The 72,089-nt window shown below is 35.4% G+C and overlaps 1 long non-coding RNA gene and 1 other non-coding gene across 2 annotated transcripts; both read right to left on the reverse strand.

Annotated features, from left to right (window-relative positions):
* Positions 1-10,102: 10,102 nt before the first annotated feature.
* On the reverse strand, positions 10,103-11,931 carry LOC128290662 (uncharacterized). The gene is made up of 2 exons (XR_008280447.1): positions 11,849-11,931; positions 10,103-10,458 (listed from the first exon to the last, which is right to left on the reverse strand). It is a non-coding gene; the product is annotated as an uncharacterized LOC128290662 (long non-coding RNA).
* Positions 11,932-35,027: 23,096 nt separating this feature from the next.
* LOC128291253 (small nucleolar RNA R71) lies at positions 35,028-35,134 on the reverse strand. The gene has a single exon (XR_008281029.1). It is a non-coding gene; the product is annotated as a small nucleolar RNA R71 (small nucleolar RNA).
* Between the last annotated feature and the right edge of the window lie 36,955 nt (positions 35,135-72,089).

Consider the following 72,089-nt stretch of genomic DNA (forward strand, 5'->3'; position numbering starts at 1 on the left):
CTCCGTTGGCCTATTCCTCAACTCCTGAAACTCATTCTGCGTCAAATTAATACGGGTGAAGTCCCATAACTCTGATGTATGCCCCTCAGTGACACTATCTCCTTTCTCTAACTGGGTTTTCTTTGACCAGGTACAGACAGAGGCATTGTCCTCCACTTTATCAAGATATTCGTTCCCCATTACAAAACTTTCTAACTCAGAAATTGAACTGTGAATCGATATCTTTGAATATGCAATGATAGCAAAATAAAATAGGTCAGTATCATATATATAAGAAATGATAAACAAGTACTTACAAAGGGTAGCTTACTAAAGGCTATCACTATTTTCCCTAAGGCAAGCACTTAAAGCTCATTATATGAAGTTCGGTTCTAAAGCAAAGGGTACCTGAACCAGCAGATTCCCCAGTCCTCACCCATTATAGGCTCATATAGACCAAGTTCAGTTCAGGGGAACACATTTCCCTATGGCCATACGGAGATGAAAATCTCACGAAGACATAGGTACAGTATCCCGGAAGCAATCCACTAACTCATGTGGAGGTGAAAACCTCACGAAAGCTTGGTTTCTTACTCCCACTTAAAGGTGTGACCAACGGTCATGCAAATGCAATGTATGAAATCAACATATGCAGCAAACACTTGTAAAATGATCAATCTTTTAAGATTTTCCAAACTTTCGACATTAAGACAAAAAAATCAATTTCTTGGCTTGACTCTCTTATAAGTCCCCAGCAGAGTCGCCAAGCTGTCGAAACCATTTTTTAAAAAAATGAGATTTTTGCAAAGATGGGAGTCGCCACCAACCTTTTAAAGTGTGATTGGATCACTTTATAAAACGTTTTGGTCTACAAAATTACGAGAAAATAGGTTCGGGAGTCGGTTACGCACGGGGAAGGATTAGCACCCTTGTAATGCCCAAAATTGGTACCAAATTGAATAGTTTTGTCTTAATGCCAAAAGTTAGAAAGAATTTAGAAATAAGATCTCTTTAAAACCGTAATAATTTGAGTTAAAAAGAATCAAGATTCTTTGGCTTCGAAAGAATATAAACATCATATCCAGCATGATTGGACACGATATTTTAAACTTTCATAACTAAAATCATCTTGTGATTTTCAAAACTTATTTAGAAGGATAATTTAGGTATTTAGACAAATGGGAAATCGCAACCCAGCATGTTAGGGCACTACCTCCAGAATTCCTAAATACCAAGAATATTGCCTTATTTTTAAAAATATTTTTGGATCGAATATATTATAAAAGTTCTTTAAAATGATGATGCATTTGTCATATTACAAAGGACTAATATTAAATAAATTAACCCACATGATCCCTATTTTAACATTCCATGCAAATATAATAAAGATGACAAATAAGGACATAAATTACACAATATGTTATCATTTTGCACATATATGATCATAGATGATATAAAATATACATGCATTGTCACTACATGCAAAATACAACAATAGGCATAATGAACACAACAATATAAATTGCATAATATATATGCAATAATGCAAATGTAACTTAAATCAACATAAATAATTAATTTCCATGCGAATATGTAAAACAAATAAAATAAAAATAATCTATAAAACTTTAACCTACTAAAACAATACCAAAAAATAAAAATAAATTATAAACTTATTAAAGGTAAATTAAATAAAATAATAATAAGGATATTTAAAAATATCAAGAATAACATAATAATGATAAATAAATATCTCTTTTTTTAATATGATATATACATATAAATTATATTATAGGATTCAATAACTTAATATATGGAAAATGTACTAAATATTGATATTACATATATTCATTTAATAATAAATTGAAAAACATATATAATTAATAGGTAATAAGATAATGTATATTTTATAATAAAATAAATGTAATATATAGAATAATGTATGGTATAACATGTAATAAAATTTATAAACACAATATATAATGATATAAATTATATGATAGATAAAGTATAAAATAATAAATATGATATGATAAATAATTTTACATATAAAATATGGTAAAATAAATAATATATATAATAAAATATATAACATATAATAAAATATAAATAGAATAGAATAAATAGTATATATTAAAAATATAACATATAATAAAATTTATAAAGACATATAATAATATATATTATTATGTATATAATTACTATTTATATATAAGAAAAATAATATATATAATACTTAAAATTAAACAAAAAAAAACTAAAATCGAATTTTTTAAAAAAATTGGGGCCAATTGCAAATAAAATGAAAATTTGGGTTAAATTAGAATGCACACGGAAACTGAGGGACTCACTGAGCAATTAGCCCTAATCCCTAAACGACACCGTTTTCAGAATAAGTCTTTAATGACCAGAAGGACTAAATTGAAACAAACATAAAAGGTTAAGGTTAATTTAAAATAAAAATAAAATGCAATTATAAAATTTAAAAAATGCGGAAGGATCGATTGAGCAAATTGCCCATTTAAAAAACAAGCGGATCTCATTCGGGTTTCGGGTTAACACTCGGATCCTGGGCTCTAGAATGACGTCGTTTTGAAGCTATTTGTTTTAAGCAAAACGGCACCATTTTCATAAGGCTATATAAGCCAAATTTTAAGCTTTGAAATCACTTTTACAGTCTGTTTTAAAAAAACGAGGAAACCCTCTGAAGGAGGGTTGGGGAGGGGATTCTCGGAGTGCTATCGAGCCTCTGTCCAGGGGTTCGCACGTGCTCATGCGCCCCGTCAATGCCACCACGTACGGCGGTCAGAAACTGGAAAGTTTCCTTTTTTCGGCGCTAATCAAAACGGTACGTTCCCTTTTCCTTTTTTATTGTTCGCAATATATATATATTAAAAAAAATATTCACCTTTGTATTTCTCGATTGACTATGGTTCTCTCTTCTGTATGTATGTAAAATTGACTTTTTATTGAATCTGTGTGTATCTAGAAAAAAAAACATCCCTACAAATTAGAAAAAAAAGGGGTTTTTATAACCCTTTGTTACATTTTAAGAAAAAAAATCATTTGATTTCTTTCCAAATCTATTTCTTTGGTTGCTGTGGTTCCTTCTTCTTTTGCAGGTACCAGCGAGGAAGCCAGTAATGGTCGGGCACTGACGATGACACCAGCGTTGATTCGGGTGTCGATCACAGCATGATTCGAAGCCTGGAATCACAGCATCGATGGTGGGTAGCTGAAATGACGCAAAATGAACAGACGCATTGTTTGCGGTGCCTAGGGTTTCTGAAACCCTAGGTCTTCCGTACTTGGCTTGTGGTTTGGGCCTCTTGGGCTTCACTGAGTTGGGTCAGAGTCTAACCAAGTGTAGGCTTATTGGGTTGTAACCGGGCATAGGGTGTAGGTATTTGGGTCAAATGTAAACGGGTAATGGGCTGTAAATGAATTTTGGGCATTGTACATGGACCGTATAAACTTTATTATTTTTTAATTTATGTTTTTGTTTTTTTACTTATTTAATTATTGGCCTGGGCAGAAATGGGCTACTACAACAGCCAATTTGATTTGGGTTGTAACACCCCTCGCCTGCATCCGACGTTGGGATGGGGTTCGAGGTGCTACCTGACTTTTACTAACACTTTCATACTAAACAAGGCCATGAAATCTCAAATAATTAAAAACTTTTCTTTTCACATGCAATCTATCCCTTATGCGAGCTTACGAGGCCCAATACATGCATTCGGGACGGTTCGGGACCCAACCGAGAACTCATGAAAAACTTAGAAAAATCTCTTACGTTAAGGCTTCACACACCCATGTGCTCAGGCCGTGTGGCCAGAAATAAGCTAATTATCAAGCCTTTTGTCACTCTCAAACCACATGCATAGATACATACTTATCCAATAACATACAACGTGGCATAAATGAGCTCTTAAACATCTACAAACATGTTATGCTCAAGTTATTTTCTTATGCAATAAATATTATAGAATTTGCCCATATCATTACCACATACTAGACATAACTATCATTACATCACAAACCATTCATGAAGCATTATTAACTATTTACCAATCACTTAATCCTGCATTAGTTACTAGCTCATCAATGAATCTCAATTCAATCTTTAGGCATACATGTTGTAAGCCACATCACAAGAGATAATAACATACAAGCATAAGAATAATCATATGGGCCCATAACATCATTAGCTGACATAGGCCAATTTACATGACAAATACTACCTTAATAACAAGCCAATGCCTTTGGCTAAATCATAATATTACATACTCACATTAAAACCCTATACATGCCATAGACTCGAATCACTTGAGTTTACTTACTCCGATAATGTTAACTCGATAGGGTGATAATATCTCTGACAGCCTCCAACCCGAGCTAACATGGAAACTCTAGAAAACATGGGAAAGAAAGGGGTAAGCTTTAGCTTAGTAAGTTCATATGAAAACAATAAGCAACTCATTAACTTGTTTTATCAATGTTTACAACATATTCTCAAGTTCACTACAAGTCATCTTCTTTGCAAGCAAATCACTAAATTATTTATATCTGAGCTACTGAAACTCAAAATTAAGTTCTTAATTTTACCTGAAATTAGACTCATTTATCTTTCTTTCATAAAATGTCCAGAATTTTGACTTAGCCAATTAGTACAGTTTATTCCTCAAGTTTGCTCTGATTCACCGTCGACGGTTTCAACCCTTTTGCACTAAAGTTCAATTATCTCATAGTACAGGATTCGAATAATGTTCTCGTCTATTTCTCTTGAAACTAGACTCATATGTCTACTTACTAATTTTTTTCGAGAATTTTTGGTCAAGCCATTCGAATAATGTTCTCGTCTATTTCTCTTGAAACTAGACTCTTAATAATTTTTTTACAATTTACAGAGAATTTATAAAATCAGAACAGGGGCTCTCAAATTCATTCAGACCCTGTTTCACAAGAATTTAAATATCACACAATATAGAATTCTTTTTCTTCCTCTACTTCTTTCATGTGAAAATAGACTCATTAAAATTTAATCCCATATTTTATTCTGCCCCTAAATCATTTTCCACTATTTTTAGTGTATTTTCAAAGTTACACTACTGCAGTAACTCAAATCTGTCAAGGCTAAGTTACTCATTCATGGTCATTGTTCATAATATTAATACAACACCATTTTATCCATCATGGTAAGAACACATATTATGCATCATAGATCATCACATATCAAGGCATTCTCATAGGATTAGTATACATACTTGCACAACTCGTAACATAACTCGAGTGCATACTCACCAATGACTTACCTCATTGGGACCATCATCAACTCTTTCCTTAGATTGCCCGTTGAACACTTGGAATACTAATTGGATACTCGGAAAAGCCTTTGCACATAAGTGCCTAAATTGTAGCTAAAGTTACCTCATATCTCATGACATTTCAATGCTCACTCTTGAGCTAGTCATCTAGACTCATAATTCCTAGTGACATGTCACTCGTATCCTATTCTATTCCTAAGGTTCAAACGAGATTTTTCCTCGTCTATTAAGGCTTTGTCTTATCATATTTCTATTAATCACATACACCTTAATATCTGTACAATTCATGTAATGATAACATTTAAATACATGTATAGCATGGTATTGTTTACATACGAACTTACCTCGATACCACAAAGGTGAAAAGGACATACTCGTCCATAAATCGATTTCTTTCCGTTCTAGGTCCAAGTCTCAATTTTCATCATCTATAACATCACATTTAGCCTACCAATCAGTCACAATATTCATATGGGTCTAAAAATCATATTTTTACAAATTTTCATTTTGACCCCTAAACTTTTGCATATTTTCACTTTTGCCCCAATGCTCGTAAATTAATTTTTATCACATTTCTTTACTCCTTGAGTCTAGATGAACCATTTTCATAACTATAGCAATTCATAATTTCAACTATTTTACACATTTACAACTCATTTTACAACTTAGCTATTTAGCCCTTTTAAGGTATTTTCATGCAATTTCTTTCACAAAAGTTGTTTATTAGACAACTAGGACTCATAATCTTCCATAAAAACACAGCAAACAACACATTTACTCTCATGGTAAAACCCTAGACTCTTCATCATTTTGTAAAATAATCCCCTCTTATAAAATCACTTACAAGCAAGGAAAATATGTTGCTGAAATTTTCCAGCTTCAAAACCCTTTCTTTGCTGCATATTTCGGTGAAGGGGAAGAGAAAAATGATAGCTTTTTCTTTTTTTTTATTTGTTAATAATAAAACTATTTTGTCTAATTTTGAATTTTCAACTATTTTGTGTCCCATGGCCGGCCATCACACTTTCAATGGCCTAATTTCACTTTAAAGACCCCCAATTTAAGATACAAGACAATTTAACACCTTTAGGTACTAAAACACAACTTTTACTTTTTACGCGATTTAGTCCTTTTTCGAAATTGGACTAGAAATCGCTAAAATTAATATACCAAAATTAACATGCACTTATAAAATCATATTATAACACATAAAATAATACTAAAATAATTTTCTCTGGCCTCGGAATAGTGGTCCCGAAACCACTGTTCAAACTAGGCCCAAAATCGGGTTGTTACATTTCTTCCCCCTTTAGGGATTTTCGTCCCCGAAAATCTTACTAGAAAAAGTTGTTCTCTACTTTCACGAGTCAGTTATATCTTTTTCTCACAACTTACAAAACAACTCGGCACAAGCTCATACTCAAGATTTCCTATAGCTTTTCCATAGTTGAGGTATAAACCTCGGAGCTCAATTTGAAACACTGGAGACTGACAATCTTGGAACTATAAACTCAGAAACATACAACTCAGTCACATCTGTTGAATAATATATCTGTACATACTAAAATAATCATGCAGACTTCCATCATCAATCTTTCACAATTCAACTTGCATCTCTCCTTTTTCCTGGAAATGAGAGACATCCCGATACAAAATTCATAACAGTCCTTTCTCATTTTCTTCCCACTGTCATCACTGACAATAATAATCTTGAATACATTTGATATTCGGCTTTACCCTATAGACAATTCGACATCCTTTGAATGAATAGACAAGATACTGCTGTGAACTCTGTACTCAATTCTCTGTATACCTAGCGTTTCTCGATCTTGAAATCTTACTCAAATTAATAGTAATAGAAACCGAAATCAAATCCTCCTGTAATTCCAAATTAAAAGTCGAATCATCTTTGTACTTGTTTAATTTACCACTTATAGCCACATTTCTATACTCGATCATCAACTGTTTAGAAACTTTACTAACATGAATCAAATGATTCCAACTTCATAGATGTGGTCTTTTATTAATTAGGATAACTATACTTATAACATCTCTCGAACAAGAGAAATCCAACTAATATGTTTCCATAACATACTTTCAAGAATAAAACCCCATCATTTACGATTGTCGACTACTTACCAAAGAACACGTAACGATATTCTTGAACCGTAGAATAAACTTAAATGCACATAACTCAGATTTACTTTTGCGAATAACCATTCTTTACCCCAGGAATTTTAAAGAAATCTCGACACTGAAATCCCCACACTTCTATGGTCGAGCCAGAAGCTTAATCATAACAGATTCTAATACCGCAAGTCAAAGATTACTCGTAAAGTTAAGCCAAGCTTGATAATTCTCAAAACAAGAACGAGAGAAAAGCCAATATAAGAAATTCCAAGATATAAAGACTATACCAGAAATCCGAGAATATAATCCAAAAGAAAATAATAAATATGATCCAGAAAATCCCTCAGAGAAAACCAGAAGGAAACTACTGTCTGTATGCTCTAGAATTTCTCGTAACAGAGATAATATAATTCTCCAATACATATAAACCATAATCAATAGAACATCAAAATAATCTCATATAGATTTTTACTATCAACTTCATTCCAGTATATCAGAATAGAAATCTGAAGAGATGGGGAAATGTCGATCATAACTAACTGGACCAATAGAACTTTTCATCTAATACCACAGTCACTAGCATCCTCATACGATAGAATTTCCATTCGAAAGGGATAACCATACGTATTCCCCAGAATAGAGGAAAACATAGAATACTCAGAAGAGAAAGATAGCCATCACTTTATTTAATTGAATCCGTTATATTCAGACATCTGTGCAAGTCCGACATTATTCCTCTAACTAATTCTGTCTTCGCTAATCTCATACTATTCCATTATTGTACTCTTCAGTTTCACTTTTGCAACCTTATGCAACATATGTCTCGAAAATCTCATCGTATAACTCTATTCTGGTAAGGGGGCAAAGATTGTAAATCCTCTAAACTTTTGACTCTCAAGCAAATACATATTCAATAACAACATAGCATTACACACATCGATTCAAACATTTCAAATTTCCAACTTGTTATGAACACATTTTCACATATCTCAGTAATACATGCAACTTTATTTCGTGCAAATATTAGGTAAACATAAGTGAATTTATCATAACTCAAACTTTCATTTCCTTTTCTCAAATTACCCTTAATGTTTTATCAAATTCCCATATTTAGTCTTAATCACTTGCCAATATTTACTAAATTGGAGAACGTCTTATGGTTTTGAGTACATCGCTTACTTGATGCCATAGTTCAACTATGGTCTTGTACTAGCTCTCATCCATCTGTGTCGATGCCGTGTCCCAAACAGGTCTTACACTGACACATGTAACCGTGCTGACGCATGTCCCAGACATGTCTTACACTAGCACATCTCGTAGCCAACGCATGTCCCAGACATGTCTGACATTGGCTAACATCTCGAGGCCGATGCATGTCCTGCACATGTCTTACTTCGGATCTCATCTCGTGGTGATGCATGTCCCAGACATGTCTTACACTAGCCCTGGTCTCAATGCCGATGCCATGTCCCATACATGGTCTTACAATGGCATACAAATCTCATGTATTGCCATGGTCCAACCATGGTCTTTTCCGTCAATTCATTAGTGAACGATCGTACTCATTCCCTGCGTTCCACCCAATTTGATCTTTCATTACAACTTTCATGCTATTGTGACATTTATGATTACAGAATCGAGATTATAAAGCATAACATTACTGCATCTTGACTTCATCAATCTAGACATAAATGTCAACCTCATGTATATACTGATTATTAATCATGCAATAAAAGCATTCATACATACATTCTGTCATTTCAAGCAAATTTCTTTCTTTTCCTAAACACTTGGCCAAATCAAGTTGGACATTTAACATCGTATGAATACTAACATGCATAAAAGCGTTTTTTCACAACTTAATTGTGTTTTACTCCACTATTTCACATTCTTTATCTCAAGAGTATCACATAATGAAAACTAATTCATATAAATAAAAATCATGGATTTCTTTTCATACCTTTCCCAATTTTCAGCATATCATAAGCATGATTCAATAATCTCAACTTTACTCTTATCTCTATTAAGATTTGCTCGGTTGGAACTCATTCCTGTCTTAATCAATAGTTTTGTTAGGGCCGAGAGATATCACACTATCACGAGTAATACTATGGCATGTATAGCTAGACTCTCTTATGCTAGGTTAGTCCGAGAACAGACTAAACCAAGCTCTGAAACCATTAAATGTAACACCCCTCGCCTGCATCCGACGCCGGAATGGGGTTCGAGGTGCTACCTGACTTTTACTAACACTTTCATACTAAACAAGGCCTTGAAATCTCAAATAATTAAAAACTTTTCTTTTCACATGCAATCTGTCCCTTATGCAAGCTTACGAGGCCCAATACATGCATTCGGGACGGTTCGGGACCCAATCGAGAACTCATGAAAAACTTAGAAAAATCTCTTGCGTTAAGGCTTCACATGCTCATGTGCTCAGGTGTGGGCGAAATAGGCTAATTATCAAGCCTTTTGTCACTCTCACACCACATGCATAGATACATACTTATCCAAAACATACAACGTGGCATAAATGAGCTCTTAAACATCTACAAACATGTTATGCTCAAGATATTTTCTTATGCAATAAATATTATAGAATTTGCCCATATCATTACCACATACTAGACATAACTATCATTACATCACAAACCATTCATGAAGCATTATTAACTATTTACCAATCACTTAATCCTGCATTAGTTACTAGCTCATCAATGAATCTCAATTCAATCTCTAGGCATACATGTTGTAAGCCACATCACAAGAGATAATAACATACATGCATAAGAATAATCATATGGGCCCATAACGTCATTAGCCGACATAGGCCAATTTACATGACTAATACTACCGTAATAACAAGCCAATGCCTTTGGCTAAATCATAATATTACATACTCACATTAAAACCCTATACATGCCATAGACTCGAATCACTTGAGTTTACTTACTCCGATAACGTTAACTCGATAGGGTGATAATATCTCTGACGGCCTCCAACCCAAGCTAACCTGGAAACTCTAGAAAACATGGGAAAGAAGGGGGTTAAGCTTTCGCTTAGTAAGTTCATATGAAAACAATAAGCAACTCATTAACTTGTTTTATCAATGTTTACAACATATTCTCAAGTTCACTACAAGCTATCTTCCTGCAAAACAGTCACTAAATTATTTATATCTGGAGCTACGAAACTCAAAATTAAGTTCCGTTAATTTTACCTGAAACTATACTCATTTATCTTTCTTTCATAAAATTTCCAGAATTTTTGACTTTGCCAATTAGTACAGTTTATTCCTCAAGTTTGCTCTTGATTCACTGTCTGACAGTTTCAACCCTTCTGCACTAAAGTTCAATTATCTCATAGTACAGGATTCGAATAATGTTCTCGTCTATTTCTCTTGAAACTAAACTCATATGTCTACTTACTAATTTTTTTCAAGAATTTTTGGTCAAGCCATTTAGTACATTTTATTAGTTAAATTTTCCCCTGTTTCAGGGTATGACTACTCTGATCCCTGTGCACTACGAATCTAATTTCTCCATGTACAGAATTCCAGTGACCATGCTGTTTGTTTCCCTTAAAAATAGACTCAATAAGGAATCTATACAGGTAAGGTATGACTCTTAATAATTTTTTTACAATTTACGGTGAATTTATAAAATCAAAACAGGGGATCTCAAATTCATTCAAACCCTGTTTCACAAGAATTTAAATATCACACAATATAGAATTCTTTTTCTTCCTCTACTTCTTTCATGTGAAAATAGACTCATTAAAATTTAATTCCATATTTTATTCTGCCCCTAAATCATTTTCCACTATTTTTAGTGTATTTTCAAAGTTACACTACTGCAGTAACTCAAATCTGTCAAGGCTAAGTTACTCATTCATGGTCATTGTTCATAATATTAATACAACACCATTTTATCCATCATGGTAAGAACACATATTATGCACCATAGATCATCACATATCAAGGCATTCTCATAGGATTAGTATACATACTTGCACAACTCGTAACATAACTTGAGTGCATACTCACCAATGACTTACCTCATTGGGACCATCATCAACTCTTTCCTTAGATTGCCCGTTGAACACTTGGAATACTAATTGGATACTCGGAAAAGCCTTTGCACATAAGTGCCTAAATTGTAGCTAAAGTTACCTCATATCTCATGACATTTCAATGCTCACTCTTGAGCTAGTCATCTAGACTCATAATTCCTAGTGACATGTCACTCGTATCCTATTCTATTCCTAAGGTTCAAACGGGATTTTTCCTTGTCTATTAAGGCTTTGTCTTATCATATTTCTATTAATCACATACACCTTAATATATGTATAATTCATGTAATGATAACATTTAAATACATGTATAGCATGGTATTGTTTACATACGAACTTACCTCGATACCACAAAGGTGAAAAGGACATACTCGTCCATAAATTGATTTCTTTCTGTTCTAGGTCCAAGTCTCAATTTTTATCATCTATAACATCACATTTAGCCTACCAATCAGTCACAATATTCATATGGGTCTAAAAATCATATTTTTACAAATTTTCATTTTGACCCCTAAACTTTTACATATTTTCACTTTTGCCCCAATGCTCGTAAATTAATTTTTATCACATTTCTTTACTCCTTGAGTCTAGATGAACCATTTTCATAACTATAGCAACTCATAATTTCAACTATTTTACACATTTACAACTCATTTTACAACTTAGCAATTTAGCCCTTTTTAAGGTATTTTCATGCAATTTCTTTCACAAAAGTTATTTATTAGACAACTAGGACTCATAATCTTCCATAAAAACACAGCAAACAACACATTTACTCTCATGGTAAAACCCTGGGCTCTTCATCATTTTGCAAAATAATCCCCTCTTATGAAAGCTTATGCTTTAGGGGTTCCAAAAATACAAAAATCATCAAGCAAAGACATTAAAATCACTTACAAGCAAGGGAAATATGTTGCTGAAATTTTCCAGCTTCAAAACCCTTTCTTTGCTGCATATTTCGGTGAAGGGGAAGAGAAAAATGATATCTTTTTCTTTTTTTTATTTGTTAATAATAAAACTATTTTGTCTAATTTTGACTTTTCAACTATTTTGTCTCCCATGGCCGGCCATCACACTTTCAATGGCCGGCCATCACACTTTAAATGGCCTAATTTCACTTTAAAGACCCCCAATTTAAGATACAAGGCAATTTAACACCTTTAGGTATTAAAACACAACTTTTACTTTTTACACGATTTAGTCCTTTTTCGAAATTGGACTAGAAATCGCTAAAATTAATATACCAAAATTAACATGCACTTATAAAATCATATTACAACACATAAAATAATACTAAAATAATTTTCTCTGGCCTCGGAATAGTGGTCCCGAAACCACTGTTCTGACTAGGCCCAAAATCGGGCTGTTACATGGGTTTAATCTTTCTTGTCTTTAACTTAATTCAATAATGTTTGCTATGTGTTTATTGTTCTTGTTTATGACAATGATAACTTAATTTTATTTAAGCTAGGATGATTATTTTGATTGAATAATATTTGTGCTTATAATATTTGTGCCTCAGTTGATCATGTTTTCAATTAAAATCAAGTCTGTATTTCGTTCATACGTGATTGAAATGCACCTGAATTAGTTGTGCGATCCTAACCAGACGATGGCTAATGGACACATAATTGAAATGTGCATGCTCAATTTAGATCCTAACCCGATTAAATTGTAGGTTGCATAACAACTCTAACCAGGCTCTGTTATCTGCATAGTTTTTTAGATTTGTGTGATTAAACTGTTTCAAACCTAACACGTCCCTGTTACTTCACACGAATACTAAGAAACCCTTTGTAAATAAAGATCAGTGAAATTCTTATTTACTAAGTAAAGGATTTCGAAAGGACCTAATGTGGTTTCCAAACTCATGAAAGATCGAGTTGACATGGAATATTTTTCCGAACATTGATAAGCATGTTGATAAAAATTTGAGCTTAATTAAAGTAATTGTCCTAGCTTATTTATGTTATAATTGTTGCTTATTGTGTTAATTCTGCTAAATTCTATTTCATTCATATAGTTTGCAAACTTAGGATAAATTGCATAAGGGGTCACTGCATTTAGTTTCATATACTTAATTTTTCATTATTTTTTATTTATCAAATTGTTAATATAATTTTACAAATTAATCGGCTTAGCATAAATACAATCCCTGTGGAGACATAACTCGATACTTACTTATTACTTGATAACGACTGTGTATACTTGCACAAACCCGAGCGTTAAAACTTTTCGGATGTTGGAACTTAGTCAATACTTTCTCGAATGTCTTATATTCAAAGCATAAAGCTATTCATCATTATTAAATAACATATAAGCATAAATAAACTATTGCAAATACATTTATTTGTATATAGATTTACCTCGTATGGATTCGAATAGATGGAATCGGCTACTCGACGACTTTCGACTTTTTCCAATCTAATTTTGTTTTCTTTACTTCTTGATATATATAAATTCAAATTTAACTCTTTCATTTACCAAATCATTCAAATCAATCCAAAAACACATATTTAGGGCATTTTACAAATTAACCTTCACTTTTTCAGATTTTTTCACTTTAGTCACTAATCACAAAATGTAACACCCCTCACTCGTATCCAACACGGTATAGGGTTCGAGGCGTTAACGGACTTAAACATTCACAACACATAACATATTACCAACCATGCATGGCAAACAAGCATATGCACATCACCGATATCAAACATAACATAAATAGCTAGATTTATAAGTCAGAATCATTAGCTCACTAAAGGCCAATATATTTGGCCAATTTATAATAACACATGTTATAAAACTAGGTCTCTATACATGCCACTCACTTGATAATTCTAGCATATGTGTTTATACTGTCAAGGTGTTGGCTTGATAGTGTGATGCTGCCTCCGACGATCTCCAACCCTGAGCTAACCTGACAACAGTAAAAGAAATGGAAAGGAAGGGGTAAGCTTTACACTTAGTAAGCTCGCATTAAATAATAAAAAGAAATTTACTAACATGCTTTCCATTGTAAAACTAACCCAATTGTACATTTACACATGTTCTGGTTAAGCTGCTTTCTTGAGTCACAGTCACTAAATCATTTATATATGAAGTTACGGAACTCCAAATTAAGATCTATAAATTTTCCTAGAAAATAGACTCATATATCTTTCCACCATAAAATTTTCAGAATTTTGGTCCAGCCAATAAGTACAGTTTATTATTCAAAGTCTCCCCTATTTCACCGTTTGACAGCTTCGACCTTTCTTCACTAAAATTTATTTATCTCATAGTACGAGACTCGAATAATGTTCCTGTTAGTTTCTATTAAAATTATACTCACCAAATATTCTAGGAACATAAATTATAACCCATAATTATTTTTCTACAATTTTTAACAATTTTTCCAAATCAGAACAAGGGATCTCAAATTCATTCTGACACTGTCTCACAAAAATTAGAATATCACATAATATAAAACTCTTTTGCTCCCCATGTTTCCTTTATATGAAAATATACTCATTAATATTTAATTTCATAATATATTTTAAATTTAATTCAACTTACACAATTTGTGGTAAATTTTCAAAGTTACACAACTGCTACTGTCCAACACTGTTTTACTACTAAAATTCACTCTTACATAATTCCACTTAATCCGTTTTGTCTTATCGAAGTTCACTCAAATATCGAGCATATTGCTCAAAATTTTCTTAAACATATACATGCACTTATTCATCATATAATCATGTTCACATGTATTGTTACTTAATCGATTTTCCCGTTGAACTCTTCGAAATAATAACTGATACTCAGTTGCCTGCACATATTTTCACATTTGTAGCCAAAGCTATCTGGTACGCATAGTAGCTTGCACTTAGTACTACACATGCGACCAATTATCCGGTACACATAGTAGCCTACACTTAGTACTACACACGTGACCTAACCATCTGATACACGTAGTAGCCTGCACTTAGTACTACACACGTGATCGAAGTTATCGGGTACGCATAGTAGCCTGCACTTAGTACTACACATGCGACCAATTATCCGGTACATGTAGTAGCCTGCACTCAGTACTACACACGTGACCTCACAATAGATCATTCGTATCATTTCTATTCCAAAGGCTCAATCGGGAAATTCCTCACTTTCTAACATGTTACAATTTATTCATAGTCCTTTTTCAATTTGCAATTTACAATAAATAATCATTCTCTAGGCAGCCACATTTCATATGATAACAAAATATCATAAAATAAAAAGAATCAATAAATTATTTACGTACAAACTTACCTCGGATCTAAAAATGGCAATTTACCATTCTAGTCCACAACCTTGTATTTTCCCGATTTAAGCCCAAATCTCGATTTCCTTGATCTATAATATCACATTTAGCCTACTAATTAGTCACACTATTCATATGGGTCTAAAAATCATATTTTTACAAATTTTCATTTTGACCCCTAAACTTTTGCATATTTACACTTTTTCCCCAAGGTTCGGAAATTAAATTTCTTCCTATTTTCTTATGTTTTATGACATTCTGATCATTTTTCCCTTCTATGGAAACATCAAATTCTCACTCTAACATGTACTTATGAACATTAGGTATTTTTACCGATTATACCGTTTTACTCGTTTTCACGTAAAATCGCTTAGCAAAAGTTGTTTAACACAATTTCAAGCTTCATATTCTACCATTAAACATCAAAATACATGCATATCATTCATGGGTAAATTTTTAAACATAAATCCTAGCTCAAAATAATGGTAGAAATGAGGAGATCATGTTGCTGGGATTTCAAAAATACATAGAATATTAAAAACGGAGCTCGGAATCACTTACTATTAAGCTTGGAAGCTTGGCCAAACCCTAACCATGGCTGCTCTTGGTACATTCTGCTGTAGCAAGAAGAAAGAGACACATTTGGAGTTTAAAATTTGTCTTTTAATTCATTTTACCCCTAAATGACCAAAATGCCCTTTTTACTATTCTTTCAAAATTTACCCAATCAAGGCCATTTTTGTCCAAAAAGTTATAAAATGATTTAATTATCATTTAAGGACCTCCCATTTAAAATTTCATAACAATCTGATACCTCTAACATGTAGAACTCAACTTTTGCACTTTTTACAATTTAGTCCTTTTTACTAAATTGAGTGCCCAAACGTCGAAATTTTCGAACGAAATTTTCACGAAATCATTTCGTGAAATTGTAGACCATAAAAATATAATAAAAATGGAAATTTTCTCATCGGATTTGTGGTCCCAAAACCACTGTTCCGACAAAGCCCAAAATCAGGATGTTACATTTCTCCCCCCTTTAGGGATTTTCGACCCCGAAAATCTTACCAAAAAAAGTGGTTTTGGTTTTTCACTTGGATTCCTCAATCCTATAATCGATGTCAAAGAGCTTTCACTTAAGCTAAACTTTTACTACCTATCTCTTTAAATTTTTCATACAAAAATCATAACTGGTATTCACTTTACAATACTTTTACTGAAACTTAATCTCTACTAAAAAGCTCATGTACTTAAAATTCTAATCCATACCATCATGTTACATATACATTTGCACCCGAATCCTTTCGAATTCGAATAGTAAAACTAGTCAGTTCATCTCAACCTCATACTCTTTATAATTTCACACAGTCTAATCATTTGTCAATTCAACCCTCAACTACTTTTTATTTCAAGCCTCTTCTGTCTTTCCAAAGAAATCAGGATATGAAACTCAGATCTCAATCCGATTAGTGGAGATTAAAATTCTATGATATCCAAAATTCATAAAGACATGAAATTCTATGAATCTGGTGAGCAGACATTCGGGTATACTAGCATAATTTACACATCTCAATACGTTTAACAACGCTACATATCACTTTCCTCTTTCAAGGACAGGAATGATCCATGCAAGAAAATCCATATTAACCTTTTCTATTTCCATTCTAATTCTAAAACGAAAAAATTAATTCTAATGATTCTTGCTATACATCTTTAAACTTTCAACATTTCAAGAATCTGTACTCAAAGATAAACAATGATCGTTTCAGCATTTTTTTAATACCCAGATTATCTTCACATTATCAATATCAGATCTTCTTATTGTATACGATTCTTCTAGGAAACATACACTTCTTAATTAGACTATTCGTCTTTTTACCCGTGAAGAAATAAAATCTTATTCTCAAGTATGCACATCTCATTAAATTCTAGATAGATACTCCATACAGATTGAAAAATCAAGTCTACCTTATTCATTTTTAATTGATATTTCAAGAAATTCTCTCTTCTAGTCAATAGAACGATTCAACATGTATCATTCCAAATTCACTCATCATACCAATCGAATACCTTAACAAATGCATTAACATAAGTAATACTGATACCTCAACTGAATACATTAACTCTGATTAACTTTCTTGAGAAAGGAAATCCACCATACACAATTTCTCATTGATTCTCAATAGGCAGAATATAACAAAATACCAGAGAAAAACAGAACCATGCAAATCATAACCCAATCAGACTGACAATATATTCGTCTAACGTTAAGATCAAGGAACATTTTCATAATATAAGAATTCATCAGGGATTAGATAGCCCCAATAATATTTCCAGTATCAGGTAATCTCATACAATATCTCAATAGAGACAGTCACAAACTATGCACTATAATTATCATGCTTGAACATTTCATATTTCGAACATTATTCCTTTAACTATTTCGTCATCCCAAATTCCATAATATTCCCCTTACTAAGAAAACCAATTCATGAGGGAATTTCCATCAATACATTTCTTGACATCATACCATGATAGATCATTTTACCAAAATTAACCTTTTTTACTAACTGCGATGTTGCGAAAATTAAACAATCTTTCGGTCAATCCGATATCTTTCTAGCTCATGTCTGTACTTATCAACCCATTCTCAATCTCTAATCATGCTTATAACCATCCCATCATTGAACTCTTTGGTTTCTCACCTAGAAACTCATTCAATATAAATCTTAGGAATTTCCCTTATAAAACACCACTTTGGTAAGGGGGAGGGGGTCGTAGGGCCTCTGACTCAACTCTCATATACATGTAACATAGTTTTTATCAGAGCAATCATATTTCAATCATGTCATTCATTTCGAGTAACTAACATTCATATTGATTTTACACTCACTTTTTGGTTATCTCATTTGAACAAGTGTACTTATACATGTATTTCAAATTTTCCTAGATAATATTACTTATCCATTCATTAAATCAGACAAGTCAAGCACATAATATCATATAAGGGCAAACAAACATGGATAAGTATATCACAGTCTAAACTTTCATCTTACACATCATCATATACATATCATTACAATCTTATATATTAGTCCAAGCAATTTAATACATTTACTCAAGTTATACGAGGTTACCATCATAATCATCCCAACCAATATACATGAATATTCATCTTATAAATATTTTTGATAAGTTACTCAAACACATGCATTTATTCAAATAAATCGATCATATACATCATGGAATTATCTATTAATCATAGATAAGCTTATTTCACCATGTACACATTTCATGAATCCTCATTCGTACCTTTCCAAGTTTTAGTTCATCATGACTATACTTTACTCGAATATTTTAGCATCACATTCAACATGGTCAGTGTAGCTCAGTTGGAGAGTACCTTTGTCTAAACAAATTGACTCTCATACGCATCGGGAGACATCACACTATCACGGATCGGTGACATGTATAGTTGGACTTTTCCACATGCTAGGTTAGTCCGAAAACTGACTAAACCATAGCTTTGATGCCACTAAATGTAACACCCTCACCCGTATCCAACGTTGGGATAGTGTTCGAGGCATTAACGGACTTAAACATTCACAACAACACATAACATATTACCAACCATGCATGACAAACAAGCATACGCACATCACCATTATCAAACATAACATAAATAGCTAGATTTATAAGTCAGAATCATTAGCTCACTAAAGACCAATATATTTGGCCAAATTATAATAACACATGTTATAAAACTAGGTCCCTATACATGCCACTCACTTGATAATTCTAGCATATGTGTTTATACTGTCAAGGTGTTGGATTGATAGTGTGATGCTGCCTCCGACGATCTCCAACCTTGAGCTAACCTGGCAACACTAAAACAAGTGGAAAGAAAGAGGTAAGCTTTACGCTTAGTAAGCTCGCATGAAATAATAATAAGTAATTTACTAACATGATTTCCATTGTAAAACTAACCCAATTGTACATTTACACATGTTCTGGTTAAGTTACTTTCTTGAGTCACAGTCACTAAATCATTTATATCTGGAGTTATGAAACTCCAAATTAAGATCTGTAAATTTTCCTAGAAACTAGACTCACATATATTTCCACCATAAAATTTTTAGAATTTTGATCCAGCCAATAAATACAGTTTATTATTCAAAGTCTCCCCTATTTCACCATTTGACAGCTTCGACCTTTCTTCACTAAAATTTATTTATCTCATAGTACGATACTAAGATAATGTTTATATTTGTTTCTATTAAAATTAGACTCATCAAAGATTCTAAGAATATAAATTATAACCCATAATTATGTTTCTAAAATTTTTAAATTATTTTTTAAATCAGAAGGGGATCTCAAATTCATTCTAACACTGTCTCACAGAAATTAGAATATCACATAATATACAACTCTTTTGCTCCCCCTATTTCCTTTATATGAAAATAGACTCATTAAGATTTAGTTTCATAATTTATTTGAAATTTAATTGAACTTACACAATTTTTGGTGAATTTTCAAATTTACACAACTGCTGTTGTCCAACACTATTTTACTACTAAAATTCACTCTTACATAATTTCACTTAATCCATTTTGTCTTATCGAAGTTCACTCAAATATCGAGCATATTGCTCAAAATTTTCTTAAACACATAACTGCACTTATTCATCATATAATCATGTTCACATGTATTTTTACTTAATCGATTTTCCCGTTGAACTCTTCGAAAAAATAACTGATACTCAGTTGCCTGCACATATTTTCACACTTGTAGCCAAAGCTATCTGGTACGCATAGTAGCCTGCACCCAGTACTACTCATGCGACCAATTATCCGGTACACGTAGTAGCCTGCACTTAGTACTACACACGTGACCTCACAATAGATCATCCATATCGTTTCTATTCCGAAGGCTCAACCGGGAAATTCCTCACTTTCCAACATGTTACAATTTATTCATAGTCCTTTTTCAATTTGCAATTTACAACAAATAATCATTCTATAGGTAGCCACATTTAATATGATAACAAAATATAATAAAATAAAAAGAATCGATAAATTATTTACGTATAAACTTACCTTAGATCTAGAAATGACAATTTACCATTCTAGTCCATAACTTTGTATATTCCTGATTTAAGCCCAAATCTCGATTTCCTTGATCTATAATATCACATTTAACAGAATAATTAGTCACACTATTCATATGGGTCTAAAAATCATATTTTTACAAATTTACATTTTGACCCCTAAACTTTTGCATATTTGCACCTTTTCCCCAAGGTTCGGAAATTAATCTTCTTCCTATTTTCTTATATTTTATGACATGCTGATCATTTTTCCCTTCTATGGAAACATCAAATTCTCACTCTAACATGTACTTATGAACATTAGGTATTTTTACCGATTATACCGTTTTACTCGTTTTCACGTAAAATCGGTTAGCAAAAGTTGTTTAACACAATTTCAAGCTTCATATTCTACCATTAAACATCAAAAAACATGCATATCATTCATGGGTAAATTTTTAAACATAAATCCTAGCTCAAAATAATGGTAGAAATGAGCAGATCATGTTATCGGGATTTCAAAACATAGAACATTAAAAACGAAACTCGGAATCAATTACTATTAAGCTTGGAAGCTTGGCCAAACCCTAACCATGGCTGCTCTTGGTACATTCTTTTGTAGCAAGAAGAAAGGGACACATTTGGAGTTTAAAATTTGTCTTTTAATTCATTTTACCCCTAAATGACCAAAATGCCCTTTTTACTATTCTTTCAAAATTTACCCAATCAAGGTCATTTTTGTCCAAAACGTTATACAATGGTCTAATTATCATTTAAGGACCTCCCATTTAAAATTTCATAACAATTTGATACCTCTAACATGTAGAACTCAACTTTTGCACTTTTTACAGTTTAGTCCTTTTTACTTAATTGAGTGCCCAAACGTCGAAATTTTCGAACGAAATTTTCACAAAATCATTTCGTGAGATTTTAGACCATAAAAATATAATAAAAATGAAATTTTCCTCATTGGATTTATGGTCCCGAAACCACTGTTCTAACTAAGCCGAAAATCAGGATGTTACACAAAAATCACAAAATACACAGAATTTCTTTGCACACATGCTTAGCCAAATTCTCATAGTGTTCATACAAGTCCATATGTTCCATTTATTTCACATTTTAATCCTTTAATTTACAAATCTTACAATTTAGCCCATTTTACTCAAATTCATTAAAAATTCAAAGACAATATATGTTAACCCAAAACATATCTTTCATATACTGTCATCAAACTTCACAAAGCTCATATTATCAATAATGGCATAAATAAAAATCATCAACAATTTAAAAAATTCAAACATGGGCTTGATAGAACACTAAGCAACGATCACAAAAATGTAGAAACTATCAAAAACGAATCAAAAACCATATCTTAATCATCAATTAGTTTGGTTGGACCCTAGAAAGTCTATTTTCTTTCTTTTTCTTTGAATTTTAGACAAGATGAACATAAATGGCCTAATTATTATGTTTTGTTTTAATTATATTAACATAATGTGCTAATTACCATATTAACCTTAATGATAAAACATAAAACTCATTTAATTCATGCCCATAATAGTCCTCTCAAGTTAATAATGGTCTATTCACAACATAAGGACCTCACATTTAATAAGACATAGCCAATAGGCACTTTAACAATTAAAAGGCCACTTTTACAATTTACGAGATTAATTCCTTTTATCAAATTAAGCACACAAATGATTAAATTTTCATACGTAAGTTTCACACATGTAAATTCACATATTATAATCATAGAGAATAATATTTAAATATTTTTCTTACTCGGATTTGTGGTCCCAAAACCACTATCCCTACTAGGGTCTAAACTGGACTGTTACAATTTTCCCCCTTAGGGATTTTCGTCCCCGAAAATCTTACCGTTGAACAAATTCAAATATTGTTGTCTCATAATATCTTCAGGCTTCCACGTAGCTTCTTCAACACCGTGTCTATGCCACATTACTTTTACCAATGGAATTTTCTTATTTCGCAGTTCTTTAATCTCACGAGTTAAGATACGGATCTGTTCTTCTTCATAGATCACATCAGATTGAATCTCAATCTTAGACGACAGAATCACATGTGAAGGATCAGATCTGTATCATCGAAGCATCAATACGTGAAACACATTGTGAATCTTTTCTAGCTCAGGTGGCAAAAATAATCTATAAGCAACCAGCCCGATAAACCTCGGACACAATTTGCCTTTTCTATTGAATCAAAGTACTTTCTTCACGGGAATACTTTCAAAAACACTTTGTCGTCGATCTCAAATTTAATATCTTTTCGTTTCAAATCTGCATAAGATTTTTGACGATCAGAAGCTGCTTTCAAACTATCTCGAATCACTTTTACTTTCTGTTCAGTCTCTTTTATCAAATCGACCCCGTGAATCTAATTCTCGCTGAGCTTAGTCCAATACCGAGGTGTACAGTATTTACGACTATATAAGGCTTCGTACGGTGCCATTTTAATACTAGATTAAAACTATTATTGTAAGCGAATTCAATCAAAGGCAAATATTGTTCCCACAAACCTTCAAATTCAAGAATGCAACATCTCAACATATCCTTGAGTATCTAAATAATCCGCTCAGATTAACCATCCGTTTGTGGGTGAAAAGCAGTATTGAAATGCAATTGCTTTCAAAATCGCGATGTGAATCTCGGATCTTTGTTTGATACAATAGAAAATGGTACACCATGCAACCTCACAATATCAGAAATGTATAACTCAGCTAACTTATCAAGTGAGTAATCGGATCGTATGGAACTATTCTATGAAAATTGCGTTCAAAGATTTTGACATTTGGGCACTCAATTTAGTCAAAAGGACTATATTGTAAAAAGTGAAAAAGTTGATTTCTACTTGTTAAAATTGTTCAATTGCTATGAGATTTTAAATTAGAGGTCCTTAGTTGCTAATTAGACCATTGGATAAGTTAGTGGACAAAAATGGACATGAATAGGTAAAATTTCAAAGTTATGCATTAAGGGCACTTTGGTCATTTGATAAATAAAAGAATAAAAAGGGAAAATAAAGTCAAAATTGGTGTTCATCTTCTTCACCATAGCCTAAATTCCCTATATCTAGAGTTTCTTCAACTTTCAAGATTGATTGTAAGTGCATCCTAGCCCCTTTTTTAATGCTATTTACATTTTTGAAGTCATTATCATCCAATCTATCTATTTCTACCATTATTTTGAAGTAGGGTTCATGTTTAAAAATGTACCCATGTGTGGCATGCATGTATTTTGATGTTTCTTGGAAGATATTGTATGTTTAAGGTGTGATAAACAACTTTTACTAAGTGATTTTTTTAGTGAAAATGCATAAAAAGGACTTATTTGTAAAAGTTGTAAAAATGGGTAGTAAAAATGTGATTTGATGAAACAAATGGGTTGTTATGAGCATGGTTTAAGTTCGGCTAGGCTTGGGTAAAAAAGAAAACGGATACATTTCATTTTACGAGCCTAAAGACTAATTTGTAAAAAATTGAAAAGTTAGGGGTAAAACTATAATTTTTCCATAATTTGATTTTTGGGACAGCATTGAGTAATGTGAAAATTAAATAAGTTAAATTTTCTATTATAGATCAAGAAAAACGAAGTTCAGACCTTGACCAGGGGAAGAACAAGGTTATTGACGATTAGGTCCATTTTCTACTATTTTGTACTGAGGTAAGTTTGTGTGTAAATAATACAATGTTATATTATGTATTTAATGCTTAATATTTCATAATTTGTACGATTGTTTCTATGATAATATTCAACGAAGTTTCAACGATGAGAAAATCCCTATTGAATCTTGGGAATAGTTTAGGATACAAGTGACATGTCACTAAGAAACCATGTGTTATGTGATCTATGTGAATCTGGGTGCTGGTCATGTATGTTTTACCAATGGCTGGGTAGTCCAGCATGTGTTGCGAATACCTGAAAACTTGTTTGAGTATCCCGTGTAGCTACATCTTGACTGAAAGCTTGTGTGAGCAGGCCCATGATTAGCTCGTGTGCGAGCCCTATGTGTTATAAGATATGAGGTAGCATTGGCTACATATGTGGCACTTACGTGTAAGACTTTTCATGTATCCGATAGTATTCGAAGTGTTCAACGAGTAATCCAAAGAGTATGTCAAAGATGACAAAGTATGTGACTTTGTTACGAGTTGGTACAGGTATGTATGTATAACTCATGAGTATGAACTTTGGTATGTGATGGATTATTGGTAAGAATGCTAATGAATGAATTATGCCTAAGATACATGATGATATTTATGTTAACTTATGTTGAATAATTATATGATTAATATATGATTAATGTTGCTTATTATTTACATGCAAACTTACTAAGCTTTAAAGCTTACTCCCCTTTTCTTTCCATTTCTTATAGTGTTGCCAAGCTAGCTCGGGGATCGAGGGTCATCGGAGCTCGATTCACACTATCAAACGATTGCTTTGGGTATACTTGGTTTCAATATTTTGAGTATGGCATGTATAGGGACTTGGTCATTTTGTTATGTGTCATATTGGTTTATCCAAATGTGTTGGCATGGTAATGGTTAATGATTCATTTTGTATATGGCTATTGAAAGTTGACAAATATTAAATTTATTGGCCATTGGTATATTTATGCGATGAAGCTTATCATGAAGATGAAATTGGCATGAATGGAAAAGAAAGAATGTGATGTTTATGCATGATAGATGTTAGTATGTGTAATTGATGTATTAACATCTTGTTTATGGTTGATTTTGTTGTATGTATATGCTTGGATTTGGTGTAGCTTGATGTTGTGCAAGTTGGTGCAAGTAAATGTGGCAAAACGGCTTGGTAAATAGCCTTATTTTGGCCATATTGGCAGAGACACGGTCGTGTGTCTCAGCCGTGTGAAGGACATGGCCTAGGGGCATGGGCATGTGTCCAGGGCATGTGAAGTCTACACATACTTTATGAAAATTTTTAAAAATTAAATTCACCACACGGCCTAGCACACGGGCGTGTGACTTGGCCGTGTGACTCTTTTTGGTGCATGACATCATAATAGAGAGTTACACGGGTTAGGGACAAAGGCGTGTGTGACAACACGGCCAACCTACACAGGCGTGTCCCAAGCCACACGGGCTTGTGACCCTGTTTTGATGAAAAACTTTCTAAGTGTTTTAAAATTTTCTAAAGTTCTCGATTTAGTCCCGAACCACTTTTAATGCATGTTTTGGGCCTCATAGGCTCGTTTTAGGGATGATATGTTTGTAAATGAAAAGTTTTAAAATTGGATGGAAATTTATGTCTAGGTTTTGTATGTTAGTTTGTTCTTAAGTTCGGTGATGCCTCAAACCCTGTTTTGGCTTCAGATACGGGTAAGGGGTGTTATAGGACACACGACCGTGTAACATAACCGTGTGTCATACACGGCTGAGACACACACCCGTGTCTCTGCTCGTGTGGACAAAAATAGGCTATTTACCAAGCCAATTTGCCACCCAAACTTGTACACACCTACACCCATTTCAAACGACATAGAACATAGCATATAATAGGCATTCAATCAAACTCTCTTAAGCATATTTCATACCATTTCCAACACCAACCAATACAATATGCCATCTAAATTCATACCAAACTCAAATGTGCATTAATGCCTATATTCACTAGCATACCAATATTCATAATTCAACCATTTGCTATCCATAACACTAATTATCCACAAGCATCACATATCCAACATTCAATACATCACACAAACCATATACACATACATATATACATGATCAAACCAACCAAATTAAGCCAACTCTCATGGCTATATTTACAAACCAAAATATAAGCATTTACAAACCAATTTAAATGGCACAACACATTACCAAAAATACCAAAAATGACCAATGTCCCTATTCATGTCACATACTGAAAACATAAGCTCAAAAGGTACCAAAGTGATAGTAGGATAGTGTGACGAAGTCTCCGATGATCCACAAATCTGAACTAGCTTTGAGATCACTATAAGACGCAAAAAATTAAATAAAGTAAGATATATAGCTTAGTAAGCTCGTATAAAATAAACTCAATTTAATCATAAATACACAATTCAACAAATTTAATATATTAACATATAACTCATATTGTCTAACAAACCTTTCACTCATTCAATTATAAGATTATATGTGAACTTCATAATTTCTTCGATTTTAAGCTTATACGGCTCATGTACATACCTATACCATATTGTATCAATCTCATACTCAACCACATCTTTTATTTACTCGTTGAACCATTTGGAATAAAATTTGGATACTCAAAAGTCTCGCACCCTAAGTGCCAATATCATGGCCCGAAGCCAAATCAATGTATTCCGTAATGACATGCCATTGGCATCCTAATCTATTCCTAAGGTTCAACCGGGATTTCCAATACCGAATTGTCATCAAATCATTGTTGAACATGTCCGTAATCTTGTATACAGAGTTTATGCAATATCAAAACATTTAAAAAAAACTATAACAATGCTTATAACATACGAACTTACCTCGGATGTAAAAACAACTAAATTAGTCGATTAGTTGAGAACTTTATTTTTCCCTTGATCTAGATCCGAGTTTCACTTTTCTTGATCTATATGTAATCAAAATTAACTTATTTAATCATCTCCCTATTCAATTTAGTCCAAATTTCACTTTAAGGTATTTTTACACAATTGCCCCTAATGTTTCACATCTTTTACAATTTAGTCCTTATTTCCTAAAAACACAAATTAATGTAATTCAACCACAACCCATGCTAAATGAATTAAAATTAGGTACCTAGAAGCTATATTTTCCATTTATTTCACATTTTGACCACAAAGTTTCCACATTTCACAATTTAATCCCTAATTTGCATTTCCACTAAAAATCGCTTAACAAACTTGTATAACTATCAACAAACATTCATAATCTATCATTAAACATCAAAATACTCATGTATTCATCAATGGAAACATTCAAAATCTTTAACAATTTTACAAAATAGTCCCTGGGCTAGCTAGTCCTAGTTGTAACGATCTAAAAAACGTAGAAATCATTAAAAACGAGACAAAAATCATACCTTAATTGATAGAAATGAAAATGAAAAATGAAACCCTAAAATTTTTTCCTTTCTTATCTTCAATTCACGACAATGAAGAAGATGGGCACCAAATTTGATTTTTATTTTATTTATTGTAAGTTTATTATACTCATTACTATTCTAACCTTAATGATAATTCATTAATATCATCCAAATGATGTCCATCTATGTCCACTTATATTTAAAATGGTCTATTTACAACATAAGGACATCCACTTTAATATTCCATAGATATTTAATACCTTTAACTATTAGAACTCAAGTTTTACACTTTACGCGATTTAGTCTTTTTTGTCAAATTAAACACTCAAACGATAAAATTTCTAAACGAAACTTTCATACAATCATTCAATCATAATGTATACATTAAAATAATAATAAAATAATTATTTTGACTTCAGATTTGTGGTCCCGAAACCACTGTTCTGACTAAAAACGGTTTGTTACACTGATAAAGCTGAGAATTTAAACAAGTTTTGCTTTGCCTTTATCCTTACTGATAGATGGTTTGGCTAGTTTGTAACATACATAAACACACAGATTACTTAAATAGACAAAATTTACGAAATTCACACATGCAAGCGAACCTAGCTTTCTGGACAATCAACCCTAACAGGACAGACTTACCTTAGTGGGTACGAACTTGGTTTAGCACAAAGACTTGACAAAAAAGTATCGATTAGAGAATTTTCATGGGATAAGGGTTGTATTTATAGGCATTAAGTGTCTTAGTGATCCTAGGATACCCAACTAGACTTAGGAAACCCTAGTCGGTTTAGAAGAAGGTTACTTGCATGAAAAGTATCCTAGATACACAATATCTTAATTTCATAGTTTGAGTTTGACTTGCCTTTGATTGGCAAACCCCTAGTTCGCAACTTAACAGGCAAACAATTTGCAACTAAACTGGCGAAACCCAGTTTGCAACTAAACTGGCGAACATTCAGCTCACCAAATAAACTGATGAATCCAACTCACCAAACAAACTGGCGAGCACAACTCTCAATGGATCTGGAAACTTTTAGTGCACATTGCTTCGACGAATCTCTGGTGAACTCCTTACTTATATTCTTCCTTCGACGAACCCTTATTGGCGAGACCAAAACTTTCAAGTCCTAACTCAGGATGTTACATAAAGAGTAAATACCTTCTATTTTGAAGTAAATAAAATAAAAGCATGAAACTTCTTATCAAGATGAAATATATATGAGTGAAGGAACAATCAAACATTAATGATTTGGTATGTGGCTTATAAAATTTTTAAACAAAATTATAAAATATTGAAAAGTTGTCATAGTAGAAGTATAATACATATTATATCAGTATAATTGAAATATTTAGATATTAAACTTTAAAATAATATTTGAGGACAAACCTTAATATATATATATATATATATATATTTGTGGTGAAAATTTTATGAGAAATATTTTCAATGTTTTAAGGACCACTTCTTCTTTCCCTTTTTCATAGGACAAATATAATGAAACAAATATTAGCTCTATAATCAGTAAACCAAAGGTCTCATCAATAATAAGAAATTAAATTTGATATTTTTGTAGAGGCAGCGGTGAAAATGAAAAGAAAAGTCAATCATTAAAAATGAAATAAAATTATCACTTAAAACGAACTAAAAGAATAGTTGCATGTATGTGTCTTCTTATGTATATATATAATTGATTGTTTGTAACCTCTATCGAATTAAAAGCTACAAAAAGTAATTTCCAAACAATAAAAATTAAAGCATAATATTAAATTAAAATATAACAACAATATTAAAGTATATACAAATAGTTTGTAAACTCTATGAAATTCAGAATTTTAAAATGTGAACCTAATTAATTTTGAATCAAAATGTTATTGATTTTTTCTGGCACCTATACATAATTAATTATATAAATAAATTTATTTATACATAAAATAAAAGAGTAAAATATATCATAATAAAATTTAAGATTTATAAATAAAGTTTTTGCTTGCATTACAGGACCAAGATGACCTAAACATAATTAACTAAAAACTAAAAACAATTCTTATATATTAAATTAAAATTATATAAAATGAAATAAAACTAAAAGACAATAATAATATTGAAATTTTATAAATAAACTAATTTATTTTTACAAAATTTGTAATTATTAAGTTACAATGTCTATACTATACCTATTGTTTTCTATACTACGTAAAATACAACTATTAACTCATATGGCTCGAGTTGATTTTATATAATATGTAGATATGATTGGATGAAGCTCTAATTTCTATAAATAAAAATAATAATTTTTCAACCTAAAATTTCCATAAAAATTTTCAATAGAAAAAAAATATTTACATATAAACCGATAACCTGTAATTTGCAATAAATAAATTCTTAAACCTCTAATCTGTAGCCAAATAAGGTTTTAACCTTAATTTATACTTATATCAAATTTTCATTTAAAATATGAGCCATATGGATGCAAACCAAAAGATGACGACTTATTTTAGATAAAATAAAGCATAGAAACTTGTTCAAGAATATGAAAATAAATAAAAAACTATTATGAGTATTTTACCTTTTCTTTATGTTGTCTCAAAAGGTATCGCTTTTTTCCTTATATATTGTATATCTTTCAACAATATATAAAAAATATGGATACTAACAAATAAAGCTAGTGGAAGATTGATGAGTGCGATTGTCACACGCCTAGAATTAACCCTTGCCTTTGATTGATAAAATAAAATTTATGAAAAAGCAAAGCAATGTTGGGGATAGGACAAAAACTTCCACTTTGTTAATGGTCCTTCTTATATTATAAGATGGTTACCGATTTATGTCTATTTCACGTAATTATTGGTCCATATTTATATCAACTTAATTAATAGAAAATATTAATGTTTCGAAATCAAGGTGCCTAATTTTTACTTAATATTATTTGGAATTGACATGCATATACGCATTTTATTAATTAAAACTGAGAAAAGGGATGCCACCACTCCAAATTGCAAAGTACTGCTTTTTATTTATTTATTTATTATTAAGGGCATTAGGAACTTAAACAAAGGAGGAGCAAATAGGTGGAGAGTATAAATGAATATGATAATACGTATCCTTGGTTAATGTTGATGAAATCTCATAAATATATATTTGTTATTATTATTATTATTATAAAGCAAGGTACAGAGGTTATCACGAAATAATCTTATGTGCAATTGTAAAACTGCAACAATTGGATACTAGCTTAACACATATCTATTATAATATTAATATAATTATCTTGCATAGATCTTAATCAATATATAATATTTTATTTATCTTAAAATATAAATATTTTTTAAAAAATTTTAAAAAGAAGGAAATTGCATTTGATGATACATAGTATTGATGGAAGTGGAAAAGGAGGGGACGGTGTCGAAGGGCGTCAGTTTACCCTATCTAGGGTTGAGAGTTAGATAGGTAAAAAGACTCAGCATGAATGCTTAGTATATTAAGGTTTCAAGTGGAGAGAAGTCCCCTAACTAAGTTATATCTTTAGGTATTTATAGCTAAACGAGGATTCTTACCCAATTATGCTATTTAGGGGGCCTTGGGTGGCCCAATGGAGGTTTCAAGTTGAGCTAGGAATAAAACAATAGTCCCCCTTAGTTGAGTGGTAGCTTATAAAGTGACCTTATCTCGAGATCATTCACAAGTTGCCCCTACGGGTGGTAGTTATTGCAAATAAAATAATATGACAGAGATTACAATTATAGTCCCGATGACCCAGAAATATATGATGACCCTATTAAAATTCATGTGCAATTTTTTTTTTAATAATGTGTTGGCAAATGGTACTATATTTGTTTTTAACATGTATAAATTTTTGCTTTGTGATTTAGCGGGTGGTGTGCCTATTTGCTCGACAATACGAAAATGTATAGCTTATACTTGAGTTGTAACATCCTTTACTCGACCCAAACAATCTTTAACACCCCTTACCCATACCCGAGGCCAGGATAGGGTACGAGGCATTACTGAACTTAAACGTACACAATTTCATAAAATCAGGCCAGAAAATTTCAACCAATTCAAAAACATTCAAACACATGCATATCGTCCCTTATATAGGCCTACGAGGCCTAAAACATACATCGGGGGTGGTTCGGGACTAAACCAAAAACTTAAGAACTTTTTACTACACTTAGAAAAATTTCTAGTTTTGGAGAGTCACACGCCCGTGTGGGTAGGTCGTGTGGTCACAAACGCCCGTGTGGCTCGGACATGCCTATGTCCTCAGCCCGTGTAATTCTTTATTTATGACATCAGCAATATTTTAAGGTTACACGGCCAAGGCACAGACCCGTGTGCTAGGTCGTGTCTTCCACACGGTTGAGACACATGGCCGTGTCTCTGTCCGTGTGGCCAACACTTAGGCTATTTTCCAAGCCTTAGTCAACTTTAATCCCTCACACACTTATACAACATCAAAGGCATAGAACATGGTATCCAATTAAAGATTAAACATCCTCAATTAAGTTACAAACATCACATTTGCATGTCATCATACTTGTGTTTCTCATACTTATTTTATATCAAGTCTAAACATTTTGGCCTTGTCATCTTCATTAACATCATTAACTTACTTTAAATTTACACTTTTATACTAAGATTATGGTCACATTTATTGATCAAAGTTCATCCATCAAATATACATACCATATCATACATCCATCATACCATATCATACATCCATCGATATCAAGCTATCATAACATACACATCATCAAGACATTAGAACAGTCAAGCAAAATCAATTAGGTTTACAACCCAATGATCAAATATAAGCCATATCTCATGGCTCTATACAAATGAATCATTATAAGGCAACTCAGTTGGCCAAATCATGAAACACATATCATAAAGTACTAAGTCTCTATACATGCCACTCACTTGAAAACACTTAAGATTTATTAATACCCTGGCTTAATAATTTGATAGTGTGATGTTGCCTTCGACGATCTCCAACCTCGAGCTAACCTGACAACACTAAAAGAAATGGAAAGGTGATATACCATAATTTATACATATTTTTACCCCATGTTTAATGCATTTTATGGATGATTTTCTATTAGAATTGGTGAATTCAATCCTCCTAATGCTTTAATTTCATGTTTTATACTTAGGAGAGCATAGGAGAGCGAAAGGAACGAGAAACGGGTCAAAATCGGAGAAAATGGGCCAAAGTACGAAATCAACACGGCCTGGACCTCCTCACACGGGCAGACCACACGGCCGTGTCAATTTGGCAGGCTCGAGCACGGCCTGAAGTAATCATACACGGGCGTGTCCTTGCCGAGCCCAAGTTGAGTCCTATTCGAAAAAGGCTAATTTTGAGGGCTCTTAGGCATTCCAAAGCCTATAAATACACCCTAGAGGAGGAAGAAAAGGGAGCACAGAATAGGGAGTAAGGAATTACTCCAAGGAAGCCGATTGATCCATCTCAGAAGCCGGATTCACCATCAAGACTGAAGATCTCTCCTCAATTTCCCTTCAGGAGTTTTGGGTTTTCTTTATGTTTTGTATTCGTTATTCTTCTGAGTTTTTTTCATTTTTATTTATGAACTAAATCCCCTAAATACCTAGGGGGAATGAAACCTAAGATGAATCTTGTTATTATTTTCTGAATTGTATGATAAATATTTAACTTGTTATTAATTATATGTTATTAATTCTTGTTTTGATATCCCAGGATACTGATTCAAGATCAGCTCTTATTCAGAGGAGGAATAGACCCTATCTAATAGTACATTTGTCATAATTAAGTAGAGTTGTTTGCGCGCCTAGACATAGGGTGACAAGATTTTGCCGGATTAGGGTGAAACCTAATAAGGGGATCCATAGATCGAGTTAATGCAACCCTAGGGTGTTAATTAGAGAAAAGTCTCAATTATTCAATCTAAGGATTAGACATTATTAGTCTTGAATAGGGATACTAACATAACTTAGGGATCTCTACAGAACAAGGTAAATGAATATATCGTCCGATTCGGAGCCAGAATAACAAGTACAGTCTAGGTGGATTTTTCCTTAGGTATTGTCTTAATTCAATCGATTTCCCCAAAAGCAATTCCCCAATTCCATTCTCTGCGAATTCTTAGTTTAGATAATTAGTTAGTTAAAACAAAAACCTCTTTATTCTTACGCTAGATAATAAAAAGACAGTCATTATTAGTACTTTTAGTTCCTTTAGGTTCGACAATCCGGTCTTGCTAAAACTATACTACTATTCGATTGGTACACTTGCCTACATCACGATAATAGTTAGTTTCAAGAACGGGTAATTATAAATATTTGAAACCTATCACGAAATCACGCGATCAAGTTTTTGGCACCGTTGCCGGGGAACTAAAATATTAGGAACACTCAATTTTTATTACTTTAGCCATTTATTTTTAATTTTATTCTAATTTAATAATTTTCTTTTTCTTTCTTATGACAGTTTTTTATAGTTTATGACTAGAAGAAACCCATCAGGACCACTACTTTTTGACGAAGAAATCAATTGCACAGTTCGCAGAAACCAAAGAGAAATAAGGCGAAGCCTAAGATACATAGAGAACAAGCAAGAAGACGATACTCAACCCCCAACCAAAGAGATGACTGAAAACTAAGACAATCAGCTACCTCCTGCAATTGCAGCTAATCAAAATCCTGCTCCATGCACTATGTATGATTATGCTAAACCTTCTTTAACAGGAATTGAATCGAGAATAGTTAGACCTGCTATAGCTGCAAATAGTTTTGAACTATAACCTAACACTATTCAAATGATACAGTAATTTTTTCATTTTGATGGTTTGCAGGATGAGGATCCCAACGCTCATTTAGCCAACTTCTTAGAACTATGCGATACATTTAAAATTAATTTTGTTTCTGCTGATGTCATTCGTCTTCGGTTATTCCCTTTTTTCGTTGAGGAATAAAGCTAAATAGTGGTTGAACTCATTACCACGAGGGTCAATCACTACTTGGGAACAAAAGACCAAAAAATTTCTATTAAAATATTTCCCCCCGGGCTAAAACGGCCAAATTACGTAATGATATCTCTTCGTTTGTGTAGATGGACTTAGAAACTCTTTAAGATGCATGGGAGAGATACAAGGACTTACTGAGAAAGTGCCCTCACCATGGGTTACCGCTTTGGCTTCAGGTTCAAATGTTCCACAATGGCCTGAATCCTTCGACTCGGCAAATGGTTGACACAGCTGGCGGAATGATCAAAAATAAAATACCTGAAGATGCTTATAAGTTTATAGAGGAGATGCCACTGAATAACTATCAGTGGCAAGTCATGAGGACAAAACCAACTAAAACAACAAGCGTTTATAATGTTCACCCAGTAATAAAGTGCGAAGCAAGTGGAGGTGGAACAAGCCATTCGGAATACCAACCTTATGGCCATAACATGGATAACGAGTAATTAAATTACATGGGTAATAATCCTCGACCTCAAAACAATCCATATAGTAACACTTATAATGCAGGTTGGAGGAACCACCCAAATTTCACATGGGGAGGCCAAGGAAATCAGCGACCACCTCCGGGCTACCAACAACCACCCTATCAACAGGAAAAGAAACCGAACCTTGAAGAGATGCTCACAAAGTTTATCTTGGTATCAAAAACTCATTTTCAGAACACCGAGACATCACTTAAAAATTAACAAGCGTCGATTCAAGGGCTCAAAACTCAGATAGGCCAGCTTTCCAAACTAATCTCCGAATGACCACAAGGGACCTTGCCAAGTAATGCTGAACCTAACCCAAGGGAACAGCTCAATGCGATTAATGTTCAAGATGAAGAAGGATTTGTTGAGCTTGAGCCAGAACCGAGGCAAGAAACTGTGGTAAGCAAAGGTCAAGGTGAGGTAGATTACAATAAAAACAAATCGGTGAATGTCGAATATAAACCTCGTGTGCCATACCCCAATGCGACAAGGAAAGTCCGCTCAGATGAACAATTTGGTAAATTCCTTAAACTCTTAAAAAAATTACATATTAACTTATTGTTTATTGAAGCTCTATCACAGATGCCAAACACAATGAAATTTTTAAAGGAGCTTTTAGCAAATAATTGAAAGATGGACGAGGCATCGCATGTGGAGCTAAACGCAGTTTGCTCAGCTATTCTCCCGAATAAACTACCCAACAAACTTAAAGATCCAGGGAGTTTTACAATTCCTTGCTTAATTGGTAGTTTAGATGTTAATAATGGACTAGCTGATTTAGGGGCTAGTATTAACGTCATGCCTTACAAAATGTTCAAACAATTAGGTCTTAGGAAACCCAAATAGACTAGGATGAGCATTCAATTAGCAGATAAAACTATAAGATTTCCTAGGGGTATTATTGGAGATGTGCTAGTTAAAATCGGTAAATTTATATTTCCCATTGACTTTATTGTTCTTGACATAGAGGGGGATAGCAACACTCCTTTAATTCTAGGAAGGCCCTTTTTAGCAACTGCTAAAACGATTATTGATGTTGGCACAGGTGAACTCACACTCCGTGTGGATGACGAAACAATCACTCTTCAAGCTCGCAATTCTGGCAACACATCGGAAATTGAAGGTGATCGTTTAACCCATTCTACTAAAACTGACAATATGGTACAACCTACTTTGCAGGAAATGAGTCTGAAGGAAGCACATGAGTCATTCTCAAGCAATAGTAGAGGACCCATTCATGAAGATCGAAGCTACAAATAGTGGAGCTAGATTAATGGCAAACGCATAAACTGAGAACACCTGACAAACCAAACCTACGACAGAACAAGCTCAATCCCTTTCCAAACCAACTTAAGGTTGGAGATAGAGTCTTATTAGATGCCATAGATCCCCACATTGTCACTACCACATCGAATAAAGAAATCTCTGTTACGGTACTTAGTGTTTTCCCATTCGGTACGGTAGAGGTGAGTCATCCCAAGTTCGACACTTTTAAGGTAAACAACACCCGTTTAAAACCTTATTTTGATGAGATTAATAGCAGGAATGAGGAGTATAAACTCCTCAAACCACCATGATCATTCAACGGAAAGGTAAGTCGAGCTTAGACTATAAACAAGCGTTTCTCGGGAGGCAACCTGAATACTAACGATTTTAAATTATTTAAATTTCAATTTTCAAACATCTAGGTCACTAACAGTGTCTTTGAAGCACAGTTACCGACTCTACACGGCTGATCACATGGCCGTGCTTATGGCCGTGTACCACCACGGACGGAAACACGACCGTGCGAGATGGTCGTGCACAAATAAGGTAAAAGTTATCTTTCCCAACACGGGATGTGATAAATTAACACGGGCGTGCGACCAGGCCATTGGCAAATCTGCCAAATTAACACGGGCATGTGGCACGCCCATTTCTAGCACCTGTGGACGACACGAGCAAAATAACATGAGCGTGTGCAGAGGTGCACGACCGTGGGAGAAGCAAACCGCGCCAGACACCGTCGTGCGACACGATCATGTAGCCATACGCCCATGTCTAGCACCCGTTGACGACACGATCAAAATAACACGAGCATGTAAGAGGTACACGACCGTGGGAGAAGCGAACCGCGCCAGACACGACCGTGTGACGCGATCATGTAGCCACATGGCCTAGACACACGGGCGTGCCAGAAGGCCATGCAACGAGATCTCAATTCGCGACCAACACGGACAGGACACGATCCACACGGGCGTGTGCACTGGCCGTGCCACTTGAAAAATTTGATTATTTTTCTTATTTTATTTTATTTTTATTTTATTAAGTTTTTAAGATTCATTTGTTTTTTTAAAACATGGCTTATCTTTATCACTACTATCAGATTATTCCCTTAACTCTCCTTTTATCATTTAGAATCATGCTTGCTCTCCAACTTTATTTCCAATACTCGATCTCGCCAATCTAAGAATATCATCCATTCTTAATTCAGGAAGTTTCACTTCTCTCCCTATCTTATTTTTATATTCTAATATCTACCTTTGTACATTGAGGGAAATGTACATCTTAAGTGTGGGGGGTATTTATTTCATTATCAGAAAAATCTCTGAATGACTACCTTATTCTCTTGAAAAGCTCTCATATCATATTTAGGATAAATTTTGATTAATTTATGATTTTTGTTGATATATCTTGAATTAAAACATAGGCATTTATGCATTGATTGTTTAAACCTCAAGACATTAGAGAACCAAGCATGATAAGTTGATTTTTAAGAATTTAAAATCTTAGGTTGTTTCCCCAAAGTTTAGGTATTACTTTGAGTTGGAATTCACAAGTTTTAAACATAAAAAAGTCATAATTTTTGTGAGATTTTTGAGCCTTTTGAGCATCTATTAATTCTTTCGTGCTCACTTTTATTATTGCTTTGAGTGTGTCAGTATTGAACTGTTATTCTAGAACTTGCTTGATTATGCATGTCGAGACGGCACCATTTGATTTGATATGTCAAAATGATTAAGGCACTTAGGATTAACCCACTCATGCCATGAAAAGCCTACCTCCACCATTAACCCCTAGTAAACCCCCTTGAGCCTAACAACCCATTTCTTGTATTACCCTTAATATTAACCCTTAACCCATTATTGTTGAAATCCCCTAAATTAATTTGATCCCCATTTTTTGTCGAGATTGGAATTGAAATAGTTGCTTAACTAAGTTTTATTCTACTTTGTATTTAACTTGTTCTTAAAAAAAAAAAACTATGTATATACATTAGTAATTCCATATTATGAGAAGAAGCTCTGTTGTACGCAAGTGATGATTAACTCTTTTTCTAGTTAGGCAATTTTTCAATTCAATCTCGATTCTAACCCTTTCCTTCAACTTGTGACCACACCCCCTAACCAAGCCTCATTACAACCCTCTAAAGACCTTTTAATTGATGTTTCATCTCAATTTATCAATGGTGGATATTTGATTTTCATGCAAGCCTATGGTAATGATTTTTCATTATTGACTATTGAGTGCTTCATTCATTGTCCTTAAAACACCTCGAGTGATTTGAGTGAATCTTTAGTGAGGATGTGAAACTCTGTGATATTCTGAATCAAAGGTAATTACTTAAATGAGGAGAGACACCTATGTTTTCAGGAGAAAATGCTCAACTTGGAATGTTTGAAACTTTTATGTTCTTTTAGTTGAATTCTCAATGTATGATTACCTATGAATTATTTTGAGATATTATCGATAAAAATTATAAGTTGAGAAGAATTTATTTTGATTATGAGTTGAGAATTTTGCTTGAGGACAAGCAAATGCTTAAGTGTGGGGGTATTTCATAAATCGTAATTTATACATATTTTTACCCCATGTTTAATGCATTTTATGGATGATTTCCTATTAGAATCGGTGAATTCGATGCTCCTAATGCTTTAATTTCATGTTTTATACTTAGGTGAGCATAGAAGAGTGAAAGGAACGAGAAATGGGCCAAAACCGGAGAAAATGGGCTAGAGTAAGAAATCAACACGGGCTGGACCTCCTCACACGGCAGACCACACGGCCGTGTTAATTTGGCAGGCTCGAGCACGGCCTGAAGTAATCGCACACGGGTGTGTCACACGGGCGTGTCCTTGTCGAGCCCAAGTTGAGTCCAATTCAGAAAAGGCTAATTTTGAGGACTCTTAGGCATTCCAAAGCATATAAATACACCCTAGAGGAGGAAGAAAAGGGAACACAGAATAGGAAGTAAGGAATTACTCCAAGGAAGCCAATTGATCCATCTCAGAAGCTGGATTCACCATCATGACTGAAGATCTCTCCTCAATTTCCCTTCAGGAGTTTTGGGTTTTCTTTATGTTTTGTATTCGTTATTCTTCTGAGATGTTTTCTTTTTTAGTTATGAACTAAATCCCCTAAATACATAAGGGGAATGAAACCTAAGACGAATCTTGTTATTATTTTCTGAATTGTATGATAAATATTTAACTTGTTCTTAATTATGTATTCTTAATTCTTGTTTTGATATCCCAAGATACTGATTCAAGATAAGCTCTTATTCAGAGGAGGAATAGACCCTGTCTAAGAGTACATTTGTCATAATTAAGCGGAGTTGTTTGTGCGCCTAAACATATGGTGACAAGATTTTTCCGGATTAGGGTGAAACCTAATAAGGGGATCCATAGATCGAGTTAATGCAACCCTAGGGTGTTAATTAGAGAAAAGTATCAATTATTCAATCTAGGGATTAGACGTTATTATTCTTGAATAGGGATAATAACATAACTTAGGGATCTCTACAGAACAAGTTAAATGAATAAATCGTTCGATTCGGAGCCAGAATAACAAGTATAGTCTAGGTGGATTTTTCCTTAGGTATTGTTTTAATTCAATCAATTTTTCCAAAAGCAATTCCCCAATTCCATTCTCTGTGAATTCTTAGTTTAGATAATTAGTTAGTTAAAACAAAATCCTCTTTATTCTTAGGCTAGATAATAAAAAGACAGTCATTACTAGTACTTTTAGTTCCCTTGGGTTTGACAATCCGGTCTTGCTAAAACTATACTACTGTTCGATAGGTACACTTGCCTACATCGTGATAATAGTTAGTTTCAAGAACGATTAATTATAAATATTTAAAACCTATCACGAAATCACGCGATCAAGTTTTTGGCACCGTTGTCGGGGAACTAAAATATTAGGAACACTCAATTTTTATTACTTTAGCCATTTATTTTTCTTGCAATTTAATTTTATTTTTAATTTTATTCTAATTTACTAACTTTCTTTTTCTTTCTTCTAGCAGGTTTTTTATAGTTTATGACTAGAAGAAACCCGTGTGGACCACTACTTTTTGACGAACAAATTAGACTTACATATCTTCTTACCATAAAATTTCTACAGTTTTTGGTTTAGCCAATAAGTACATTTTATTCTTCAAAGTTACCCATGTTCTGCTATTTGACAGCTTCAACTTTTCTTTACTAAAATTTGTTTATCTCTTAGTACGGGATCCGGATGATGTTCCCTTCTGTTTCTCTTGATAATAGACTCATTAAGAACTTAGTCAAATTAGTTCTAACCCATAATTATTCTTGTACATTTTTTAGTGATTTTCCAAATTTAAGACAGGAGAGCCCAAAATCACTCTGACCCTTTCTCACAAAAATTCAAATATCTCATAATATGAAATTCTTTTGTTTACACTATTTCCTTTATGTGAAACTAGGCTCAATAAGATTTAATGTATTATCTTATTTATTTTCTAATTCAATTTCCACAACTTTTGGTGGATTTTCAAAGTTACACAACTGCTGCTGTCCAAAACTATTTTAGTGCAATATCATGATAACTATTATATGATGACATAATAAACATAATCATAAACATAAACATAAGTTTATTCATCATTCAAAACCTTTGACTTACTTATCACCCACATACCTCTTTATCATGAAACATCATATATCAAGGCATTACTCGTGAGATTAGTGTACATACCCGTACCAACTTGTAATACATCATATAATCATAACTTCCTTAACATGTTCTCTTTAGGAATTTCATCACACATCCATTACATTACATGTTGAACACTTAAAATACTATTGGGTACGCGAAAAACTTGCACATAAGTGCCCCATATACATACGTAGCCAAAGCTACCTCATAACATGTAACGCTCGCGATGGAGCTACTCACAGGGTTGCTCATGTAAGCTATCGGTCAAGTTGTAACTACACGAGCTGCTCACACAAGCTGTCAGGTATCCGACCCACTCAAGGATTACCTAGCCACCGGTACGACGCACAAGACCCTTGCCTGGAACCCAATTACATGTATTGCATCCATTATGAACTCGAACCAACTCAATGAGCTTGAATGCCACATTTATCGCATCCATTATGAGCTGGGACCAACACAACGAGCTTAGATGTCGCATACATATCACGAACCCAGTCCAACTCACTGAGTTCAAATTTCTTAATTCCTAGTGACATGTCACTTGTATCCTAAACTATTCCTAAGGTTCAAATAGGATTCTTTCTCACATGTACATAACATTACCATCGTTCTTGCTTGTAACATCGTGGATAACGACCACAATATCATTCACACTTACGAGTTACCATCAGGCATAGCATTCATACTTACAAGTTACCATCAGGCATAGCATTCATAATAATGATGAAACATTTATCACATAATGTCAACACATCAAAATATATTACATTGTCACATTATTTGCATATGTACTTAGAATTCATGTAATATCAAGCATTAACATTCAAGTATAACATTGCATTATTATCGACGTACGAACTTACCTCGAATCCGAGCACAACTAATTATTCCATTTTAGTCTATATTCTCGTGCTTTCCCGATTTAAGCCCGAATCTCAGTTTTCTTGATAACGTTTCAAATATAGCTTATTTATTACTCACATTATTCAAATTTACCCAAAAATCATACTTTTAAAAATTTGCATTTTTACCCCTAAACTTTTACATATTTGCAATTTAGCCTCTAGGCTCGTAAAATGAAATATGTTCATTTTTCTTTACTTTAAGCCTAGCCAAATCATTTTCATAACTATAGCAGCCCACAATTTCCACTAAATCACATTTTTATGACAAATTTTATAACTTTTACAAATTAGTCCTTTTTAACGTTTTCACCGAAAATTACTTAGCAAAAGTCATTCAACACACAACAAACATTCATATTCCTCCCTTAAACGTCAAAATAAACACATGTAGCACATGGGTAAATTTTTAAACATCAACTCTAGCTCAAATAAATGGTAGAAATAGATAGATCTTGTTACGATGATTTCAAAAACATAAAAATCATTAAAAACAGGACAATAATGGACTTACAATCAAGATTGGAAGCTTGGAAAACCCTAGCCATGGTTTCTCCATGCATGTTTCGGCCATAGCTTGAAGATGGACAAAAATTGGCTTTTAATTTTGTTTTTAATTCATTTTAATTACTAAATGACCAAAATGCCCCTAACTTAAAAATATTCTATTTCACATATTTCATGTCCATTTTTGTCCAACAAATTAACCAATGGTCTAATTACCATATAAGGACCTTCAATTTAAAATTTCATATCAATTAGACACCTCTGGCTTTTAGAACTCAAGTTTTACACTTATTACAATTTAGTCCTTTTGACCAAATTGAGTGCCCAAACGTCAAAATTTTCAAACGAAATTTTCACGAAATCATCCCGTGAAATTGTAGACCATAAAAATATATTTAAAATAAAATTTCTTACGTTGAATTTTTGGTCTCAAAATCACTGTTCTGACGAGACTCTAAATCGAGATGTTACACCATCGAATCACCAAATCTGGATATCAGATGTTACAACACAAAACACTTGACATAAAATTTATACATCCAGTGTAAACTAATTTTAAACATACTTTTATTTCTTTTGTACTATTCTTTAATTTAAAAGAAAATATTAAATAATTACATTAAAGTATTAAACAGTGTACAACGTTACAGCATAAAACTTTATTACAAGCAAACTTTTCATAACACAGTGTACTATACGCCATACTCCTATGATGCCTTTTATATGCATAATATTGCAACTCTGTGCTACCTTGGTGCAATCCTAACTTGATCCCTCCTGGAGTACCCACTCTTACAGTAGAACCTAAAACATAAACAAACACTTGTAAGTTCAAGTGAACTTAGTGAGTTTTAACCCAGATTACCTTGAAGCATTTCTAGTTGGGTTCCTCATCTTTAATATTATTGGTTTTCATCTCTAGCTTTGTTGGATACTTTCCTAATATTAGACATGTTCATATATGCTAGTTTCTATACTTGACATATCTACTCACACTTCACTCTTTGGCTGATTCCATATCTTATTTCCTTCTCAGAAAAACAAATGTATTTCTTAGAAGAATATCCATACAGAACCTACCTTCAACGGATTCTCCTTCAAATGAAATACTTTTTCCCCCTGGATGTGTACTCACAGATACTATTCTTGGCAGATAAATAAACTAACTGATATTTTAAGATGAACTCTATATTGATCTTACCTTTGGCAGATTCTCATTCTCATTCTTATAATTATCATAATACCAACTAGGTCATATCTTAAATCAACCCCAAATCATAACTTATATTGATAATGAAACATTCTAAATCATCTAAAAGAATTCCAAACAACTATGTTACATATAACGAGAACACCAACTTGATAAACAACTTGGATTCCAAATGGCCTCTATACGTAACATGAAAACTATTCAGATTTGATAGATACCAGATAACTCAGATTACTTCCTTACAAAGTGTAGACAAACTCAGATCTAACGAACACATAGACAATCCATATCTACAGTTACACCAAGTTCTCAGTGAGGTCAAAGAAGAAACAATAGTACAAAATGTGACAGCCCAAAATTGACCCTAGTCGGGAGGTGGTTTCGGGACCACAAAACCGAGGCATAAAAATAATTTATAATTTATTTTGATTCCTATAATATGTGTTAATTCATGTGTGACATTTTGATGTTTCGATTTAGAGTTATAAATGTGAATTTCATTAGAAAGGACCTAGTAGTAAACTTTGAAAGTATGATGGGGAAAGGTGTGATGACTAGTTGAACATGCATGCAAAAATAAGGGATTTGCAAGTCAATTTCCCCCAACATGAAGTGGCGGCCATGGCAAGAGTGGATGGGCAAAACATGTCATGAAACATGTTTTGTTGGTGCATTAGGGTGAAATAATAAAATAAAGAGCATGGGCAAAGAAAGAAAAAAATGGTCTCATCCATGCTTCCCCCTTGGCCGTGAGTTGAGAGAAAGGAAAAGAAAAAATTTGGTTCATCCATTCTCATTTTCTTTGGGCTGAAAATTCTAAGAAGGAAGGAGTTTTTGCTCCATGCTTGGTTTAGAAGAGAACTAGAAGGAGATTTGGCTATACTTGCATCAAGATTAAGGTATGTTTGAGGTTGTGTCATGAGATTCATGCATGTTTTAGTTGCTAACTTGATGTTCATGTTAGCCATGGTTCAAATCCTTGTTATGCCGTGGAAATGGTATTTGGCCAAGGTGGATATTGTGTTAAAGCCATTGCATGCTAAATGTGAAGCTTGCTAATGATGCATGCGGTGATGGATTGACTACTCTTGAAATTTCTTTGTAGCAATCTTGAGTAAAACATTGAATTTTTTTGTTTAACCATGACCGAAGTTGAAAGGGTATGGTTGTGATGTATTCGGCCATGGTGCATTCATTAGCATGATTTATGCTTGTTACTTGAGTGGTAAAAATTTGTGTTTTGAATGGATATGAACACCTTGAGATTCGGCCTTGCACCTATAAGTGTACATATGTTTGCACATGATGTATTGGTATGACATACATACTATCTCAAAGTACGTATTTTCTTGTGATTATGTTTTGGTTATGAAGTAAATGATAGATGTGTATTGAGCTACAATATGTAAAGCATTAGCTAGTAAAATGTGTGCCATTCATGTGTGGTATTAAACATGTAATTGGCCTCAACATCAACATGCATAATCGGCCATGAATGAGTGCCTAAGAGGTTGTGTTGTTCGGCCATGAGTAAGCATGTTGAAGGCTTTGTGTGTTGAGTTGATTCATGAATTCGTACTTATGTGACTTTATTGTCTAGTGAATATATGTGGGCTAAGTGCCTTGAGTTCCTCTTTTCGATACTCAAATGATTGAATCAATTTATTTGTAAATTAAGCTCAAGAGCAAAGGGGGACCAAATCCGATAAAAGGGAAGGAAAAAGTAGTCGAATAGCCATCGGAATTGTTCGACAACATCCAAGGTAAGTTTTCGAGTATCGAAACTTAGATTTTGATTCGATTGGATGAAGTAATAAGCAATCGAAATTGTGCCCTTGTATGTGGCCATTGAGCCGAAATTGATATTTTTGTTAAGTGAATTGTGCATAAAAGTTTTGTTGTGAAAATGAAACAAAGATGTGCATGAATGTTCGAGTGATATCTGGGCTAAGCCGAAGGCAATTGTGCGACCAGTGATATCGGGCTAAGCCGAAGGCAATTGTGCGAAGCTATGATATCGGGCTAAGCCCAAGGCAATTGTGCGAGTTGTGATATCCGGTTAAGTCCCAAGGCATTTGTGCGGGTTACCATAACCGGGCTATGTCCCGGCGTTTGAATGAGTAGCTATATCCGGTTAAACTCGAAGGTATGTGATTTGAAAATTATAAGCTTGCTGTAAAATTTTCAGTTAATGCACTTGTGAAGTTCCCAACAACAAGGTATGTTTTGTGTGTGCTTTGCACACTATGAGTAAGTGCGTATGAATATTCGCTCCAATGATAAATGAGCTATCGGCATTAACTAAGCCGTTATTTGTGTATGAACATGAGAGTTGGGATTGTGAAGTAAGCATGTCTTTGAGAAATTGTGCATATGAATTATTGTTTAGCTACTTGAATGCTATGCTTTGGTTGTGTGTATATTATGGCTCGAAACTTACTAAGCATAAATTGCTTACTCCGTTTCTTTGTTTCTCTGTTTATAGATTTTGCTCGATAGCGATCAGATTCGGGATCATAGAAGTTGAAGTCAACCACACTATCAAAGCCCTTTTTGGTACTCCTTTAGTTGAGTTTTGGATATGGCATGTATAGGACTACCCTCGGTTGTTTTAAGTACTTTGTGATGTATATGTGTGCGGCCATGCGAAAATGGTTCGTAAAAGTGGAGTATGGAATTTGACCATATGTGGTTTGTAATTATATTTGGTTTCATGATGTGATTATGGTTTGGAATGAGAGAGTTGGTCACATGATCAGCCATTGGAATGGCTAAATATGATCATATGTGGACCTAAGTATGACTAGACTATAGTTGGTCCATGGGAACTACAATATAGGTAAAGCCTACCTTAAAAACAGATGCTGCCAGCTGCAGTGACGTGGATGTGAAAAATCACCAAAATTTGTAGGAATGGTTTTAAATAGTGAATAAATTATGCAATCGAACCTTGACGAGTCTATTTTCATATGAAAGTAACGAAACGATCATATGAACAGTATACCGAGAGATATTAAAGTTCTCGTGATACAGGACCATAATGGTTTCTGGGTCCCCTGTCGCGACTTTGAAAATTTATCATAAATTATCCAGAATGAATTAGAAGTCATGCCTTATATGTGAAGATTCATTTTTGAGTCTAGTTTCATTAGAAACAAACGGAATCAGTATTTAAACCCTGTACAGAGAGATATTCAAGTTGTAACACGCGAAGGTCAGTGTAGTTGACCCCTGTAACATGGGTAACTTTAACTAATAAACTGTACCAATTGGCCCGACCAAAAATTCTAGAAATAAATACATAGATGGATATATGAGTCTAAATTCAGGGAAAATTTACGGAAGCAGCTTCCAAGTTGTGAAACTCAAGATATGCTTTTTAAGGCGACAGCGACGCAGTTTTCCAGCTTGCCTGGGAATGTCAAATTGGTCGGTGCCATAAGTGGTTTTGGCTTGTTAACCCCTCGTGTCCGACACCGGCAACGGTCTCGGGTTCGGGGTGTTACAATTTTATTGGTATCAGAGCTACGGTTTAGTCGATCCTAGGACTACCGTGATATGTTTGGGGTCTAGCTATACATGCCATTAAGTGATAAATTGATAGTGTGGTGATTTCTGACAATTTGAGTTTGTGTTTGTTTATAGCAATAGATCCCGATCCCAACCGAGCAATAGCTGATGATGAGGAGAGTGTGGCGCCTGCTCCCGCGCAAGGGACAGCGCCGGCGGACTCTCAACCTATTGCCAGCAATCCGAATGATGAGGCTAGGCAAGCCTTTTATAGCGTGATGAATGATTGGCTCAACCAATACATTCGAACTAACACGGCTGTTCCACAACCTCCATTCCCGACTAATGCAACCCCCGCACCTACAATACCTCCAGTAAATGACCAAATAAGGTCAAGTAAGCCCCCAGTCGACAGGATTCGAAAACATGGGGCCACTGAATTTAAAGCTACGGATGATGACGATGCCGAGCAAGCTGAATTTTGGATGGACAACACTATCCGGGTGCTCGATGAGCTATCTTGCACACCCGATGAATGCTTAAAGTGTACTATCTCCTTGCTACGCGATTCTGCCTACTATTGGTGGAGTACTTTGACTTCGGTTGTGCCTAGGGAGCAAGTAACTTGGGAGTTTTTCCAAACCGAGTTCGAAAGAAGTATATCGATCGAGATTCATCGACCAAAAACGAAAGGAATTTCTTGATCTTAAGCAAGGCTCTATGTCCGTTCTCGACTACGAGTGAAAATTTGTTAGACTCAAGAGATACGCTCGGGAATGTGTTTCGTCCGAAGCTATTATGTAAACGCTTGAGGATGGGCTGAATGATGATATAAGGATGTTTGTTGGCATTCTCGAAATACGAGAGTTCGTAGTACTTGTTGAGCGAGCTTGTAAAGCCAAGAGCTTAGAAAGGAGAATCAAAAGTTGATGTGGGAACCGGAGAATTTCAAAAGGTCCTCGGAAAGTCTCTTCAACAGCATCAAGAGATTTCGAGAAGATGTGAGCCGGTCTAGAGGCGCCGGGCCTTTTAGACGAGATCGTGATCGACCCCCTGTGGGTATATGAGGCACTTCGGTCTCCGGTGTTGGGAATGATCGTCGAAACCGAATGGAGTGTCAGCATTGTGGCAAATGGCATTCGGGGAGCTGTAGGTTCCGTGATCGCTCCTGCTATAAGTGTGGATCGGCCGACCACTTTATCAAGGATTGCCCGAGGTTGCTTGAACAAAATGTAAGTCAGAGTGGAAACCCGGGTGCTACCACTGCTCGAAGTAGGCCATCCAGAAATACGGGCAATGCTAGTGGCGGTCAGAGAGGGTCGAGAGATGCTACAACAAGACCCGAGGCTCGTGCTCCTGCTAGGACTTATGCCATACGCGCACGCGAGGATGCTGCCTCACCAGATGTCATTACCGGTACTTTCACTCTTTTCGATACTAATGTGATTGCTTTGATTGACCCTGGTTCTACTCATTCTTATATATGCGAAACCTTAGCATCCAGTAAGACTTTGCCTATTGAGTCTACTGAGTTTGTAATTCGGGTGTCAAACCCCTTGGGTCATTACGTGCTTGTCAACAAAGTGTGTAAGAAAAGTCCCCTAGTATTTCGAGGTTCTTGTTTTCCGGCGGACTTGATGCTTTTGCCGTTCGACGAATTCGACGTTATTCTTGGTTTGGATTGGTTGACCATGCACGATGCGGTTGTAAATTGCAAAAGCAAGACTATCGATCGAGGTCTTGCGAATAACGAGATAATTCGGGTTGAGTCTACGGACTTAAAGAGGTTGCCACCGTAATATCGCAATGTTGGCCCGAAATATGTAAGAAAAGGTGCGAAGTATACCTTGCGTATGTGCTCGATGACAAGGAGTCGAAAAAAACCCGAATCTGTGCCAATGGTTTGTGAATACCGGATGTTTTCCACAAGAATTGCGGGTTTACCACCGTTCGGGAAATAGAGTTTGGCATCGAATTGGTACCTAGTACCACTCCAATTTCGATAGCTCCGTATCGTATGGCACCAACGGAATTAAAGGAGTTGAAAGCTCAGTTGCAAGAATTGGTGGATAGAGGTTTTGCTCGTCCGAGTTTTTCACCTTGGGGTGCGCCAGTGTTGTTTGTGAAAAAGAAGGATGGAACCATGAGGCTGTGCATCGACTATCATCAGCTTAATAAACCGACGATAAAGAACAAATATCCGTTACCGCGTATCGACGATTTGTTCGATCAACTGAAGGGAGCCTCAGTGTTCTCGAAAATAGATTTGAGATCGGGCTATTATCAGTTGCGAATTCGAGATTTGGACGTACCCAAGACTGCCTTCAGAACGAGATATGGTCACCACGAGTTCCTAGTGATACCGTTTGGGCTTACTAATGCCCCTGCGGTATCTATGGATTTGATGAATCGGATCTTCGGACCATATTTGGATCGATTCGTAGTTGTCTTCATTGATGACATTTTGGTCTATTCAAGAAATGAGACCGAACATGCTGAACACCTGAGGTTAGTGCTGCAAATTTTACGGGATAAGCAGTTATATACTAAGTTCAGCAAGTGTGAGTTCTGGTTAAGAGAGGTTAGCTTCTTGGGGCTTGTGGTATCGCGATCGGTATTGAGTCGACCGAACAAAATTTCAGCCATACTTGACTGGATGCCTCAGAAATATTCTTGAGGTTCGAGCTTTTTGGGACTTGCCAGTTATTATCGACGATTTGTAAAAGGTTTCTCGACGATAGCCACGCCAATGACGAGGCTACTCCAAAAGGATGTTAAGTTCGAATAGACGGAGGAATGTCAGAAAAGTTTCAATCAACTGAAAACTTATTTGATTGAAGCCCCAATTCTAGTGCAATCCGAATCGGGCAAAGAGTTTGTCATTTATAGTGACGCATCCCTACTTGGGTTGGGTTGCGTATTGATGCAAGAAGGGCGAGTTGTGGCCTATGCGTCAAGACAATTGAAGCCACATGAGAGAAATTATCCAACCCATGATCTCGAATTGGCTGCCATCGTATTCGCCTTAAAGATATGGCGACATTACTTATTCGGTGAGAAGTGCCATGTGTATTCGGATCACAAAAGTCTCAAATATTTGATGACTCAAAGAGACTTAAATCTGCGACAAAGACGTTGGCTCGAGCTGTTAAAGGATTATGAGCTGGTCATTGACTATCACCCGGGAAAGGCGAATGTGGTTGCGGATGCCTTAAGTCGTAAATCATTATTCGCTTTACGAGCGATGAATGTGCACTTGTCCGTTTGATCCGACAATGTGTTAGTAGCTGAATTGAAAGCCAAACCATTATTGATACATCAAATTTGTGAAGCTCAAAAAGTCGACGATGAGTTGGTTGCAAAACGGGCTGAGTGTGTTCCGAACAAGGAATCGGAGTTTCAAATCGATGATGACGATTGTTTGAGGTTCAGAAGTCGTCTGTGTGTTCCAAAGAATTCGGAACTTATTTCGATAATTCTGAACGAAGCCCATTGTAACCGAATGGCAATCCACCCGGGGAGTACGAAGATGTACAACGATTTGAAACATCGGTTTTGGTGGCATGGTATGAAACGAGACATCTCCGACTTCGTTTCGAGATGTTTAATATGTCAACAAGTGAAAACAGAACATCAAGTGCCTTCAGGATTACTTCAGCCAATAACGATATCCGGGTGTAACACCCCGAACCCGAGACCGTTGCCGGTGTCGGACACGAGGGGTTAACAAGCCAAAACCACTTATGGCACCGACCAATTTGACATTCCAGGCAAGCTAGAAAACTGCGTTGCTGTCGCCTTAAAAAGCATATCTCGAGTTTCACAACTTGGAAACTGATTCCGTAAATTTTCCCTGAATTTAGACTCATATATCCATCCATGGATTTATTTCTAGAATTTTTGGTCGGGCCAGTTGGTACAGTTTATTAGTTAAAGTCACCCATGTTACAGGGGTCGACTACACTGACCTTCGCGCGTTACAACTTGAATATCTCTCTGTACAGGGTTTCAATACTGATACCGTTTGTTTCTAATGAAACTATACTCAAAAAGGAATCTGCACATATTAGGCATGACTTCTAATTCATTCTGGATAATTTATGGTAAATTTTCAAAGTCGCGACAGGGGACCCAGAAACCGTTCTGGCCCTGTCTCACGATAACTTTAATATCTCTTAACACGTAACTCCTATGACCTTTTCGTTTCTTCCATATGAAAGTAGACTCATCAAGGTTCATTTACATAATTCTTTCACTATTTAATACCATCCCTACAATTTTTGGTGATTTTTCACATTCCCGTCACTGCAGCTGGCAGCACCTTAAAGGCAGCACCTGTTTTTAAGGTAGGTCTTACCTATTTTGTAGTCTCCATGAACCAACTAGTCTTGCCATACATAGGTTCACCTATGATCATTTTTAGCCATTCCAATGGCTGATCATGTGACCAACACTCCCATTTCCAATCCATAATCACATCATGAAACCATATATATATATACAAATCACAAATGGTCTAAGTTCGTACTTTACTTCTACGAGCCATTTTCGCATGGCCGTACACATGTACATCACAACACATTTGAACCAACAAGGGTAGTCCTATACATGCCATTTCAAAGTTCAACCAAAATTATACCAAAATGGAGGCTTTGATAGTGTGGATGACTTCGACTTCAATGATCCCGTATCCGATCGCTAACGAACAAAATCTATAAAGCGAGAGCCAAAGCAACGGGTAAGCATTTTTATACTTAGTAAGTCTCAAGCAATAAAATCAGCTTTAACTAAAGCATTACATTCACATAGCCAAATAAATCATTTCATTAATACACATTCACATAATCATACTTACTTCACACTTCATCATTGTATACTTTCACAAGATATCAACCAATTCAATAGCTGAAAATTCGTTAGTCGATTGAACGAATGTTACTCAAACATATCGACTTTTCCAATGCACATATAAACATACCTTATCCTTTGGGCTTTTCGAGCGTACTAATTAAATTTATTACAGCAACCAACGCTCACCTTCAGCCCAAGCTTCTCCGGAATACAACCGGATATAACCACATGCACGAATGCCTTCGGGTCTTAGCCCGGATAGAACGACTTGCACAAATGCCTTGGGTATTAGCCCGATTTAACAACTTGCACGAATGCCTTCAGTCTTAGCCCGGATTTAGTCACTAGCATAATTGCCTTCGGTCTTAACCGGATTTAACTACTAGCATAAATGTCTTGGGACGTAGCCGGATATCATTTAATTGCTCATGCACACACATACATCAATAGTCATTACACATCCATGTTTCGTTTTCGTTACTAAGGCTCAAACACAAACATATCACTAGCATAATCGCCTTCGGGACTTAGCCCGGGTATCATTCAAATACTCATACACACATAAATCAATAATCATTACACATCCATATTTCATTTCACATAATTCGAGTAGGGTCATTTCTTGAGGACTTACCTCGGATGTTGTCGAACGGCTTCAACGGCTATTCGATCACTTTTTCCTTCCCCTTATCCAATTGTGGCCCTCTAAGCTCTCGAGCTTTATGTTAACAAGTAAATTGATTTAGTCGTTTGAATATCAAAGGGGAATCCAAGGTACTTAGCCCTTATAAGGCCGCACACAATTATATTCACACACTTGAGCTCATTAATTATAACATATTTATCACTTTCTTCATAACCAAAACATCATGTGCAAACATATATACACATATAGGTGTAAGGCCGAATTTCAAGGTATCCATAACCATCCAAAACACAAATTTTTAACTAACATGCAAGAAGCATAAACCATGCTCATGAATGCATCATGGCTGAATACATCACAATCATGCCCCTTTCAACTTCGGTCATGGTTAAACAAAAAAAAACTCAATGTCTTACTCAAGATTGCTACAAAGAAATTTCAAGAGTAGTCAATCCATCATTGCATGCATCATTAGCAAGCTTCACATTTAGCATGCAATGGCTTTAACACAATAATAACCTTGGCCAAATACCATTTCCATGGCATAACAAGGATTTGAACCATGGCTAACATGAACATCAAGTTAGCAACCAAAACATGCATGAATCTCATGACACAACCTCATACATACCTTAATCTTGATGCAAGTTTAGCCAAATCTCCTTCTAGATCTCTTCTAAACAAAGAAAATGAAGTAAAATCTCTTCTTCCTCTTAAGAATTTCGCCAAAGGAAGGAGGGAAAAGATGAACAAATTTTTTGTTTTTCTTTATCACCTACACGGCAATGGGGGATGCTACACTCACACACATTTTTTTTGTTTCTCTTCCCACATTTTAATTATTAATCATTTCTCTCATGCTCCATTAACAAAACATGTTTCAACATGTTTTCTTTGCCCATAAACCATGTCATGGCGGCCACCACCTATAAAAGGGGAATTTGACATGCAAGTCCATTGTTTTGCATGCATGCTTTAATTAGTCATCACACATTTCCCCATCATACTTTCAAAGTTTACTACTAGGTCCTTTCTAGTGAAATTCACATTTATAGCTCTAAATCAAAACATCAAAAATGTCACACATGAATACACACATATTATAGGCATCAAAATAAATTTTAGATTTTTTTTTGCCTCGGTTTTGTGGTCCCGAAACCACGTTCCGACTAGGGTCAATTTTGGGCTGTCACAATGAGTGGAAATGGGATCGAGTCACAATGGACTTTGTATCCGGACTGCCATTGTCAGCGAGTAAGAAGGATGCGGTTTGGGTCGTGGTAGATAGATTGACTAAGTCGGCTCACTTTGTCCCCGTATGTACAGATTTTTCAATGGACAAACTAGCCGAATTGTACGTTTCTCAGATTGTGAGATTACACGGGGTGCCTATTTCCATCGTGTCGGATAGAGATCTGAGATTTACCTCGCGATTTTGGAAGAAGTTGCAATAAGCTTGGGTACCAAGTTGCATTTCAGCACCGCCTTTCACCCCCAAACCGACGGTCAATCCGAGCGGATAATTCAGATACTTGAGGATATGTTGAGATGTTGCATCCTCGAGTTCAGTGGTTCATGGGAACGGTATTTGCCTTTGATTGAATTCGCTTACAACAATAGTTTTCAATCAAGTATTAAGATGGCTCCTTACGAGGCTTTGTACGGTCGTAAATGCCGTACACCATTGTTTTGGATTGAGCTCGGTGGAAGCAAAATTTTTGGGGTGGATTTGATTAAAGATGCTGAACAGAAAGTGAAAGTGATCCGTGAAAGTCTGAAGATAGCCTCTGATCGTCAGAAGTCGTACGCGGATCTGAAACGAAAAGACATCGAGTATCAGGTGGGAGATAAAGTGTTTCTTAAGGTTTCACCTTGGAAAAAGATACTCAGATTCGGCCGTAAGGGCAACTTGAGCCCGGGGTTCATTGGGCCATATGAGAGATCCGAGCGAGTCGGTCCAGTTGCATATCGTTTGATTTTGCCCCCTGAACTTGAAAAGATTCACGATGTCTTTCATGTTTCGATGCTTCGACGCTATAGATCTGATCCATCGCACGTGATTAGTCCATCAGAGGATGAAATTCAAGCCAATATGAGTTATGAGGAAGAACCGATTCGTATCCTAGCACGTGAAGTGAAAGAGTTGCGAAACAAGCGGGTTTCGCTAGTGAAAGTGTTATGGCTCAAACACAGGATAGAAGAAGCTACTTGGGAAATCGAGAACTCTATGAAAGAGCGATACCCAACCCTATTTACAGTAAGATTTTCGGGACGAAAATTTCTTAAGTGGGGAGAGTTGTGACAGCCCAAAATTGACCCTAGTCGGGAGGTGGTTTCGGGACCACAAAATCGAGGCATAAAAATAATTTATAATTTATTTTGATTCCTATAATATGTGTTAATTCATGTGTGACATTTTGATGTTTGATTTAGAGTTATAAATGTGAATTTCATTAGAAAGGACCTAGTAGTAAACTTTGAAAGTATGATGGGGAAAGGTGTGATGACTAGTTGAACATGCATGCAAAATAAAGGATTTGCATGTCAATTCCCCCAACATGAAGTAGCCGCCATGGCAAGAGTGGATGGGCAAAACATGTCATGAAACATGTTTTGTTGGTGCATTAGGTGAAATAATAAAATAAAGAGCATGGGCAAAGAAAGAAAAAAATGGTCTCATCCATGCTTCCCCCTTGGCCGTGAGTTGAGAGAAAGGAAAAGAAAAAAAATTGGTTCATCCATTCTCATTTTCTTTGGGCTGAAAATTCTAAGAAGGAAGGAGTTTTGCTCCATGCTTGGTTTAGAAGAGAACTAGAAGGAGATTTGGCTATACTTGCATCAAGATTAAGGTATGTTTGAGGTTGTTTCATGAGATTCATGCATGTTTTAGTTGCTAACTTGATGTTCATGTTAGCCATGGTTCAAATCCTTGTTATGCCGTGGAAATGGTATTTGGCCAAGGTGGATATTGTGTTAAAGCCATTGCATGCTAAATGTGAAGCTTGCTAATGATGCATGCGGTGATGGATTGACTACTCTTGAAATTTCTTTGTAGCAATCTTGAGTAAAACATTGAATTTTTTTGTTTAACCATGACCGAAGTTGAAAGGGTATGGTTGTGATGTATTCGCCATGGTGCATTCATTAGCATGATTTATGCTTGTTACTTGAGTGGTAAAATTTGTGTTTTGAATGGATATGAGCACCTTGAGATTGACCTTGCACCTATAAGTGTACATATGTTTGCACATGATGTATTGGTATGACATACATACTATCTCAAAGTACGTATTTTCTTGTGATTATGTTTTGGTTATGAAGTAAATGATAGATGTGTATTGAGCTACAATATGTAAAGCATTAGCTAGTAAAATGTGTGCCATTCATGTGTGGTATTAAACATGTAATTGGCCTCAACATCAACATGCATAATCGGCCATGAATGAGTGCCTAAGAGGTTGTGTTGTTCAGCCATGAGTAAGCATGTTGAAGGCTTTGTGTGTTGAGTTGATTCATGAATTCGTACTTATGTGACTTTATTGTCTAGTGAATATATGTGGGCTAAGTGCCTTGAGTTCCTCTTTTCGATACTCAAATGATTGAATCAATTTATTTGTAAATTAAGCTCAAGAGCAAAGGGGGACCAAATCCGATAAAAGGGAAGGAAAAAGTAGTCGAATAGCCATCGAATTGTTCGACAACATCCAAGGTAAGTTTTCGAGTATCGAAACTTAGATTTTGATTCGATTGGATGAAGTAATAAGCAATCGAAATTGTGCCCTTGTATGTGGCCATTGAGCCGAAATTGATATTTTTGTTAAGTGAATTGTGCATAAAAGTTTTGTTATGAAATTGAAACAAAGATGTGTATGAATGTGCGAATTGTGATATCCGGGCTAAGCCCGAAGGCAATTGTGCGAGTTGTGATATCCGGGCTAAGCCCGAAGGCAATTGTGCGAGCTATGATATCCGGGCTAAGCCCGAAGGCAATTGTGCGAGTTGTGATATCCGGGTTAAGTCCCGAAGGCATTTGTGCGGGTTACCATAACCGGGCTATGTCCCGAAGGCGTTTGAACGAGTAGCTATATCCGGTTAAACTCCGAAGGTATGTGATTTGAAAATTATAAGCTTGCTGTAAAATTTTCAGTTAATGCACTTGTGAAGTTCCCAACAACAAGGTATGTTTTGTGTGTGCTTTGCACACTATGAGTAAGTGCGTATGAATATTCGCTCCAATGATAAATGAGCTATCGGCATTAACTAAGCCGTTATTTGTGTATGAACATGAGAGTTGGGATTGTGAAGTAAGCATGTCTTTGAGAAATTGTGCATATGAATTATTGTTTAGCTACTTGAATGCTATGCTTTGGTTGTGTGTATATTATGGCTCGAAACTTACTAAGCATAAATTGCTTACTCCGTTTCTTTGTTTCTCTATTTATAGATTTTGCTCATTAGCGATCGGATTCGGGATCATAGAAGTTGAAGTCAACCACACTATCAAAGCCCTTTTTGGTACTCCTTTAGTTGAGTTTTGGATATGGCATGTATAGGACTACCCTCGGTTGTTTTTAAGTAGTTTGTGATGTATATGTGTGCGGCCATGCGAAAATGGTTCGTAAAAGTGGAGTATGGAATTTGACCATATGTGGTTTGTAATTATTTTTGGTTTCATGATGTGATTATGGTTTGGAATGAGAGAGTTGGTCACATGATCAGCCATTGGAATGGCTAAATATGATCATATGTGGACCTAAGTATGACTAGACTATAGTTGGTCCATGGGAACTACAATATAGGTAAAGCCTACCTTAAAAACAGATGCTGCCAGCTGCAGTGACGTGGATGTGAAAAATCACCAAAATTTGTAGGAATGGTATTAAATAGTGAATAAATTATGCGATCGAACCTTGACGAGTCTATTTTCATATGAAAGTAACGAAACAATCATATGAACAGTATACCGAGAGATATTAAAGTTCTCGTGAGACAGGACCAGAACGGTTTCTGGGTCCCCTGTCGCGAATTTGAAAATTTACCATAAATTATCCAGAATGAATTAGAAGTCATGCCTTATATGTGCAGATTCATTTTTGAGTCTAGTTTCATTAGAAACAAACGGCATCAGTATTTAAACCCTGTACAGAGAGATATTCAAGTTGTAACACCGAAGGTCAGTGTAGTCGACCCCTGTAACATGGGTGACTTTAACTAATAAACTGTACCAATTGGCCCCACCAAAAATTCTAGAAATAAATCCATGGATGGATATATGAGTCTAAATTCAGGGAAAATTTACGGAATCAGCTTCTGAGTTGTGAAACTCAAGATATGCTTTTTAAGGCGACAGCGATGCAGTTTTCCAGCTTGCCTGGGAATGTCAAATTGGTCGGTGCCATAAGTGGTTTTGGCTTGTTAACCCCTCGTGTCCGACACCGGCAACGGTCTCGGGTTCGGGGTGTTACACAAAAGGTGTCCAACGTAAAATAGAGTCAATAGTGGAACTGACAACTGGTTCAAATACTGAATTTGCTCTTTTGACAACATCAGTTTCATCAAAATTAGAGGATAAAAAACATCAAAATGTAAATGAGGAGGTAAATGTCTCGACGCTATTTCAAACTTTCTGTGAGATGTTAACTTTTATGGAATCGATAGAGGGATCACTAAAGCTTTCAAATCTTGTAGATGAAACTGAAAATTACATGAAGGAATACCCATTCAACATGGATAAACTTTGTAAAATAATAATCCTTAATCAGGCACTTCAAAAATTCAAAAACCAGGGAATTTTCCAATATTAATCAAGTTAGGGACCATATGTATTGATAGAATTTGAGTAACTTAGTAGTTACTCTTAACCAAATGACCCTACCAAGAAACACGAACTTAGAGTGTAAGAAATTAGACAACACCCATTTTTATCATATAATAAAATTAGCATTCAGTTCATCCAACTATCGAAAGATGACTTAATCAAAAAATATAAGTATAAGATGTGGGATGAATACATGACTCTAGATTTCGAGGTAAATTTTGAAACATGCCTGGTGTTGTAAGATTTTTTAGGTCATACAAGACTATTAAGAGTGCAAGCGAAACATATCACGAGAATACTCCATATAAATAGAACTAATAGAGGTATTTAGGACCACGATGTTATAGAATGCTTAAAAATATGGTTAACCACTTCTATAACACCCCTAACTTGTATCTTCACCAGATTAGGGTTACAAAGCATTACTATACAATCGAAAACATTTAAACAATATTTCATTCACAAACATAAATATATCATATATTAATCATACAATCTCATTCTTTCCCTAAATCGAGCCCCCTAGAAATACCTTAGAAACTATTTGGAACTAAATTCAAAACATTCAAAAAGTCTAATAAAAAGTTAAAAAAATTTGAATACAGGGGTCACACGGCTGTGTGGCCAAGCTATGTGCCTCACACGGCTGAGACACACACCTGTGTCTCAGGCTGTGTAGCCTTCAAACTAGGGATACATGGCTGTGCCCTAGCTCGTGTTTTTGCCCGTATAACTATTTGAGTAGGGCCACATAGCGGTGTCACACGCCCGTGTGCCAGGCCGTGTAACTCTCGAAATTGTGTCACACACCCATGTACTAGGTTGTATGCTAGGCTGTGTAACTCACTAACTTGCGTACAAAAAAACTTTCAGGAGACACATAGTCATGTCGCCAGGTCGTGTGTCACACACGGCTGAGTCCAACACCCGTGTCCTAGGCCGTGTGGACCTAAAATTCCTCTAAAATAAGCCATTCCCAACACCAATTCATACATGACCATTTGAACAACTTGTGCACACTAACAAGGCACCAAACCATACCTAAACCTACCAATATTTTTCATTCCACAAGCAATTCACACCTAACCAATCTAACCATTTAAACATGAATCCAATGAACATAAACATGATTCACCACTAAACAAACATACCATTTTAATGTCCTAAAATCAACCAACCAATGTGCCATTCATATGCACCACAATTATATCAAAACATCAACAACTAAATCATTATCAACATTGATCCATTTTTTGCATAGTAACTTAATTCAATCATATACCAAGACATACCACAAGTTTTCACTTTCATACCATTCTAATTATACCAAAAGAAACCTATTTACAAGCATGATAAAATACCTATTGGCATAGTTTAGTAAAGTATAAATTTGTATCGAAACAACCTATTTAGCCACATAGACATGCCACTACCCTAAGAGACATAAGAACTACCAACTTTTATGGATAGTGTGAGTCAATTGGTTGATCTTTCCAAATTTTCAGCAATAGAACTCTACAAAACAATTCACAAGAATCGGTAAGTTTATGTAACTTAGTAAGATCATAGAATTACATTCAATCTAACACAATTAGATATAGTCAATAAATTATTAGATTTCAGGGTTACTAAAGTATAAACAACACGCATAAATCTGTTCAGGGGTACCAAAGTACAAACAGGGGTACCGAAGTAAAAACAGGGGCAAGTGTGTGCAAACAGGAGTACCAAAGTACAAACAGGGACACGTATGTGCAAACATTCAGTAGTTAATTATCGATCTTGAACTAAGGAACTATAATGTAAAAGTAAAACTAGAAATTCATTTACTTATTAAAACACTACGAACTTACTCAATATTCAACTCTAAACAACATGCAGGGGCTAGTCCGCTATTTTCCCTTTTCCTCGATTATTGTCTTTTTTATCCAAATTTTGATCTATATAATAGTTAAATGCAATACATTAATTTGATACATATTCCTCATTCTATTCAATGCATATAACCCTTAACGTTTCATTAATGACATATTTTCCCTAAACTTTTATAACTTTTACAATTTAGTCCTCTAACTCGATATTCATCAAATTTGACCATTTTCTAAGAACTAATTTACAATAAAATTTTCTAGGCTCTTAAAAAGTCCCTATTATCCATCAAATTCACTACTAAATCTTGAAATTTTGACATTTAAAGGATTTAATCCTTAAATCAAAATCTAACAAAAATCACTTCACAAAACAACTAAATATCCCTATCAAAGCTTCAAACACATATTAATCATCAAGAACATTCAAGATTCATCAATGGCAACTTCTAAAAAATTTTAACAGTTTCAAAAACGAAGGTACGGGCTAGTTGGGCCTAGTTGTAACGATTTCAAAAATATAAAAATCATTAAAACTGGGCTTGGATACACTTACATGCAATGAAATCAAGTTGACTGAATGACCTAGCTTTTTTTTTTTTATGGTTAATTCAGTGAAGATGAGATGAATTGACGAAGATGGACATGTTTTCTTATGTTATTTTTAGTTTTATTTACAAATTCACCTTTTTGCCCTTTAAAAAAAATATCAAAATTTTAATAAAACCAAATCCATGTATATCCACTATCAACATATATGGTATAATTACCAATCAAGTCCATTAACATTCACTTATAAAGCTATCTGACTCTCCTAACTATTAGAACTCAACATTTTCACCTTTTTATGGTTTAGTGCTTTTCACCAAATTAAGCATTTAAACATTAAAATTTCTTTACAAAATTTTAATACGATCCTAATAAAATCCTATAGACACTAAATAATTAATAAGATAATAATTTACTCATTGGAATTGTGGTCCCAAAACCACTGTTCTTATATCATTGAAAAACAGGTTGATACAACTCTCACCCTTAGGAAATTTTTTCTTCGAAATTGTTCGAAATTGTTACCTAGGAATAGATTTAGATATTGTAATTTCATTGATTCCTTGGTTTCCCTGGTAGCCTCTTCAGTACCATGCCAATGCCACAAAATTTTCACCAGCAGTACTCGTTTATTCAAAAGTTCTTTGACTTCTCGAGCTAAAATTTTCACTAGTTCTTCAGAATACGTCAAATCACTGTAATTCAACTTCATTGTAATAAATCACGTGTGATGGGTTGGATATGTACCATCTTAGCATTGAAACATAAAACACATTATGAATTTTCTCAAATTCAAGAGGCAATTCTAGTCTGTAATGTAACACCCCGAACCCGAGACCGTCGCCGGAGTCGAACACGAGGTGTTAACAGACTTCAAACCACTTATTGAGAATTTCCCAGACAAGCTGCCAATCTGTGTACTAGTCGCTTCAAAAATCATAACTTGAGTTTTACAGCTCAAAAATCAGTTTCGTAATTTTTCCCTGAAACTAGACTCATATGTCCATCTACAGATTTTTTTCTAGAATTTTTGGTCAAGCCAATTAGTACAGTTTATTAGTTAAAGTCTCCCATGTTACAGGGGTCGACTACACTGACCTTCGTGCGTTACAACTCGAATAACTCCCTGTGCAGGGCTTCAATACTGATGCCATTTGTTTCTATAGAAACTAGACTCAAATAGGAATTTATACATATATGGTATGTCTCCGAATTATCTCTGGTTAATTTATAATGAATTTTCAAAGTCGGAACAGGGAATCCAGAAACCGTTCTGGCCCTGTTTCACGAAAACCCAAATATCTTTTAACATACAACTCATATGACCGTTTCGTTTCTTCCATATGAAAATGGATTCATCAAGGTTCATTTACATAAATTATTCACTATTTAATTCTATTCCTATTATTTTTAGTGATTTTTCACATACACGTCACTGTTGCTGCCAGCATCTATTTCTAGGGTAGACTTTCTCTAACACATAGTTTCTATGATTCAACCACTCCTTTTACATATATAGTCCAAAATATAATCATGATGACCCATTCTAATGGCTGGTCATTGCCAAACATTTCCGTGCTTCTTAATGAGCATATACATACCAAATGATTATAACATTATGCTCAAAACATTTATAAGCCATTTTCGCATGGCTATTCAAAATTTTACATACCAAGTTCAAACAAAACATAATAGCCTATACATGCGAAATGTACTCCAAGACCAACTACGAAGAAAATACCAAAAGTTGTTAGCGGTGTGATGACTTGATGGCGGTCCCGAATCGCAAAAAGTCGAGTCCAAGAAACCTAAAATAGGTGACGAGCAAACACCGAATGAGTATATAACTCGATGAAGTCATAAGCAATGCACTAACAACCATTAAAAACATTATCGCAAGAGGAAACAAAATGGAGCGAGGCTAATTACTCCATTCAAACCGAACTATACCATAGTTCCTTAGACCTTCGATTCAATCATACATCTACATGACCTTTCACTCATTCCGCGATAATTCTTATGTACGTGACTTCAATTTACATTGTCACATAGGTTCAAACTTACCAAGCTCGACCCCAAATATAAACATAGCGCCTATTAGCCATGAACTCAAGGTACTTACCCGATCCGTTGTCCGTGATCAACTCAATAGTCGCACACTCGGTGTCAATAGTGATTCAAAAGCATATAGTGAGTCCGCACACTTAGTGCTATATAATCAACTCGCACACTTAGTGCTACATGATCAAACTCGCACACTTAGTGCTGTACAAGTTTTAAACCCGCACACTTAGTGCCATTCTCATGATCACAAATGTTTATACCCGCACACTTAGTGCGAAATCAACAACTCAATACATCTCACCTCTTTTCCTTCCATTCAATACTTCCATCACCACATACACACATGTATATAAATTCATCATTCCTTTCGGCATAATTACATAGACATTATGTCTATTCAAATCAATACAAAATATATGCTTAGTGACTTACCTTGTGTTGGGTAAAAGCAGTCCAAGTCGGCTACTCGATGACCTTCGTCTTTCCCTTGCTTGATTCTCCTTCTTTAACTCCTTGAGCTTAATCAATAAATCAACTAGTTTAACCATCTTGCTAAACATTCATAATTCAATTACACATGCATATGTATGTTTGTATATTCGCAACCATCCTCACTTATTACCCATTTAGTCAATTATCTAAGCCAAGATAAGGCTTCAATACGGTTGCCTCTAACCGAATACATGCACACCAATCTACTTCATTTGGCCGAATATGCATGTCTATGTTGAGGCCAATTTTACATAATACCACACAAAAAAACAGCATACATTTTACTAACTAACGCATTACATATTGTAGCTCACTACACATCTCTCATTTACTACATAACCGAAACATCATCACAAGCAAATATACACCTTGAAATAGTATATATGTCATACCAATTCATCATGTGCAAACACATATTCATGTAGGTGCAAGGGCGAATCTCAAGTTGTTTATATCCAAATATAAACACATATCCAAAGCTCAAATCTTACCTACCATGCAACATGCATGAATCATACTTATGGATATACCATGACCGAATACATCACAACACCATAATTTTGGTCATGATTAAGCAAAGAACTTAATGTCTTACTCAAAAATACTAAAAAGAAAGTCCAAGAGCCATCAATCCCCATCACATATACCATTAACAAGCTTCATATTTAACATGCAATGGCATTAACACAAAATCCACCTTGGCCAAATACCATCCTCATGATATAACAAAGATTTGAACCATGGGCTAATAAGAACATCAAGCTAGTAACTAAAAGCATGCATGAATCTTATGGCACAACCTCAAACATACCTTAATCTTGATGCAAGTATAGCCAAACCCCTTCCTAATCCTCTTCCAAACCAAACATGAAGCAAAAATTCCCTCTTCTTCCTTAGGATTTTCGGTCAAGAGAGAATGAAAGGATGATCAATTTTTTTTTCTTTTCTTTTCTTCAAAACACGGCAATAGGGGGGGTTCACTCACACACTTTTTTTTTCATTCTTTATTACCCATGCTTATTTGTTTATTTCTTTTCTCCCTAATGCACCAACAAAACATGTCTATGACATGTTTTGCCCATCCTCATTGTCATGGCCGGCCACCTCTTATAAAAGAGGATATTTGACATGCAAGGCCATTGTTTTGCATGCATGCTTTAATTAGTCATTACACATTCCGCCATCATACTTCCAAAGTTTTCTACTAGGTCCTTTCTAGTGAAATTCACATTTATAACTCTAAATCAAAACATCAAAATTGTCACACATGAGTTAACACATATTATAGGCAATAAAATAAATATTAAATTATTTTTATGCCTCGGTTTTGTGGTCCCGAAACCACATTCCGACTAGGGTCGTTTTAAGGCTGTCACAACTCTCCCCCACTTAAGAAATTTTCGTCCCCGAAAATCTTACCGGTAAATAGATTTGGGTATCGCTCTTTCATAGAGTTCTCGGGTTCCCAAGTAGCTTCTTCTATCCCGTGTTTAAGCCATAACACCTTCACCAGCGGAACCCTTTTGTTTCGCGACTCCTTCACTTCACGAGCTAGGATACAAATCGGTTCTTCTTCATAACTCATATCGGCTTGAATTTCAACCTCCGATGGACTAATTACGTGCGACGGATCAGATCTATAGCGTCGAAGCATCGAAACATGAAAGACGTCGTGAATCTTTTCAAGTTCAGGGGGCAAAATCGACGATACATAATCTGGACCGACTCGTTCGGATATCTCATATGGCCCAATGAACCTCGGACTCAATTTGCCCTTGCGCCCAAATCGAGTATCTTTTCCAAGGCGAAACTTTAAGAAACACTTTATCTCCCACGATACTCAATGTCTTTTCGTTTGAGATCCGCGTCGACTTGACGATCGGAGGCTATCTTGATTTTCACGGATTACTCTTACTTTCATTCAGCATCTTTAATCAAATCCACTCGAAAATTTTGCTCTCACCGAGCTCGGTCCAAAACAATGGTGTACGACATTTACGCCCGTACAAGGCCTCGTAAGGCGCCATCTTAATACTTGATTGAAAACTATTGTTGTAGCGAATTCAATCAAAGGTAAATATCATTCCATGAACCACTTGAACTCGAGGATGCAACATCTCAACATATCCTCAAGTATCTGAATTATTCGCTCGGATTGACCATCGGTTTGGGGGTGAAAGCGGTCTTTGAAATGCAACTTGGTACCCAAAGCTTCTTGCAATTTCTTCCAAAATCACGAGGTGAACCTCGGATCTCTATCCGACACAATGCAAATCGGCACCCGTGTAATCTCACAATCGAAAGCGTACAATTCAGCTAGTTTATCCAATGAAAAATCCGTGCATACGGGGATATAGTGAGCCGACTTAGTCGGTCTATCAACAACAACCCAAATCGCATCCTTCTTACTAGCTGACAATAGTAGCCCGGACACAAAGTCCATTGTGACTCGATCCCATTTCCACTCGGGTATCATGATCGGTTGAAGTAACCCTGAAGGCACTTGATGTTCCGCTTTCACTTGTTGACATATTAAACATCTCGAAACAAAGTCGGAGATGTCTCGTTTCATACCATGCCACCAAAACCGACATTTCAAATCGTTATACATCTTTGTACTCCCCGGGTGAATTGACATTCGGCTACAATGAGCTTCGTTCAGAATCATCGAAATGAGTTCTGAATTTCTTGGAACACACAAACGATTTCTGAACCTCAAACAATCATCATCATCAATTTGAAACTTCGATTCCTTGTTCGGAACACACTCAGCCCGTTTTGCAACCAACTCATCGTCAACTTTCTGAGCTTCGCGAATTTGATGAGTCAATAATGGTTTGGCCTTTAATTCAGCTATTAACACATTGTCGGGTAGGATAGACAAGTGTACATTCATTGCTCGTAAAAGCAAGCGGTGATTTCGGCTTAAGGCGTCCACAACCACATTAGCCTTTCCGGGTGATAATCGATGACCAGCTCATAATCTTTCAACAACTCAAGCCAACGTCTTTGTCTCAGATTTAAGTCTCTTTGAGTCATCAAATATTTGAGACTTTTGTGATCCGAAAATACATGGCACTTCTCACCAAATAAGTAATGTCGCCATATTTTCAAAGCGAATCGATGGCGACAAATTCGAGATCATGGGTGGGATAATTTTTCTCATGTGGCTTTAATTGTCTCGGCGCGCAGGCCACAACTCGACCTTCTTGCATCAATCGTAACCTAACCCAAGTAGGGAGGCATCACTATAGATGACAAACTCTTTGCCGATTCGGTTTGTACTAATCTTGGAGCTTCCATCAAATGAGTTTTCAATTGGTCGAAACTTTTCGACACTTTTCCGTCCATTCAAACTTGACATCTTTACGAAGCGGTTTACGTCATGGGTGTGGCTATCATCGAGAATCCTTTTACAAACCGTCGGTAATAACGGCAAGTCCCAAAAAGCTCGAACCTCGGTAATATTTCTTGGAGGCTTCCAGGTTAAGTATGGTTGAAATTTTGCTCGAATCGACTCGAATACCGATCTGAGATACCACATGACCCAAGAAGCGAACCTCTCTTAACCGAACTCACACTTCTTGAACTTAGCATATAACCGCTTATCCGTAAAATTTGCAACACTAATCTCGGTGCTCCACATGTTCGGTCTCATCTCTTGAATAGACCAAGATGTCTTCAATGAACACAACTACTGAACCGATCCAAATACGGTCCGAAGATCCGATTCATCAAATCCATAAATACCGCGAGGGCATTAGTGAGCCCAAGCGGCATCACTAAGAACTCGTAGTGACCATATCTCGTTACAAGGCGGTTTTGGGTATGTCCGAATCCGAATTACATGGCGATAATAGCCGCTCTCAAATCTATTTTTGAGAACACCGAGGCTCCTTGAGTTGATCGAACAAATCATCGATCTGTGATAGCGGATATTTGTTCTTTATTGTCACTTTATTAAGGCGGCGATAGTCGATGCACAACCTCATGGTTCCGTCCTTCTTTTCACAAACAACACCGGTGCACCCAAAGGTGAAAAACTTGGTCGGCGAAACCTCTATCCGTCAACTCTTGCAACCGAGCTTTCAACTCCTTCAACTCGGTTGGTGCCATACGATCTGGAGCTATCGAAATTGGCGTAGTCCGGTACAAGCTCAATACCAAACTCTACTTCCGAGCAGTGGTAAACCGGTAATTCTTCAGGAAAAACATCCGGTATTCACAAACCACCGCACCGATTCGGGTTTCTTTTCCAATTCCTTATCATCAATTACATACGCAAGGTATGCTTCGCACCCTTTCTTACATGTTTACGGGCCAACATTGTTGATATTACGGTGGCAACCCTTTAAGTCCGTAGACTCAACTCGAATTATCTCGTTATTCGCGCACCTCAAATCAATAGTCTTGCTTTTGCAATTCACAACCGCATCATGCACGGTCAACCAATCCAAACCAAGAATAACATCAAATTCATCAAACGGCAAAAGCATCAGGTCCGCCGGAAAGTAGGACCCTCGGATTACTAGGGGACATTTCTTGCACACTTTGTCGACAAGCACGTAATGACCCAAGGGATTTGACACTCAATTACGAACTCGATGAGACTCAATAGGTAAAGTCTTCTTGGATGCTAAGGTTTCGCATATATAAGAATGAGTAGAACCGGGGTCAATCAAAGCAATCACATTAGTATCAAAGAGAGTGAAAGTACCGGTGACAACATCGGGGAGGATGCTTCCTCTCGTGCATGGATGGCATATACCCTAGCAGAGTCTGGTCTCGGATCGAACAGTAGTGTCGGTGGCCCCTCTCGACTACCACCCTACCTCCTAAAATTCTTGGTGGTCTACCTCTAGTCATCATTCCACTAGGTCTTGCACCTTGCATCCTATTCTTCTCATCAAGCTCCGTGCAATCTCTAATGAAGTGGTCCTTGAACCGCATCCGTAACAAGCCCTATTGGTAGACTTACCCCAACATTCACCTATGTGTCTTCCCCACATTGGGGGCATTCAGTTTCTCTTGGCGGTTATTGCCCACACTAGCTACCAAGTAGCTCGAGTCCGTCAATGGTCGTGCTCTAATGGAAATTTGGCGATCGTCCTCGATTTATTAGTGTCCTCCACGAACTTCTTTACAGCCGAGAACGGAGCTTTACCGTCGATCTTTTGCGATAGTCTCTAGCTTCAAATTCAGCCTTCTTCTTCTCCTTTCCAAGTTCCTCCGCCTTGCGAGCTCGTTCAACTAGTGTTACTGAATTCTTTTATCTCCAAAATACCCACTAGTAGCTTTAGATCTTCATTCAATCCTTCTTCAAACCTCTTGCACATAGCAACCTCATCAGCCACACACTCCGGGCATACCGACCGAGTCTTACAAACTCATGTTCAGTATTCGAGATCTTGTCATACGGCCTTGCTTGAGTTCCAAGAATTCCTTACGCTTTTGATCGATGAACTGTTGACTAATATATTTCTTTGAAACTCCGTTTGAAAGAAATCCCAAATAACTCGTTCGTTTGGAACTATGGAAATCAAGGTCCTCCACCAATAGTAGGTGAGTCTCATAACAAGGATATAGCACACTTTAGACATTCATCGAGTGTGCATGACAGTTCATCAAACACCGAATGGTGTTATCAAGCGAAACTTCGGCCTTTCGGCATCATCGATAACTATGGCCTGAACTCTTCAGCCCGCGCTTCCTAATCAAGTCTACGGTGGCTTACTCAGCCTCACGAATCGATGGCGATGGCATTACGGGCTCTTGGGGTGGATTATTCAAATTCGGAATTGTTGGACAGTAGGATTGGTTCGGGCATATTGCGCGACCCACTCATTCATCATGGTAAAGAAGGCTTGTCTAGCCCCTCACCTGATTATTCGCAGATGACCGAGGTTCAACAGGTGGCGTCCCTTGTGCGGAGCAGCCGCTACACTTTCAACGTCATCCGCCAAGGTTCTCTCTACACCGGGATCCATTTACTAATCAAAACGATAATTTTAACCGTCAGAAGTCATCACACATTTAAACATTAACATTAAGGCATGTATAGCTAGACTCATACGTGCTATGGTAGTCCTAGAACCGACTAAACCATAGCTCGATACCAATAAAATTGTAACACCCGAACCCGAGACCGTCGCAGAGTCGAACACGAGGTGTTAACAGACTTCAAACCACTTATTGAGAATTTCCCAGACAAGCTGCCAATCTGTGTACTAGTCGCTTAAAAAATCATAACTTGAGTTTTACAACTCGAAAATCAGTTTCGTAATTTTTCCCTGAAACTAGACTCATATGTCCATCTACAAATTTTTTTCTAGAATTTTTGATTAAGCCAATTAGTACAGTTTATTAGTTAAATTCTCCCATGTTACAGGGGTCGACTACATTGGCCTTCGTGCATTACAACTCGAATAACTCCCTGTGCAGGGATTCAATACTGATTCCATTTGTTTCTATAGAAACTAGACTCAAATAGGAATTTATACATATATGGTATGTCTCCTAATTATCTCTGGTTAATTTATAATGAATTTTCAAAGTTGGAACAGGGAATCCAGAAACCATTCTGGCCCTGTTTCACAAAAACCCAAATATCTTTTAACATACAACTCATATGACCGTTTCGTTTCTTCCATATGAAAATCGATTCATCAAGGTTCATTTACATAATTTATTCACTATTTAATTCCATTCCTACTATTTTTAGTGATTTTTCACATCCACATCACTGTTGCTGCCAGCATCTATTTCTAGGGTAGACTTTCTCTAACACATAGTTTCTATGATTCAACCACCCCTTTTACATATATAGTCCAAAATATAATCATGATGACCCATTCTAATGGCTGGTCATTGCCAAACATTTCCGTGCTTCTTAATGAGCATATACATACCAAATGATTATAACATTATGCTCAAAACATTTATAAGCCATTTTCGCATGGCTATTCAAAATTTTACATACCAAGTTCAAACAAAACATAATAGCCTATACATGCGAAATGTACTCCAAGACCAACTACGAAGAAAATACCAAAAGTTGTTAGCGGTGTGATGACTTCGATGACGGTCCCGAATACGCAAAAAGTCGAGTCCAAGAAACCTAAAATAGGTGACGAGCAAACACCGAATGAGTATATAACTCGATGAAGTCATAAGCAATGCACTAACAACCATTAAAAACATTATCGCAAGAGGAAACAAAATGGAGCGAGGCTAATTACTCCATTCAAACCGAACTATACTATAGTTCCTTAGACCTTCGATTCAATCATACATCTACATGACCTTTCACTCATTCGCGATAATTCTTATGTACGTGACTTCAATTTACATTGTCACATAGGTTCAAACTTACCAAGCTCGACCCCAAATATAAACATAGCGCCTATTAGCCATGAACTCAAGGTACTTACCCGATCCGCTGTCCGTGATCAACTCAATAGTGTCGCACACTCGGTGTCAATAGTGATTCAAAAGCATATAGTGAGTCCGCACACTTAGTGCTATATAATCAACTCGCACACTTAGTGCTACATGATCAAACTCGCACACTTAGTGCTGTACAAGTTTTAAACCCGCACACTTAGTGCCATTCTCATGATCACAAATGTTTATACCCGCACACTTAGTGCCAAATCAACAACTCAATACATCTCACCTCTTTTCCTTCCATTCAATACTTCCATCACCACATACACACATGTATATAAATTCATCATTCCTTTCGGCATAATTACATAGACATTATGTCTATTCAAATCAATACAAAATATATGCTTAGTGACTTACCTTGTGTTGGGTAAAAGCAGTCCAAGTCGGCTACTCGATGACCTTCGTCTTTCCCTTGCTTGATTCTCCTTCTTTAACTCCTTGAGCTTAATCAATAAATCAACTAGTTTAACCATCTTGCTAAACATTCATAATTCAATTACACATGCATATGTATGTTTGTATATTCGCAACCATCCTCACTTATTACCCATTTAGTCAATTATCTAAGCCAAGATAAGGCTTCAATACGGTTGCCTCTAACCGAATACATGCACACCAATCTACTTCATTTGGCGAATATGCATGTCTATGTTGAGGCCAATTTTACACTAATACCACACAAAAAAACAGCATACATTTTACTAACTAACGCATTACATATTGTAGCTCACTACACATCTCTCATTTACTACATAACCAAACATCATCACAAGCAAATATACACCTTGAAATAGTATATATGTCATACCAATTCATCATGTGCAAACACA

Source organism: Gossypium arboreum, chromosome 3 (assembly GCF_025698485.1).
Source record: "Gossypium arboreum isolate Shixiya-1 chromosome 3, ASM2569848v2, whole genome shotgun sequence".
NCBI classification, from domain to species: Eukaryota; Viridiplantae; Streptophyta; class Magnoliopsida; order Malvales; family Malvaceae; genus Gossypium; species Gossypium arboreum.